The 72,089-nt window shown below is 43.0% G+C and overlaps 4 protein-coding genes across 4 annotated transcripts in view; 1 reads left to right on the top strand and 3 right to left on the bottom strand.

The window, feature by feature from the left end:
• Positions 1–602: 602 nt before the first annotated feature.
• On the top strand, positions 603–14,676 carry rfx3 (regulatory factor X, 3 (influences HLA class II expression); the record flags this gene model as incomplete). The annotated part of the gene is made up of 16 exons (XM_080833864.1): positions 603–713; positions 1,049–1,137; positions 2,543–2,828; positions 4,047–4,121; positions 5,394–5,575; positions 6,070–6,180; positions 8,283–8,410; positions 8,549–8,664; positions 8,877–8,992; positions 9,245–9,399; positions 9,780–9,877; positions 10,645–10,794; positions 12,038–12,246; positions 12,933–13,086; positions 13,818–13,851; positions 14,273–14,676. 16 exons carry the CDS (start codon positions 603–605, stop codon positions 14,674–14,676), a joined length of 2,418 nt encoding a protein of 805 aa, XP_080689990.1.
• A 10,219-nt stretch (positions 14,677–24,895) lies between these two features.
• smad4a (SMAD family member 4a) lies at positions 24,896–33,368 on the bottom strand. Its single transcript, XM_080833878.1, has 11 exons — positions 33,275–33,368; positions 32,279–32,560; positions 31,790–31,964; positions 31,398–31,424; positions 30,830–31,042; positions 29,523–29,633; positions 28,496–28,546; positions 28,157–28,340; positions 27,767–27,935; positions 26,618–26,756; positions 24,896–25,360 (listed from the first exon to the last, which is right to left on the bottom strand). The coding sequence occupies exons 2-11, from the start codon at positions 32,516–32,518 to the stop codon at positions 25,149–25,151; spliced, it is 1,521 nt and encodes a 506-aa protein (XP_080690004.1). The 5' UTR covers positions 32,519–32,560; positions 33,275–33,368; the 3' UTR covers positions 24,896–25,148.
• Positions 33,369–35,359: 1,991 nt separating this feature from the next.
• Positions 35,360–37,320, bottom strand: LOC308363034 (bone morphogenetic protein 10-like; the record flags this gene model as incomplete). Its single annotated transcript, XM_080835798.1, has 2 exons — positions 35,360–36,384; positions 36,957–37,320. The coding sequence occupies 2 exons, from the start codon at positions 37,318–37,320 to the stop codon at positions 35,360–35,362; spliced, it is 1,389 nt and encodes a 462-aa protein (XP_080691924.1).
• A 28,849-nt stretch (positions 37,321–66,169) lies between these two features.
• Positions 66,170–72,089, bottom strand: part of npffr1l3 (neuropeptide FF receptor 1 like 3) — a gene marked incomplete at both ends in the record, with an annotated part of 7,807 nt that continues 1,887 nt past the window's right edge. Inside the window, 2 exons of the mRNA XM_080835381.1 lie at positions 66,170–67,115; positions 70,485–70,584. Coding sequence (XP_080691507.1) covers positions 66,170–67,115; positions 70,485–70,584 — 1,046 coding nt within the window. The remainder of the gene's footprint in view (positions 67,116–70,484; positions 70,585–72,089) is intronic.

Raw genomic sequence — 72,089 nt, forward strand, 5'->3', positions numbered from 1 at the left:
GTGATGTGTAAGGTGGGGGGGGGGGGTGTGTGTGTGTGTGTGTGTGTGTGTTTGTTCATGAGGTATACCTGTAGCAGGTGTGGTAAGTCCTCTGTGTGGTGGAGCAGATGGACAGGAGGAGATAAGGAGTCCTATCAGTGACTTCCCCCGTCATCATCAGCCTCCTTTATCAGACAGAGGGTACACACACATATCTGTGTGTGTGTGTGTTCGGGAGTGTTTTCCTCCTCTAGGCAGATGTAAACCCTGCAGGCAGTAGTGTCCTCTGCTCTCAGGTTCCTTGAGTTTTGACACACCACAGCACTCAAACACGTCCTTCTCCCCCCCCCCACCCTCTGATTTGCCTGTGATGTCTTTGTGTTGGTAAACGAGGAGAGTCTGCACATGTGAACAGGGTGTTCTATAAATTTATAGCATCAGGCTTCTGTCCTGCCATATCAGAAGCGCTGGGCCAAAAGCAGCACTCTGTTGGGATCATGTAGCCTATGAACCAGCCAGGCTGTTGAGATACTCTCACTGGTAGGCCTACCCTCGGGCAAACCAGTTGTATCTGACAAAGTGTGTGGTGTGTGGTGTGTGGTGTGTGTGTGTGTGCAGGCGCCATGCAAACGCCCGAGGCCGGCGCTGACTCGTCCACGGTGCCCCTCCAGACCAGCGTGCAGCCGGCCGTCTCTGCACAGCAAGGGGTCTCTCAGGTGGCCGTCCAGCAGCAGGTGAGTGTGTGTGTGTGTGTGAAGCAGTGGGTGTGTGACTGCTTTGTGAGTTTATGTGTGCTGTTTTAGTTTTGTCCATCACTAATCAGTGTCCTGACTTGGCTGGCTCAAGTGTGTGTGTGTGTGTGTGTGTGTGTGTGTGTGTGTGTGTGTGTGTGTGTGTGTGTGTGTGTGTGTGTGTGTGTGTGTGTGTGTGTGTGTGTGTGTGTGTGTGTGTGTGTGTGTGTGTGTGTGTGTGTGTGTGTGTGTGTGTTCTATGTGTATGTTTGCATTTCTCTGTGTGTGAGTGTGTGTGTGTCTGAGGCTAATGTGTGCCGTGTCTCTGGTCTGTGCAGGCTCAGACTGTTCAGCAGGTGCAGCATGTGTATCCAGCACAGGTCCAGTATGTGGAGGAGAACAACGGGGTCTACACCAATGGGACCATGTGAGTACTCTAGCCCTCCCTTAATCTTTCTCTCTCTCTCCCTCCCTCCCTTCCTCTATCTGTCTATCTATGTCTGGTGTCACTAAAATATGTTTATCTTGAACTGTTAGTCCTGTTTTGTTGTCGGTGTGTGTGAGAAGTCACCTGACTGTGACCTGAAGTGCTCACAAGGACATCCATAATTACCTCTCACAGTGCTGTGTGTGTGTGTGTGTGTGTGTCAGTGTGTTTTGAAGGATCCCCCCACTGTGAAGTCACTGGTGTTGGCATGTAGCACTTACAAGAGCATTGCCTCTAACACACAGACACACACACACACACACACACACACACACACACACACACACACACACACACACACAATTGCATAGAAATGGACATTGTAAGGTGGTGATGTAGCAAACACCTCTGCACAGGCAGGTTCCTGAAAGCCTTTTTCACTCTGGCAGGGGGACTACCAATGAAACTAGCCTTTTGGTTATAGTTGGGTGCATTTACATTTGAATGTTCATGAAATGTACACTGTCCCTCTTGATCAAACAAACAAATTGATTGATTGAAGGATTGTCTCCACTGCAACTTCTGCACTGGGGGCTCATTCAAGGCTCGAGGAGCCCTGTCTGATTTCTCTTTTTCACTATATGCACTGTTGACCTGCTGTTTAATATCTGATGCTGTCAATTCTAGAACATATAAGAAAACACGCACGCACACACACACACACACACACACACACACACACACACACACACACACACACACACACACACACTAGTTAAAACCAATGTTCCATATTGCCTCCTCCAGAAAGCCTCATTTGTAAGACCTCCTCGCTATATATTCCCTAACCGTTCTACAACCATAGCCCATCTGAACGCCCACACATACACAGTCCAAATATGACCATAATTTGGATGTAAAACCTTAGGTTATTGCCAAAAGAAATGCTCTACATACACGGGTCAGCTGCCAGTTCCGACATGAATTCAGAAATCTTGTAGATTTCTGTTTATTTATACCACGGCTTTGTATGATCCTTAATGGTGGCCCATATGCAACACTGTGTTAGTGTTACTTTAGCCTTGTAAAAGTAGTTGAGATACAGGTTTCATTAAAAAAATAAAAATAAAAACTGACTGCTTTTAACGTATTTTGTGTCTCTTACAGCCGAACATTTGACGTAGCAATAAATAATTGAAATGTCACCTTTTTATTTACTGCCAATGGGCTCATTATCAAAACATTACATTACCTTACCGTTTTCTGTTTTGCAGTGGCTTGAGGCTACTCTGGTTGCTGAATGAATACTAATGCCATAGAGGTCCATGTTGTTTGGTACACCCTGAGGTCTATTGTGTGTGTGTGTGTGTGTGTGTGACCTTGCCCTTTGACCTCCTCTCTGCAGTCGGACGTACTCCTACTCGGAGCCCCAGCTCTACAGCCAGAACAGCGGGGGGAACTACTTTGACACGCAGGGGGGCTCATCGCAGGTGACCACAGTGGTGTCGTCACACGGCATGGCCAACAACGGCGGGGGCAGCGGCGGCACCGGCAGCATGGGCATGGGCCTGACGGGGGGGCAGCTCATCAGCAGCTCGGGCGCCTACCTCATCGGCGGCAGCAACTCCATGGACAACGTCACGGCGCACCCCACAGCGCAGACCCCCCGTGCCTCGCCGGCCACGGTTAGTGTGAGTGGCTGTTTGCGCCTGCGCCGTTTTGTCTTATGTGTGGGAGGGGAAACCTGTGACTGTGTGTGTGTCTGGAGGAGGACTTGTTTGTGCATGTGTTAATGCAAGTCTGTGCGACCAATTTGATTGAATGTGTGTGGATGTGTGTCTAATCAAGTGTAGCAGTGTGTGTGTGTGTGTGTGTGTGAACGTGCAAGAGTGAGCACATGTACGTATGCACTTGTGTGTGTTTGTAATGTGCTCACTGTGCAGTCACATGTATGAGTAAACAAATCCACACAGAACAGAAACATTCTCCACACTCCACACACATCTTTTTCTATCTGTGCGTTCCTCTCTGTAGAGCTGTTTTTAATCAACTGGCTATTTAGTTAACCCCCCACCCCTTACTGACACCATGAGTGTCATTGCCACACACTCAGCCTACACACGGAGCACCCCCGCCCCCTCTGCCTCAAGAGCGGAGCGCTTGTATTTTCCCACCCGAAATGAAAACGCTGTGTGTAAAAAGGCGAGGTGCTCCTGTTGCCGCGGTGAAGATCATTATGAGGTGTGTGGGGGAGGCCAGGGCTGACTTCATCACTTGAAATCCGCAGAGACGCCGGGACTGGGGTGGGGTGGTGGGGGATTCAAGCGCTGTAGCGAAGGCAGCCAAGGATGAGTCTACTTTGACCCCTGCTGGTGGGATGTGGTAGTGACGCTGACGTGAGACTGCATTTCAGTTCATAACCCACCAACCCCCCTCCCCCACCCCCCGAGCAATTTCCTTCCACTTTGATATGGCAAGCCATATGCTGCCCCTAAAATGTTATGTCTTAAATACATTTGGCAAGGGTAGGGGTGGACCAGGCAGTTACACAGAATGTATGCTGCCTGCGTGTATGTTGAGGTGAGGTCTCGCAGCCGTACAGGAGGGTTTAATTGCTGTGCTTCGCTACTGTGTCTGAAGTGTGTGTTTTTTGTTTATTTGTTTGTTTTACGATGGTGGTTGGCTTTCCTGTCCACTGCTTGAATCAGTTAACGTTTCTTGCTGATCACAGCTGCTGTTTCCTGTGAATGTGTGTTTGATATTGTTTATCAGTCTTCTGCTGTAGCGTTTATTACGCTTCTCCCTGTCATTATGTTTTTTCTTTTCTTTTTCTTTTTTTTTCTCCTTCACTCTCTCTCTCTCTGCTTTTTTTTTCTATATATATTTCTATTTTGCTCTTTTGCTATCAGATTGAAATGGCGATTGAGACGCTCCAAAAGTCTGAAGGGTTGTCCTCTCAGAGAAGCTCGCTGCTCAACAGCCATGTAAGTTTGCTCTTAATCAAAACCCCCCGCCTCTGCCTCCTGCTTCTCTGTCCTTCAGCCCTGCATGGTTTCTCTTGCTCTGTGTGTTTCTGCTGCCTCGCTGCCTTTCATATAGAGGGGAGCTCCACAGACTAGGAGTGCTACACTTAGACATGCACAGAGCACTGCTCTTTTGTTTGGAAGGAAACACACACTCAGTGTCTGCAACCCTTTCCTTATTACAACTGTCATTTCCTTTCTCTGATGCGTTACATTGGGGTTGAAGCAATGAAGCTCTGATCAACCTCTCTGGACGGGCCGAGTTATCAAAATACCTAATTTAAACTGATTTCAAGTTTTTATATTTAATAGACTTTGAAGAAGGTTAGGTTATTTTGTCTTTAGTGCGGCAGCACCCTAAGAAACAGTGGCAACTTTGTTAATACATCTATGCATGACTGTCAATGGCGTAGAAAGACAATATGCATGTCCAATACGTGAGTACATCAAACGCCCACATTTTATATTATAAAGCAGGAGTCAAATGAAACCTGGAAGTGTGATGTTTTCCAACTGGATGGTTGAGTTCCCTCGGTGGCGAAAAAGCACTTCATTAGGTATACATTGAGCGCGAGTCAAATTGGTCATTTAAATCATTGATATCGTGGACTATAAGTATTTCTCACTAGGTGGTAAGTAAAGCCAAACGTTCCCTTTCCCCAAGTATCACCCGTTATCCCCATTCTTTACATCCTAATCAAATTGGAATTGGTGGTGATTTTTTTAAAAGAATGCTATTGTGCTGCTGCAAAACATGCAGCCTGTAACATTTCTTTGCCATTGTATGGCACTAGCCTCCCTCTGGAATGACATGTGAGTGCGATTGGATGTGTATGTGAAGGACACACGGATCACTGTAGACTTTTAAAAAGCCATAGCTGCGAATGAAGTAGGCAGAATGTCTGAGAGTCAATTATGTGAATAACTGTTAGTCTGCTCAGTAGGTTGTAGGTAACTATAGGTCTGTGTGGCATTCCCGCTGGGCAAGACAATGCAGTTCACATTGCAATATGCATTAAAGCTCTGCTTTTTAAATTGACCCAGATGTCCTGTATTGTGTGGAATTCATACGGCTAGGAACCATGGCAAAGGCACTCATTACTAGTTGAAGGTTGCCATGGAGAACCTTGGAGGGTTCCAAAAAAACCTTTTCCTCCCCAAGTGTAAGAACCCGTTCAGGACACTACCTGCTCTTACACGGACCCCGGCGCGGGCCCCTCTTCTGTCCCACAGCTGCAGTGGCTCCTGGACAACTACGAGACGGCGGAGGGCGTGAGCCTGCCGCGCTCCACCCTCTACTACCACTACATGCGCCACTGCCAGGATCAGAAGCTGGACCCGGTCAACGCCGCCTCCTTTGGCAAGCTCATCCGCTCCATCTTCATGGGGCTCCGCACCAGACGCCTGGGCACCCGGTAGGTCTGCTCCTTCGGCTCTCCTCAGCTCCCTCCTGGCCTCTCTCACTCCCACTCTCCCTCTCTCTTTCTCTCCCTCTCTCTCTCTCTTTCTTTCTCTCCCTCTCTCTCTCTCTCCCTCCCTCTCTCCCTTTGTTCATCTGTCATCTCTCCTCACTGCTGCTTTTGTCCTCTTTCTTCTAGTGTCCTCTCACCTTCCTCTCCTGTCCTCCTTACCTCCGCTCACATCTCCTCGTCTCAACTCCTTTTCACTGATTGTATTACCTGTCTCTCTTCCTCTCTCATTCTTCTTCTCAGTTCACCCGCTCTTTATTCTTCTGCTCTGTTTCTTTTTTTTAACCACCCACTCTTTATTACCTTTTTCCTTCCTTCCTTCCCCCATTCTCTCCTACCCCTTTGTCCTCATACCAGCTTTTCATTGAACAATCATCTTTGTGTCTCTCCCACCCGACTGCTCTAACTGACTGACTGCTGTTGTCTTGTCTGTCCTGCAGGGGGAACTCTAAGTACCACTACTACGGGATCCGCGTCAAGCCTGACTCACCCCTTAACCGGCTGCAGGAGGACATGCAGTACATGGCACTCAGACAGCAGCCCAAGCAGAGGTAACATCACACACACACAAACACTAGTGACGTGCGGTGAAGTCAGTACTAGGGTAGGCACTGAGTTATGAAAGCCAGATTACCTTATTTATTGTTTAGGCTAATAGGCTACGTCACAACAGTAGGTACAAGTGCGGCACAAAGGCACGGTCGATCGATATATTCAAAAAAAATCCAATCACGATGACATATCGTGTAGTCTACTACTCTCAGTCTCGCACACGCAAGCACAAACCAGTTAATGTTCATCATCAGAATGCAACCATCTTTATCCTTAATTATTGCACAGCGGCCAATTATGTATGTCAGTCAGCAACAATGAGAACACACACTGCTCAATTGAATATGAAAGCAAATGGCTTGCAGTCTGCATTAATTCAACCCCACACTTATCATTTCAAAATTAAGCTCAAAATAGTTTCTGACTCACCTGACTGGCACAGCCACAATGCCAATCTTTTTTGTCATACCAGTCCGTTTGAAACGTTGGACAATTTTTGGTCCCTTTTTCTGCAGAAGTTCATCTAGTGTTGGCAAAGGCCTCCCTCTTGCCAGTTACTCCTTTTTTCTATTAAAGTCGAGTTTAGAGAAATGTCTAAGTTCCACAATATCGGCAGATACCGCTGTTGTCATTTTTACTTTGATTTTCGTGGGGATTACGCTTGTCCAGTAATATCTCGATTTTAATTGGTCCATGTTTGATACGTAACGTATATGATTACTGGCATAACATATTTATGTGCAAAGGCACAGGAGAGTTGTGCCTTTCGACGTACATGTTAAAGAATACAGAATCGTAGTGCGCATGCGCGACATTTTTCGTTGCCTTTCACAATGAATGGACAGTAAAGGCACTGCTTATTCTACCGTTTTTTTGTATTTGTTTATGCGTAACTGATACAATTGTCATCGCAACGTCTAAACAATTGGAATAACGTATATATGGCATATATAAATCACAAGAATACTCGGTACAAATACAAATACAAGTTTATTAAATACAATTATTTAATAAACATTTTAACGTTTGAATTTTGTCAGGGTAGGCAGTGCCTACCTTGCCTACCCTGACTGCACGTCACTGACACACACACACACACACACACACACACACACCAACCACACACACACACACACACACACACAAACACACACACACGTATATGCACATGCCCAGTTCATCTAAAAACATCTCTCACCGGACCATCCTCCTGAATTGAAGTCTTTACCCAACATATTAATTTCAACAAGCCCACACTGATGTATTTAGTACAAACCTGATATAATATTGTTTTGCATGCATGCAGCATTGTATATAAGATATTTTTTTCTCGTGTTGTTTGTTGGTTGGAGGTATTGTGTTACCATATGGCATAGTTCCACATACTTGAAAGAGGCAACAGGTTGATACCATTGGCATTTAAAGGTACAGTGTGTAGTTTTGTAGTTTAGCATTTTTAGTAAAAATTGAATATAGTATTCTTTTTTTAGTGCATAATTACAACAAATTGTTGTATTTCCGTTAGCTTAGAACAAGCCCTTCTTGAGTATGTACATAGGGAGAGGGTCCTATTCCACAGAGTCTGCCATGTTGCGCCGCGATGTTTCGTACTCGCGCAGGCTGTTAAAGGGAAGGGTATTTAGCTGGTTTCAGCAACCTCTCCATTTGATGACTCTAAAAATGTAGGGCATTAAGCATAAAAAGTTTTAAAAAAAACACTAGCTTGCTTTTATAAAACACGTGGGCTACAGAACAAAAAGTTTGTACGTATATGTCTGGATTCATTAATATTTCAGTATTCTCTTTTTTTTTTTCATTATAAGTTACAGCTCTAATGTATCATCCTTAGTGCTAACTCTTTAAACTGAAATGTTCAGGAAGTAGGCCAGCTCATTAGGACTATGCAACAACATCAAAATGAGTTGGCAACAAGCAGCTTTAAATTGTGATTAGGTGTATTTATGGAAGCCTATTTTCTCTATGTTATTAAATAAAAAGCATTCAAAATACCTTGCAGCTATGAGGTACAAGTGAGTTTCGCAGTTTCGCATGTGTGCATTTTTCGAAATTTTGCTCACCACCAACCTCTTTGTCTGGTCAGGTTCAAGCCGGTTGCCAAGGTGGACGCCATGTCGGGGGAGAACTACGCTGGGGCCACGGTGCAGAACACGGCCAACGCAGCCGAGCAGACCGTCATCGCTCAGAGCCAGCACCACCAGCAGTTCCTGGGTCAGTACCACCTCCTTTTCCAACCTCTGCCAATTTAGCCCCTCTCATAAATTAAGAGATTAAATATACGTTAGTGTTGCGTACGTAGCGTAACGTTACTTTGTGTTTGTCTGATTTTCTGGGTTCTCCGTCTCTTAGATGCCTCCCGTGCGCTGCCAGAGTTTGCGGAGCTGGACCTGGGAGAGACCTGCGTGGACCACATCATCCTTGATGACGTCAGAGCCCTGCAGACGCTCTACAGGGAGCACTGTGAGGTCAGTGGGGTCACGCACACTCCCATACAGACCATAATAATAATCTTAACGGTGACTCTCACAGCACTGGTGTTTCGGTGTCCCTGAGAGAGAACATGGAGTAAACAAAACAGAGAACTGACACAAATATGGGGACTGAATGACGACTTTTAAGGTTTGTGTGTTAGCTCAACACTATGCTGTCTAAACTGTATGCGTGTGTTGGTACACAGGCCATCCTGGACGTGGTGGTGAACCTGCAGTTCAGCCTGATAGAGAAGCTGTGGCAGACCTTCTGGCGTTATACTCACTCCAGTACTGTAGAGGGCGCCACCATTACAGAGAACAGGTCAGTGCCTTACATACCTACAGTATTTGTTATTTGCAGCCCTAGGTCCTGTAGATCATTCAGCACAAGGTGGTGTGCATTTACCAATGTTTAATCTTTGTGTACTGTGTGTGTGTGTGTGTGTGTGTGTGTGTGTGTGTGTGTGTGTGTGTGTGTGTGTGTGTGTGTGTGTGTGTGTGTGTGTGTGTGTGTGTGTGTGTGTGTGTGTGTGTGTGTGTGTGTGTGTGTGTGTGTGTGTGTGTGTACACACAGTGCGGTGAGTGAGATCGAGAGCCGTCTGCCGCGGGCCAAGCTGCTGCTGCTCTGCAGGAACGAGGGCGTGTTGAAGTGGATGAGTGCCTGCGACCACCTCATGTACCAGGTCCTGGTGGAGATACTCATACCAGATGTCCTCAGGCCTATACCCAGTGAGTCTCTCTCTCTCTCTCTCTCTCTCTCTCACACACACACACACATACACACACACACACACACACACACACACACACACACACACAAACAATCCACTGCACTGTTAACTCTGAATAAGAAGAATCCATCTGAACCTTTCAGTCATCTTATAGTGCATTACATTTACTCCTACACTCAAACAAGGCAAAATGTAAAGATTGTTTATGCTCTCTCCTGAGACTCACTCCTACTCTTTAAGAGACACTCTAAAAGGTTTCATAACATAAAACTCTCTCAGCCTTAAGGATGAGTTCTCTGAGGTTCCCTGGGTGTCAGCCCTACTCTGATCTGTTCCCTGCGGAGCTCGCTCTCACTCACGTCCTCTGTCCCCCCTCAGGTGCCTTGACTCAAGCCATCCGCAACTTTGCCAAAAGCCTGGAGGGCTGGCTCAACACGGCCATGAACGCCGTGCCCCAAAGGATGGTCCAGACCAAGGTCAGTGTCCGCTGCCTCCCAGCCCGGCGGTAGCCACCAAGTCCCTGCTGCTTCCCCTGTGGACCCCTGGTCTGACCTGGTTATGGGGCGGCCATTTTTCATGTCAGGACTGGGATTATTGTGTTTACAGTGTCTGTCCCATGGCTGTTTTATATATTATTACAGTGCATGAAATGCCCTGTATTGTTATTACAGTGCATGAAATGCCCTGTATTGTTATTCCTAGGCATTTTCTTCTTCTTATTACAGTGCATGAAATGCCCTGTATTGTTATTCCTAGGCATTTCCTTCTTTCACTCTTCTTTCCTTTCTTCTTTCCTTCTTCAACTATGATTTCCTTCTTTCACTCTTCTTTCTTTTCTTCTTCCACTCTTCTTTCCTTTCCTCACTCTTCTTTCTTTTCTTCTTTCCTTCTTTCTCTCTTCTTTCCTTCTTCCTCTCTTCTCTCCTTTCTTCACTCTTCTTTCCTTCTTTCACTCTTCTTTCTTTTCTTCTTCCTTTCCTAACTTTTGCATTTCATGCACTGGTATTTCCTTCAGGAAATGCATTTTCTAGTTTGTATTCGTTCTTGTTTGTTTATAAGTCTTTATTACACACATGCTCTGAATGGTCTGTGTTAGTGGGGCATGTATGTAAATATCCTTCTCACATTTGGTGTGTGAGAGAGAATGGGTGTTCAGTTATCTGTCTGTCTATCTGTCTGGTTCATGTCTCTTCAGGACTAGGAGAAAGTCTAATGTGTGTGTGTGGCATTTCACTGCCTCCAGGTGTCAGCTGTGAGTGCCTTTGCGCAGACGCTGCGCAGGTACACATCCCTGAACCACCTGGCACAGGCGGCGCGCGCCGTGCTGCAGAATACCTCGCAGATCAACCAGATGCTGTCCGACCTCAACCGAGTGGACTTCGCCAACGTGCAGGTCAGTTCCACACACCCCCGGTTGTCTGTGTAGGTCATGTGGTATGTGTTCGTGTGGAGCCTTTATATTGGTAACAGGTTCTTGTGAGTGAGTGAGTGCAGTGAGTGCAGTGAGTGCAGTGAGTGAGTGAGTGAGTGAGTGAGTGAGTGAGTGAGTGAGTGAGTGAGTGAGTGAGTGAGTGAGTGAGTGAGTGAGTGAGTGAGTGAGTGAGTGAGTGAGTGAGTGAGTGAGTGAGTGAGTGAGTGAGTGAGTGAGTGAGTGCAGTGAGTGAGATCAGTGAGTGAGATCAGTGAGTGAGATCAGTGAGTGAGATCAGTGAGTGAGATCAGTGAGTGAGAGCAGTGAGTGAGAGAGTGCAGTGAGTGAGAGCAGTGAGTGAGTGCAGTGAGTGAGTGCAGTGAGTGAGTGAGTGCAGTGAGTGAGTGAGTGCAGTGAGTGAGAGCAGTGAGTGAGTGAGAGCAGTGAGTGAGAGAGAGCAGTGAGTGAGTGCAGTGAGTGAGTGCAGTGAGTGAGAGCAGTGAGTGAGTGCAGTGAGTGAGAGAGAGCAGTGAGTGAGTGAGTGAGTGCAGTGAGTGAGTGCAGTGAGTGAGTGCAGTGAGTGAGAGCAGTGAGTGAGAGCAGTGAGTGAGTGCAGTGAGTGAGTGCAGTGAGTGAGTGCAGTGAGTGAGTGCAGTGAGTGAGAGCAGTGAGTGAGAGCAGTGAGTGCAGTGAGTGAGAGAGAGCAGTGAGTGAGTGAGAGCAGTGAGTGAGAGCAGTGAGAGAGAGCAGTGATAACATGATATGGGGCTAGTGCGTGTTTGGGTTTTGAAGGGATACTGACATGAATTGGGCCTGGCTCTTTTGAATGTCATGTGCAAAACAAACACCCTTTCCCTTCAGTGCTCTCCCTAGAGTCAATCTCCCTGTACATGCCCCGTGGCATTTTCTTGGCTTAGACACATCATGGACAGAGGTCATTTGTTTTTATGTTTTCCCATCACCCCACTGTCAAAAAAGCACCAGAGTATGTCTTTAGAGCATGCACTCCAGTTTAATAATTCAAAAAGATCCTTGAATTAGTATGACTGAGAGACTACCTTTAAATGTGGGCACATTCGAAAGCACCTGTATGTGTTATGCTCACACATTTCTTTCTCTCTGTCTGTCTGTCTCTCTGTCTGTCTGTCTGTCTGTCTGTCTGTCTGTCTGTGTGTGTGTGTGTGTGTGTGTGTGTGTGTGTGTTTGTGTGTGTGTGTGTGTACAGGAGCAGGCCTCGTGGGTGTGCCAGTGCGAGGAGGGCGTGGTGCAGCGTCTGGAGCAGGACTTCAAAGCCACGCTGCAGCAGCAGAGCTCCCTGGAGCAGTGGGCCGCCTGGCTGGACAACGTGGTGAGCCAGGTGCTTAAGCCCTACGAGGACCGCGCCAGCTTTCCCAAGGCAGCACGCCAGTTCCTGCTCAAGTGGTCCTTCTACAGGTACGGGAGCTATGCACCGCCATGCACCCCTATTTGAAGCGAAAGGGGTGGAAGGGTTGTGTTCACAGATTTTGTTCCTCTTGGAGAGGCGAATGGTTTCAAGTAACCGGGTTTTGAAGACAGGCTTGTGTTGTTGCCCTGCCAGCAGCAGATTTGATCGGTATTTACTACCAAAATTGGCTCCCGGCTTAAGTATTAGTTACTATTTACAATATTATTATTGATGATGGTCAACTGATGTAGCCCACCACGAGTCCATAGAGAGAAGTCTTGATTGCCAAGGGAACCTACATGCCAACAACAATGCTTACCCCCTGCCCCCCTCTGTTGAATGAAAACTGAAAATCACGTCAAGATGTAAATATCTCTTCATACCTTCGATACAGAACCTCTTTGTGATGGCTGAAACAGTAGGAAGGACCTGTCAGTCACCTTTGCAGTCTTGTGTCCAGCAGAGAGGCTGATGTTTTCTCTGCAGCAGAGAGGCTGATGTTTTCTCTTTGCCGTCTTGAGTCCAGCAGAGAGTCTGATGTTTTCTCTTTGCCGCCTTGAGTCCAGCAGAGACGCTGATGTTTTCTCTTTGCCGTCTTGAGTCCAGCAGAGATGCTGACGTTTTCTCTGCAGCAGAGAGGCTGATGTTTTCTCTGCTCTTCCTCCTCTGATGTTTTCTCTTCCTCCTCCTGAAGCTCGATGGTGATCCGGGACCTGACCCTGCGCAGTGCAGCCAGCTTCGGCTCCTTCCACCTGATCCGCCTGCTGTACGACGAGTACATGTTCTACCTTGTGGAGCACCGTGTGGCCCAGGCTACAGGGGAGACACCTATAGGTGTCATGGGAGAGGTGAGGATAGATGAACACAGACACACACACACACACACACACACGCTTACAGATACATACATACATACATACATACACACATGTATAAACACTTACACTAGGTAGTGCAATGTCTTGAACATTACTTTTTGATTGTCCCTGAAAACATGCTAAACCTCAAAACATCTTTCAGTATGTGTTGTCAACCTCTTCATTATCCCAGAATCCATTCATAACTATATCCGTAGACCGTAGCCCTACAATATTACTGGCATGTATTTATTTATCACCCATACATCATTATTAATGTATACATTAATATCTATGCACATGTTTGAGATGGATTCCTCATACTGTCACACACATCCATGTGCATTGAGTGCGTAGCCGCATGCAGATGCTTACTCAGACACACTCTCGGAGCGCTCGGCTTATGGCAGATATACAATTCAGGGAGAATAAATCCAGCTGGGAGCACAGGCTCCTTGTTCCATCTCTGAACCATAGAGTCTTCTGTTGAGTCATTCTGCACATATTCATGCATCCACACGCCCATATGTCTCTGGAGGTGAGAACACGTGCCAAGTATTTGTGTGTAAATGCAACTTCAGCCTGACACCAACCTCCACTAGTGGTGTAGCATAGGTTTAGCATATGCAGATGTAGCTACAATCATGTGGTGAACTCTGACATGGGATCTCCCTCTTACTTGCTTTCTTTCTTTCTTTCTTTTGTTGCTCTGCCTGCTGCAGTGTGACCAGCTGATGTCTCCCAACATGGACAAAGGTGAGCACACACACAACTCTGAAGTGTACCTGTGGTGACCGCATATGGCAGGTCCAGGTTGAGATTCAAAGTGGTTTTGGCTTGGCTGCTGTAACTGAAATATGTTTTGACTCATAACCAACTGATTTGGCCCATTACTGTAATTAACTATAGCAATGATGTGTTCAATTCAAGAAGTCTGAGCAGAATAGCTAGCAGATTGCTACATTCTGAACCTGGATATTCTTCCTTGGCTTAGTAATGGTCATCACACTTCATGTATTCTACGCCATATTACTTTGATGTGATGATCGGGCTTAAACCCCAATATGCCATAAATAAGGCTAAGTTAGATCAGAGATCAGCCACCCCATTGTGTTGTCTGTGAAGTTTCTGTGCAATGGTTTGACCTTGACCTGGACCTTCTAATCATTGGATGTAGTCCATGTGTTTCCAGACGAGGTGAGCGAGATGGACAGCGATCTGGAGGATGACCTGGAGGACTGCGGCGAGCCTCTGGCCAAGCGGGAGAAGTCCGAGATGGAGGTGGAGCCCGAGGTCATCCAGGTGCTGCAGGTGGGCACTATGGAGGACGGCAGTAGCGCCGTGGTGGGCATGCTCAGCTCGCTGCCCACCGTCTGCATCACCACCACCGCGGCCGCCACGGTCGTCCCGCTCGATCACCCCGAGCACATCCTGCCACCGGCTCTGCCCTGCATCACCACCGCCGCCGCCTCGGTCATCCCGGTCGATCACCCCGTGCACATCCTGCCACCGCCTCCTCCCGGCGCCACCAGCACCATCCGCCACTGCAACAGTGCAGGGAACAGCTTCACCCCTGTGTAAAGGGTGCAGGGGGGAGGGCGCAGGGTCAAGCTTCACCTTCAACCACCTCCACCTTCCCTTCTCCTCATCCAGTTCTTCTTTCTGAAGCACTCCACCCAGTCTCTCATCCTTTTGACTAATTTGTCTAAAGCTTTCTCTGGCTGTTTTGTAGTTTTGTTTTGTATGAGATTTGGTTTTCATTTGTTCTGTTGAGATGCTGAGAGGTCTCCCCTCTTGCCTTATCAGGAGGTTGTTGTTGTTGGGTGGGGGGTGACCTCTCTTAGATGCTGTGGATGAAGCTGGATGCTCTGGACTGAGAGAGAGGAGGAGGAGGAGGAGGTGGAGAGGAGGGAATGACTGACTGAAGATGAGGATCAAGACGCCCGACTCTTCCTCAGCCACACGGTGCACAGGGGAAGAAGAGGCAACGTGTGTCCACCCAAGGGTTTGTCCCTTAACACGAGAAACGCTTCGATATTCCATTTACACTAAAATTCATCGATGATCTAGCGCTCAAATCCAAGTCACCAAGTCTGAAAAGAAACAAACGTCATTTGATTTGACGTTTTTGATTTTTGAAAGGATTTTATTTTTTTTTTTTTCACCATCCTGTTATCACTACTAGTCTTTTGTTATCACTTTTCAGATATGATCATGGTTTATCAGTTTGTGCAAAAACACAAAATCTTTTGCCAAATATTTCTCTTTCATCCCCTACCCAGCCCTTCCTTTCTTTTTGCTTGGCGTCGTGTCTGAAAAAGTGCTGTCTTTACTCCCCATATTTTTCGCTGTGCTGCTAGAGTTGTCAGGCAGGTTGTGTGAGATCACACTCGTACCTACGCCGTTCTCATGCGCCACGTTTATGCGTGGGACGTCGTTCCAAATGCCTTCTGTTGGCTAGGCTCAGTCGCTTCATAGTTTTTATATGGGCATTGTTTTTTCTACCGGGTGTCTTATTCTGTGTGTTCAATATTGCTGTGTTGTGACTGCTGTAGATTTCTGTTGTATTCTTTTTTTCTTTCTTTTTCTTTCTTCGGATTGGACCAAATACAGAGGAAGTGATGCGATGTTGGAGATGAGGTTCTCTGAGAGGTTTTGTTGTTGTTGTGGTGGTGGTTGTTGTTGTTGTTCCTCCCGCGCCTGTGCCGTGCTGTAGAACCAAGCCGAATGTCAGGGACCTTGTGTACCTCGGGTTCATCCCAGTGCCTTAACCCAGCCACCGCACGCCGTTTCTGTCTGCCCAGTGATTGGGTGACCATCTCCACACTGGCACCAGCTGTTTGTCAGTGGAGAGGAGGGTTTTGGTGATTTGATTGAGTTTTTTGGGTTTCTTTATTTGTGTCAAATTGAGGGGAAAAAATATATTTTGAATGAGGTTTTGTTAATTAGTTACTCATAATTAGTTGTCTTATACTTGGCATTATTTTTTTTTTTGGTCATACTACTGCTTCTTAACTCTAACTTAACTCTAAGTCCACGTCTTGCCTCGTCTTTGAGTTGTGCAAGATGCCTGAGCCTGGCTGATTGTGTGTGTTTGTTCTATTGGGCTTGTACGTCTTTTTTGTCCTCTCCCTCAGTCCGTAGTGCCCTCTTGTGCCCCTACCTCATGCCAGTGGTGCCCTCCTCCCATCCCTCCATCTCTCATCCTCTTCTGTCAACCTAGCCCTTCGCTTTTTTCATGCTTAACAGTAAATATCTGTACAGAGGACCAAAAGTTGAGATTTTCTATGATATATAGCTATATAAATATATATAGATATTATATTCAGACAAATTCTACTGAAGACGCAACAGATGCATATTCTGTTACTTGTTTCTTTACCTTTTCTAATATGGCTAAACCGTTAACGTGCCGCAGGTGGCATTTATGTTTTTCTCCCCGCCCCCCCCCCCCCCACACACACACAGTTGAAGGAGACTGTCAGCTCAGAGTTAGCATCCAGCTAACACCTCCTAGCTTAAGTTAGCTGCTGACAGACCTTAAGATTCTGCGTCTGCCTTTGCTGTGATGGTCACTGGTGGCCAAGGGCAGCTGGGTTTATGACCCACCTCCCTCACTGAGCTCTTAAGATGTGATCTTAAGATCATGTGGCTATCAGTCTGGCGGGATTATGATTTACACTGTAACCTAGTTGTATACTTGACCTGTTCTTGACCTGTTGTTGTTGTTGTACACTTGACCTGTTCTTTGATAGCTGTTACACTATTAGAAAAAAAACACACACAACACACTTCTACATGGCATAAGATGATGAACTGGAAATACTCCTTACTACTGATCATTTTCCTAAATAGTTGTGTTTTAGTTTTTGTTTTCCTCAATCAGGAGAGCTGTCTGCACGAACGCCTTTGGTTCTGTGTCTTTTTGATTGATTGTTGTCCATACAGGAATGTTTTATTCACTTGAAATGTATATTTATGTTTATTGAGGGGAAAAAAAGACTACTGGTTTGAGATGATTTTCCTTTGTCATGATGAGACAAAGCCACCACCACCCTCCTTTGATTAATAACCCCTGCCCCAAGAGGAATCTTAAGGTATTTTTCGTTTGTTTGTTTGAGGCCACTCATTTGTGTTTGACACATGATTTTTATTTTTTTTTTGTCTGAAAAGTGGTGGTAATTGTGTGCGAGCACAATGTTTATGAAGATCTTTATGGAACGTGATGCTCCTCAATGCAGCTTTGAATTAACGACCAAATGGATCATCATCATCATCATCATAATGCCTTGCAAAGTAGGACTATTGTATTTATTGTCAAATTGAGGTGCAGTTTGTGAGTGTGTGTGCGTGTCTGTGTGTGTGTGTGTGTCTGTGTGTGTGTGTGTGTGTGTGTGTGTGTGTGTGTGTGTGTGTGTGTGTGAATAGTTTCACTTTCAGTAGGGGAAGCAAAAGCCCTGAAAAACTACTGAACTGTCCAGCCACTGTGCAGCGAAAGACAACCTGTCTGCTGTTCTCTTATGTTCACATGAAAATTACTGCTGTAAATTCTGGTGTCCAATTCTGGAAACGGCTCATAGAAACTGATTAGTTGGACATGAACCGATTTATGTATTGATTATGTGCATTAGACTCCTGAAAGTGCTTTTTTTTTTATTGGTATTGCATGCCTTTCTTTTTGTGCTGCTAGAAATCATGACTTTCCTTTTATTAGTCGTTTTTTTATTTGTTCTCTTCTTTTTCAAACATGTGCCAGACAGAGGAATATAAGTATAAAGTTGGCAGCCTCAGAAAAGCCTGACTCGGCTGCAAGAGTCTTAGTCTGAGTACTCTCTCATATACACTGGCTCCAAGTTCAATGTGAAGATGACCTCTCATAATTAGCATTTACAGAAATGGGATGTTGTGGAAAAAATTGGCCTGCTCTTTTTTTTGTGTGTGTTGTGGCACTTGTCTTGTAATGAACTACAATTTTAGCAGGCATGTTTTAATTTTAAATGTATCGATTATTTTCTCTATGTTTTAAGAAGAAAACACATACACACACACACAAACACTACATGTGGAAATCAATGCAATGCAATTTTTTCAACATCTCAGCAACATATCAAACCCCATTTAGCAAACTGCAACCCAAGAGCAGGGCCCTCCCATCGAGAGGCGCTGCCCCTCCTACCGTCAGTGGCAGGCAGCTCGAGGCGAGAGGAGACCCCAGTGCCTTTGATTCTCATCCTCACCTCCAGGACCAGAGAGAACTGCCTGCTGCCACAACCGCCACCTCTCAGCCCAGCCCAGCCCAGCCCAGCGACCTCCCAGGGACCTACAGCCTGCCTGGGGCTGGGAATAGGGACAGTGCCAGTACCAGGGCCTGGATCTGGGGGCACCACAGCCAGCCATGCCCCACAGTGTAGGTACATTCCCCCACCCAAACATGAGGTTCAGGTCTGCCTGCGAAACACCTCAAGCTCCTCAAGACTTGTAAGTAGTGGATGGCAGACGTGTATGTGGTTTATACCACAACCGTGGGGGAACGCCATTCCCCCCTCCACAGTGAAAAAAAGTGGAACATTCTGGACACTCATGATGATGGTGCAAACTGAACTGGGATATGCCAATAAGGCCACTGCACTATCGCCATCATGACCAGTTTTGATACCTTTTTTTGTTTGTTATTTTTTTTTCTTGTGTTTGTTTTTCTTCTTTCTCTCTTTATAATTTAATGGAAGTGGTATGCTTGCTTTGTCAAGTTTCTGTGTCCGGGAATATTTTTAAGTGCCATTTGACGGTTTACTTAGTGAGTGGTTGCCCGCGGTAGCGCATTCTAATGCAAGCACAAGCATTATGGCACTCTGGGAGGCCACTGTGAGGTCATCCCTCTCTCACTCCCAGGGTCAGTCTTAGTTGTAAATATAAAGATAAAAAAAAAAAAAGTGAAAGGTTATTTATTTACAGTCTCTTTCTTTAACTGTCATAATGACTGTTTAATTTTTTTTTTGAATGTTGGCAAGTGTAAATTGTGATTTTTTTTTTTTTTTTTTTTTTCTCTTCCTTCTGGTTTTTGGATGATGTATGGTATTTTGCATACATATGTTTTTTTTTTTTTTTTTTTTGTGCTGTTTCAAGTTACCTCTTAGTATATTATATCCTCTGAGAATTGGTAAGAGCTAACCAATATGTGTAGAGTGATTTGTATTGTGTATTTTACATAAAAGGATAACAAACTGGGGAACTTTTATATTTATAAAGGCATATATTAACATTTAGTGTGTCGTTATGAGGAAAATATAGGAAATATTAAAGACACATGTAGTTTGTTTTTCTGAATATTTCAGACTTGAGCTCAGGCTAGCTTATTAGTGTTGTTTTCTTAAAATCTGTGGCTTGTCTTTCAATTAATAAACATTTTTCTTGTTGAAAGTAGTCTGGAATGGAGATAACTGGTGTCCTTTCAAATGAAATGCCTCATCTCCACATGACACCACATATCTGAATACCCTCTCAAAAACAGGCAGGAGCACAAGCTATGCATTGCTACAAAATGATTGACCGCCGGCCGTTTGCAGTCCACCTGCAGTCACTCTGACAGGGCCAGTAAGCGTCTTTGCACTGCATCAAAATTTGAGTGACCTCTTCCGGTTCAGACAATTTATTGCTATACTTGAAACATTTGACACCACAGCCCAACCTCGTTTTCTTTTGGCTGGCAAGCCTGATGTTGCTGTAGACAGATGCTTTACGCATCAGGTGAAAGTGTCTTAACTGAAAAATGGTTTCAGTTGCCTTAAAATTGAAGTAATTAGTTGTACCAACCTTATGTTTCTACAGTTTTGTATGTGAAGAATTGACTTAATAGGGTCTTGAGTAACCAAACCTTCGATAACACTTCATGGTTCTAAGGCAGTGTTTTTTTAACTGGTTTTGTCCCAGGGACCACCATTCTTACTAGAAAGTAATTTGCGGACCACCGATGTGCCTGAATCTGCGTGCGTGTTTGTAACTGCCACCGCCACGCCCCCTCCCCCCGCAAAGATATGCTGCCTATAACACTTAATTAATTATGTGAAATTATCAGTGTGCATCTCTATCCGCCGCCACGCCCCCTGCACAGATATGTTGCCTATAACACGATATTTTCACAGCATTCAAGAGAAATCTGGAAATGTGTTATATCAAAGCGAATTTATAAAAATTAAAAAATGCAATGGTGAACTGATCAACATAGGCTCATGGTGCGGACCCCCTGCAATGCCGTCACAGACCACCAGGGGGCCACGAACCACCGGTTGAAAAACCCTGTTCTAATGCACAATAGGAAAGTGCCAATATGTGCACAGTTCACAACTAAACATTGCAATGGTGCTTAATCGAGATTTTCTATTAACCTTTAGGTATTTGTACTAAAAAAAGTACCACACCCCCACTTAGGTCAAAGAAATAACAAGCAGGAATATGTTCCTCTTTATATTGACATCCTTTCAAATAGTTTTCCCTGCAGATTTATTTTCTGACACTTTGCAAACTTTAATTTACTCTGGAAAAGCTTTGGCATTGCATATCAAGACCGTTATTCTTGAAGGGTACAATGGGCCTTGGAGTCTAGGCCCCTAGGATCACTTCTGAGGCACATCTCTCCATTTCTTTTTAAAATGAAGAAAAACATTCTCCTCTAGGTCACTTAGGGCTCATCACTCCATCAGAGCTTCCTTCTTCTCCTGGGAGAGAAGCATAAGCTGAGAGTTTGTTTGAAAAGCTACTCGTGATGAGGATGTTTTCTTGGTCTTGTAAACAAACAGTAAACAAACAGTAAACAAACAGTTTATCATGTTTTTGCCCACTCCAGTGTTTGGGTCGTCTTACACGGTTTGGGTTTACGTGATTAGTTCAGTTGAAGTAGAGGAGGGCTGGAGATGATGCTGGGCTGCCAGCGGATGCCTTGCTCTCATCCTATTCTGAGTGGGTCGGGCTACATACCCTTTGAATTTTTTTTGAAAAAGCAGGAAAAAGAAAGAGGATACATCAAACGAAATAGTGGCACAACATACTGCACTTATGCTATTAAGGCGTCGTTAGGATGACTATTTGAGGAGAACATTTCCTCTCTACCCCTCTCTGTATCTGTGGAAAATAACAGATAACCCTGGCAACGCAGTAAAGGTACCGCACAGACCAGCAGAAGTATCAGATGTGATATTCTAGGGGTGCAATGCTGGTTTTGTGCTAGAAGACCATGCCTCTGAGCAGCACGAAACCAGTTCACACATTCACAACACAAAAATGAATGCCAATCAAAACAGCATATACAAAGTCAGAGAAGTACATGCTGATATGTTGCCCCGCTTCACATAAACCACAGTCTCCGTTCTGACCATTGTTTTTTTCAAAGCACAACATATCCTCATTCTGATTCATGTCTCTTAGTTAAAAAACTACCATGGCTCCGCCGGAGTGGACCTATCACACAAACTCAGTTTTCATTCTGAAAGTTGAATGGTCTTCCTAGAAAGATTTTCTAACAGTTACAGTTACCACAGTAACAAAGCAATAAAACAAATCTAACAGATTTTAAATGATGATGATCAAACTCCAGTGCTTAGACAGTAAAGCAGAGATTCAATTTGGGACTAGAAATGTAAACAGTAAGGGTTTAATCCATGGACTAACTGTAGGTGATGTACAGTCCTGCTCACCATTATTGGCACCCCTAGTGAATATGAGCAAACAGGCTATGAAAAAATATGTCTGCTGTTTATCCTCTTGGTCTTCCACTCACAATATTCATAAAAATCTTACCTTTTCATCGAGGTAAAATAATTGAAAGAATTTTTTTTTTTCGACATTAAATAAATATTATTCTCCAAAACATGTGTGCTACAGATATTGGCACCCCTTAAATAAATGTTTTGTGCAGCCTCCCTTTGCCAAGATAACAGCTCTGGGTCTTCTTCTTTAATGCGTGATGAGGATGGTGATCACATGGCACGGGATCTGAGATCATTCCTACATAGTGTCTCTCCAGATCCTTCAGATTCTGAGGTCAACGCTTGTAGACTCGGCTTCAGTTCCCACAGTTTTTCTATGGGGTTTAGGTCTGGGGACTGTGATGGCCATGGCAAAACCTTTCTTCTGAGGTCGGTGAACCATTTTTGTGTTGATTTTGAGGTATGCTTCAGATCATTGTCCTACTGGAAGGTCCAACTACGGCCCATTTTAAGCTTACTGGAGGGGGCTGTTAGGTTTTCATTTAATATTTGCTGGTATTTGATGGGAGTCCATGATACCATGTATCCTAACAAGATGTCCAGGGCCTTTGGAAGAAAACCAGCCCTACAACATCAAAGATCCGCCACCATACCTCACGGTGGGTATTAGGTGCTTTTCTGTATGGCTATCTTACTGTCTACGCCAAACCCACCTTTGTTGTTTGTTGCCGAAAAGCTTTATTTTGGTCTCATCTGACCATATAACTCGGGCCCATTGAAAGTCTGACTTACATTTGGCGAACTGTAGGCACTTTAGTTTGTTGTTGATTGACAGCAGAGGCTTTTTTCCGGCAACCCTCCAAAACAACCTGTGGTGATGTAGGTGGCATCTGATGGTATTTTTTAAGACTTTGTGACCCCAAGATTCAAATAATGTCTGCAATTCTCCAGCTGTGATCCTTGGAGATTATTTTGCCAGTCGAATCATCCTCCTTAGATTTCAATTACGGAATAAGATTTTTCTAGGGGTGTCACATGTTGTGGGGAAAAATATTTATTTAATGTCAACAGTTTTTTTTCTTTCAATAATTTTACTTTAATGAAAAGGTAAGATTTTTGTGAATATTTTGAGTGGACGACCAAGAGGATAAACAGCAGACATATTTTCTCATAGCCTGTTTGCTCATATTCACTAGGGGTGCCAATAATGGTGAGCAGGACTGTAGGTGATATTCCATCCGCTTATTTGGTCACTTGAACCAGAAGAAATCCAGAAGGGTATAATTAAGGAGATATGGTTTAAAACAGGGGTCTTCAACAGGGGGTCCGCGACCCCCAGGGGGTCCGCGGAGGTACTGCAGGGGGGTCGCGAAATCTTTGGTTGATAAGACAATTTTTTTTAATATTTCTAAAAAAAAATAAAAATAAAAAAAATTCAACCAATTTTTTCCCCCACAAATTTAAATGTCTTCCGAATCAGAATTGTATTTATTCCCTTTAAATTTACATTAACATAAATCCAACATATTGTAGCGAACGTATAAATTGATCGAGAAGACGTTATTTTTCAGTCCAATCGACACATTCAGCTACCCACAGGAGCTCTCTCAAGCTGGGCACCGCTTCACTCACAGCACCTTTCATGCAAATACGACAGCACAGGCACTAGCCAATCCGATCGTGTTTCTGCTCAAGTCTAAAGAGCGCGAAGATCAAAAATAAAAGATGGCGGACCAAACTCCATAGCTGGTCTTGTTTGTACCTATAAATTGTTAGTTTGACATTTTTTTGCTTAGATTTCAAAAAATAAATTAAGAGAAATAGACACTGTACATTGTACAAGGTCAAAAAACTTTAATTATAGCTGAAAAATAAGTCTGAGAACGGATTTGCGAGGTGTATGAGCCCCCTAGCTAATGTTAGCATGCTACTACCTACAATCTTAACAACTTGCTAGCGGTGTGATTGTACCTTTCATGTTGTTAAATGTTAAATTAAATTCAATGTTAAAAAATGTTAAGTTAAATTCGTTGTTCAAAAATGTTAGGTTAAATTCTATGTTAAAAAATAAAAATGTTAATGAATATATTAACCTTTGTATTATTTGAATAGCTTAGTATTGAATACACAATAACAGGGTAGCTATGTTTATTTGGCACTAGGCCCAGTATATTATAAACAAAATTTTATGCAATTTATAAAGTAGGGGGTCCCTGCTCATCTCGTCATCAGTTTGGGGGTCCCTGGCCTGAAAAACGTTGAAGACCCCTGGTTTAAAACATGACAACAGCTATTTTGGGGTTTTCTTTTCTTTGAAAGTAAACACCATATTTTCAACAGCTTATTGTCAAAAGCCCAAAATGTCTGAACGAGCTTTACAAGAAAACATTCTCCCCAGCAGCGAAGACCTTTGGGCTTCAGATTAGGAGAGGCATGGCATGTCTTTATTAGAAGACTATTTACAAGCCAGAGTTGATATTGGAGAGAAATGCAATACAAAGGGTAAAGTGCTATTACAAAGCTACCAAGTAACCATCTAAAAAAAATAAAAAAAATGATAGAAAGTCAAATGTTCAAATCTGATCAGTGTCCTCTTCAGTCCCTGCATCAACGTAATCACCACCCGGTCTGAGAATCCAGCATGCTAAACAGGTGATTTCTGCTGAGCATATTTGCTGGCTGAAAACACATGATCTTACAAAAAAAAAAAAAACTGTGTATAAAATAAACACATCTGGCCTGGGATCTTTAGTGGGAAAAGAGTCCTCCCAGAGCATGTCCTTATTTTGGCACACACACACACACACGCACGCAGAGATACACACGCACACAGATACACAGGCACACAGGCACACACTCACACACTCACACCTCTGATCTATGTCATAATGCTGATACACAGGCAGAAGTTACATCCAAACATCCAATTCCTGCAAACAAGATATAAAAAGAATTCCATGCAATTCAAAGCCGTCTCCGTCATGTAAAACCTAATAGGTGCTTTCTGTGTTAAAGATGCACAAAATGGAGGCCTGATCATGATTAGATTCTCCATGGCTGGCTTCTTATATAAAAAAAAAAAAAAATTTAACTAAAAAAAAAATCAGAAAATACTTTTGATTGCATACTCTGGGTACCCTCTCCCAAATGAGACCAAGTGTTCTGAATGAGGGCGTGTCTTCTAGTTCACTCACAGTGTGGTTTGGTCTTCCCTTTATGTTTTAAGGTGTTGTTCATCCGCTAACTCGACACGGCTGGAGGTTATCCCACAGCTTTAAGGGCCAGTCTCAGGGGGAGCTGAGGAGTTAGTCGAGAGCCTGATTGGGTGGTGCGGAGGGGGAGTTGGGGGGGCCGTCAGTCCAGAGGCTGGGGGTCGGCAACAGGCATGGTGTGGAGCACCTCGTCCAGCAGCTGCAGCGCGCGGTGCAGGTGGATCTCCACCCAGCAGGGAGTCTCCTTGATGCTCTGGCGGGGGTAGTCGGGGCCCCAGCCCTTCACAAAGCTCATGCGGAGGATGCACAGGCGCCGCAGGTCGTCCACGCCGATGCCCGCCGCAGCAGACAGACCTGAACAAATCACACACACACACAATGCATGAACACCTGAACACCTGATGACTTACACTTCCATGACCTCAAGCTGACTGACACGTCATATACTCAGAAAGAGGCACGTTAACATAGCCTGTATACTCTATGCAAGCATTATCTACAGCTTAGTATATACCCCACCACCATCCATGACTATATACTTATAAATGAAACCGTAAACACTGACTTCAGTGTTTAATTCCATATGATAGCATGCCGTGAGTGATTTCTTTTATTGTCATTGCTATTTAGCGCATGCAGTTCAGTTTAAGACTGTGACCAGTTCACACTGGAATCTGAGATTGGCCACATTTGAAAAATAATGTGAATAGCCAAACAACAACAAAAAAATCAGAACTGAGAAATACATCCAAATTAAGGCTGGCAGTGTGAACGTAGCCCAAGAAAAGGATGACACAACACGGGAATGGGATTGGAGTATTTTTGGTGGGGTGTAATGGGACAAAAGTGAAAATCCGCTCCCAAGTATGTTTTGCTGTCTGCTCAGTGACACGGACAATAGGATTTGCACTCTCCATTGATTTAACAATGAGTCCCACTTTACTGTGGGGTGGTCCACTCTTTTAACAACTCTTTTTTCCCCTTTTCTTCCAGCTGATTTTTTCAGGACACACAAAGACACACCTTTAAAGTTCTGAAAATAGCTTGTTTCACTTATTATGCTTTCAGAATGCAAATTTTTCAAAAAAGGAGACACTTCTATTCTCACGGCTGTGACAAGAGCTGCTCTACTCTGGCAGACAGCATGGGGTACAAAGAAGACACAACACAATACACAGGAGGAGGGGAGAAACAGGCTCTATAGGCATTGTTCAGTTTTGGTGCGGGGGGAGGGGGAGTTATTCTTAAGGCATGACCAAAACAAAACAAAATAAATAAACTGTTTTGTTTGTTATGATCATAATTTCTTACATTACATTTTACTATGCTAAACATTTCCAGACAACAAAAACTAATACACATGATGACGCTTATATACACGTAGACACGCATGAGATTGACTACAGCAATAGGTCATGGTAATAGGCCATCGAAATATATTTCTATACCATTCACCATTTCACGCAATAATCTGAATTAGGATAACATAAGTTACTTTACATTTGAAGGTCATTTATCATTTGTTTTGACAGCCAATGATGTGTTTGTTTGTGTTTTGTCTGTTTTCCCCTGCAGAGAGGGACGTGTGCGGGCCGCCGGGTGGGTACTCACTGATGGCAGGAGCGATGCCCCCCATGGAGCCTGGGCCGGGGATGTTCCCTGCCACGGCCGCCGCCTGTGCCGCTGTGGCCGCCTGTGCCGTGGCTGCCTGCTGCTGCATCTGCCTGTGGCACTGCCGCAGGTCAAACACCTATCAGAGCACAGCACAGGAGAGGGAAACAATCAGCACCACGCGGGGAGAGGGAGAGAGAGAGACACACAGAGAGAGAGAGACAGAGAATGAGCGGCATGAGATAGAGATTGAGCGGCATGAGAGGGTGAACAGACTGAGAAGAGGGAATGAGAATAGTGAAAGAGAGAGTGAGAGAGAGAGAGAGAGAGAGAGAGAGAGAGAGAGATGAACCCACTGAGGCCACATGAAAGTCAAAGAGAGAGAGAAAAGGAGGCCTGCTGCTGCTGCACTTGAAAAACGGACCCCTCAACAGCTGGATGGAGAAGTGGAACCATAGTGGTGATAATAATCCCCCTCATCTTAAGGACAGGAAATAGTTCAGGTGGGTCATATGTACTCCAGCTTAAAAGGACACGGTACCCTCCCTGACCACTTTGCTTCCTCAATAAGCATTAGTCATTTTCATCTTTTTTTCGTCTTCCTGTCTGAGGGACTTCCTTTCTTCTTCGTTTTTTTACACAGCTCTCACTTCACATTATAAATATGGCATTGGCTCGTTTTGCACAATTGGTCCATTTGCTGACAATTGCTGAAGATTTCCTTCCTACCCAGGACCTTGTACTAGGGTAATATTCAGATTGACCCCACACAAAACCCGTACAATACAATCAGCTTGGGCAACATCCGGAAAATAACCTGAGTTCAGCTCAAATGTATGAAAGGCTGTCAGACGAAGAGGCATTCAAGGGGAAAAAAGGAAGGAAGGGCAGATAGATATAGGATAAGAAAAGAGTAAGAGTGAGCTAGTGAGGAGAGAAAAAAAGGGACAGTGGTACAAAGAAAGCAGACAAGAGAGGGAATTGGACAAAGCACACTGGGAGGGCATCGACACAGAGGGCACCAAAGATGGCACCAAAGACGGCACCAAAGACGGCACCAAAGACGGCACCAAAGACGGCACCAAATCTAGAGCAGAGCTAGAAGAACTGGGAGGACCAGACCTATGCAGTGGAAGGGAAGAGTCTCACCTTGATGTAGGCGCTGGGGTAGATCTTGTGCACGGCGTCCCCCGGCGCCCGCCCGGCCTCCCTGTCCAAGTAGTAGCTCTGCACGAAGACGGCGTGGTCGCTGAGGCAACGCACCCACACGTCGCCTTCCCCTTTGCACTCCAGCTGCACGCCCTTCCCAATGTGCAGCCTAGACAAGATACAATACTCAGCAACCCATAATAATAATAATACTAAAACTTTATTTATATAGCACCTTTCATGCAAAAGAATGCAGCTCAAAGTGCTTTACAGCAAAAACATAACGTGCACAAAGAAATAACATGCACATAAAAATGGACACTATATAACCAGTATGGTATGGGGGGTGTTGCAACCTTAGGTGCTCCTCTTTGCCAAGAGGCTCCTTACCGTGCCCTTTCGATGGCCTCTGTCCGGTGGACGTTGCTCAGCTGGCCCAGGCAGAAGCGGTCTCCTCCCGAGGGGTCGACATACCCATCCACCGTCACCACGTGGCAGTTAGAGAGCACCTTAAACGTCTCCCCCACCTGGACGTCCATCTCAAAGTATGCGATGGAACACCAGTAGTCCGGAGCTGAAGATGAAAGGATGGAGAATAATGAAAGGCAGAGGAAGACATGACAGACATGAAAGACAAACAGAGACATATTAGATGAAGAAAATGCAACAGTTTAGGAATGGAAACAACAAAGAAAATGTTTAGCCGGATTTAGCAGGGTCGCAAATCACCTGGATGGTTGGATATTGGAAGGTGGAATGCAACGTCGATGGGAACCGGCCCTACAGTGAAAAAAAAAAAACTTTCAGCACACCATAATATAAGACTCTGTGTGTGTGTGTGTGTGTGTGTGTGTGTGTGTGTGTGTGTGTGTGTGTGTGTGTGTGTGTGTGTGTGTGTGTGTGTGTGTGTTCACAAACTGATAGATGTAAGAACTTTTGATTGGCACCATGATCAGTGTCGAGTGGGGTTTTGTTTATCTAAGCTTTTTTCAAAACTGTTAGCAGCAAGGAGGCACAGCTGATTGTGACATGGGACTTATCCACTTCATCAGATTTGCAGATGGTATAATGCCAAAACAACCTAATCTGAAGTGAACTGAGAGTGAATATTTTGTTGGCCTGATTTTCTCAGTTTTTTTCTCCCAGCAGGAGTATTTTCGAGGACAACAGATGTGCAGCAGGTATGGCTTCGCAAATTAAATCCCCTATACCAGCTCAGCTAGTGATACAACTGACATACTGTAACTCCATGCAGAAACTGCTCATATTATGCACAAATATTAAATATGTTTTTGTTGTTAGACCATTTAATTTATTCATTGCTTTTGAGTTGTAAAGAGGATTTCAAGAAATTAACAAAAAATGCTTTTGAAACAAAACGCCTACCCTGCCTTTAAGAAGGGTCAATGCAGTACTTGTAAATCAAAGAGGCCATACAAAGTAATAGAATATTGCATACCATCTAATCAACGGTGTACTCATTTTTTTTTCAAACCTCAATCCAAGCGAAGCTACCACTACTTTAAGTGTTTTTATTAACCTATCGTATATTAAATTAATATGTTCAATATATTTAAATTGTCATCTTTTTATCAATGAATTGTGAAATGCATCTTGAAAAATAGAAATATATTCATTATTAATTAAACACAAGATATGTTAATAATAACACTTAAAGTAAAGTAAAGATTATTTCTGTCTAAGGGGATGTACTCATGTATGCTGTATACTGCATGCAGAGAGAAGCTCCACTCACAGTATTGTCCTGGGTGAGGCATGGGAGGGTGGTGCTGCACGTGGCCGTTCTGGGGATGTGGCATGGTGGGACCGCTGAAGCTGCTGTTCCTGCTCCAGGTGGAGGTGCCGTCTATCAAAAGAGTCACATTAGCAGGGATACACCACATATACAGCACAACTGATTCAGAAGTTGGTCCAGGTGGAGGTGCCGTCTATCAACAGTCACTTTAGCAGGGATACACCACATATACAGCACAACTGATTAAGAAGCTGCTCCAGGTGTAGGTGCCGTCTATCAACAGAGTTACATTAGCAGAGCTAGCGTACCTATGTCAGTTTATCGGGCAGTGTCAAACATCAGCCATTCTGTTAAACAATCAAAATGCTTAGTTTAAAAATGGATTAACAATCTATAACTTCAGTTATAATAATGGATTCACATTTGCCGATAACACACGCCGTCCGATAATTAACACTGTTACGATACACCACATATTACCAATCTGCCAATCTTATACCTATCTGCCCCGCTGACAGACCTATACTCTTTACAGTCTTACTACAGCACAACTGATTAAGATGTGAAACCCACTGGGCAGACATCTGGATATCTGCACATCCGAGCCAGATGTCAGATAAGGGTTGCAAAACCTCTTGGTATTAAAAGGCCTTCACTGCAGCACCATTGCAGTCATTACAGTAGAACGAATGAATAAGATCTGGGACATGTGATGTGAGTGATGCTGCTGGCATGCACTGATTAAGCTACTTGCCGAAAGTCTTATTTTCTGTTTTAATTGTGTTTTTATTCATTTAGTGTCACTAGCTGTAAACCTCTGAATGGGGGGTGGGGGGGGGGGGGGGGTGCAGTTTCTGTGAGTAATTCACGGAGATTTACAGCTGTGAAATGTCCTTTATAAATCACATGCCCAAATAAAGGGCAGAACTAGCCCTCTTTCCAGGAATGCCATAAAATGTCAGCCGTAATGAGCTGATTCCATCTCTACATGTACCTCCACACATTCATTGTTCTAGTTTGAATTACTCGCAAAGTCGTTACTGTGTAGACATGAAATGAAAGCACAGACCTTATGCTTCAATTCCACTAGGGTTGTAAGAGTTCAACAACATTTCCACCATCTTATCTAGAAGTAAGTCATATCCAATGTGAACGCTTTTACACATTACTGGTAGAGGAGTATGGAGATGCTCTGTCGTTACATGTACTCGGCCTTGAGGAGTTTCAAACACATTCCTTGCAAATGCCTAAGTTTCTGTTTGCTTCCATGACGAAACACTTCCACTGACGCGACCTGATTGGCTTACTTGTGGAGCCTGCAGACATGCTGGAGAAGGCACTGGACGTGGTGGCTGAGCTGGAGGCCTCAGTGGGTGGCAGGAGAGCCGGCGTGCCGAAGGCTTCCTGTGCCAGAGATCGGGACGGGGGGTGCTGGATGGTTTGGAGGTGGCTCTCAGCGCTGGGGAGGGACGACGGCCCTTCGTAGTCATACTCATCCTTCACCATAAACCCAGAGGGACCTGAGCAGTAAGAAGGTGAATAAAGTGTCAGAATACATGGGTCATTGAGGCCACTCAGCTAGTGCCATTCACATTTACACTGATACAAGTAGATATGATACAGGAAACAAAGCATTGTTTTGTCAGCCAGACACCAAATGTTCAACCATTTAAAAGGTGGAGTTTTTACTGTTTTTTTTTTCTGAAAGTAATACATTTTCGGCAATTTTTTTAAAATAATAGACCTACAATAATTATGAAACTATGAATAAAGGGTGAAAAGATAATGCTCTCCTATTCCTGTGCAATTTAGCTTGAATGTGTTTTAATACATTTGTTTTACAGGGCCTAAAAGATGAATGTTCTGTTCACTCACCGGAATTCAGAGTCAATACTGAGATATCTGCAATCATGGGTAGAGCAAATTAGTTAGTGTTCTGAAGAAATTAAAAAGTTAACTTCTTTGTTTTTACACTTCACAATAAAAAATAAAAAATACAAACTACTGCATGGTCAGTTTTGTACATGCGCAGTCAATAGACATGAAGGTTTAGCCTCGCCACCATGCGGAGACCGTACGCAGACCATGTCCGCAGCTGTATACCAAATGCTTCACTCCCCAATTTCAGTGAGGTGGTCTCAGGGATCACAGTTTTCCCCTTCATACGTGCTATAGCATATACTGCATTGATAGTCAATAGTCAAATATTACAAGCTTTCTAATTTAGCACTGCTGACTACAACTTGAGATGCAGCATCATTACTCACCGATTCCTGCAGACACCACCCTCTCATAGTGATATGGGTTCACGCACACATTGTCTGTCTTCAAGTCAAATGCATACTGACAATACTTGACTTGCTTCAGCTCGTTCTTGTGGAGATCTGGCCAGCGCCAGAGGCGGGCGTAAATCACATGCGGGAAACCTTTCCTACCAGCCACCTGCCAGTACAATCAAGAAAGTGCATCAGAAGGCTTATGTGTTGTGGCCTTGAGACAATGATATTGTTCTGACACTTTATAAATAAATTGTAAATTAATTTAATTTAATTTAATCTAATTTAGTTCAAACTTAAGTTAAAAGATCAGACACAAAGTGAAAGCCCAAATCATTCAGTCATTGACTAGAGACTTAATTGCCTAGACATGTCTTAAGAACCTTCTTGGTACAAATAACACAACAGGGATATTTACATCAATGCAAAAGTGCCTCGGTGCTAAGAGGCATGTTTTCACCTCAATACAACATGTCTTACCTGAAGTCGGCCGTCTAGGGTGCGTTGTATAGTAACGCACTTAGTGGGATGCGCTCCGTTGGTGGTGATGGCCGTGATGAGAGCGTCCAACTCATCTTTCTTCTCCTTGAGCTTCTTTACAAGACTCTCGATCGCTCTCTTAGAGAAGGCCTCGCTCTCAGCGCCTTGTCTGTGACACATCAAACTGTGCACGATGCTAAGGCAGGCATCGTTGCTCGTGGGGGTGTTCGTGATGGACATCTTCCGATCTCAGCTCAGTTTCTGACTAATATTAAGGCGTGTCTGTTTAAATCGTACGAGATGAAAAAATACAGTTGCATGACCGTCTTGTATTTAATTACTGGTGTGCTGTATACATCCTCTTACGGTCTACATACATTACATATTATTTACTCGTGAACCATGGCCAGCGTGGTAGAGAACAGCCGATACACCACTTCCAAACACAGGAAGAACCACTCTACCCAAACTTAGTTCACGTTCACGACAACGTTAATAACAGTAGGTGATCATCTACTTCTGTGGTATTACTGACATAACCGTGCTGTAACAAATAATAATACGATCATTATTTGTAGCTGAGGACTGATGGGGCTAGCCTAGCTTGCTAGCTGGAAGTAACTGGAAAGGGGACAGATGGCTTGGTCGCTCATTCCAGTGAGAAACAAACAGATTGACTTCTGTATCTACTTAGGGTTGCAGTAATCAAAACATGTAACTACGTTTTCACTTACGTAACGTTACATCAATACAAACCATACCCCTGTACAACTACTACAAAGGTAGCAACGCCTTGTAGTGTTTGGGTAAGTTAGCTAGTTCGCTAGCTATCGTTAGTTCAAGCAATAGGACGAAAACAAAGTTGTTTGCCTGTATAGCTAAGGGTGCTATCGCTACTTGTCGATTTCCTCACAACGGTTTTATTTCAGGCAAAACACTATTACGCAAGCGCAAGCACACATATGACATGCAAGTTACATAAAATACGAACTCTACCTTAAAGTATGTGGCGCTATGAAAAACTTCTTCCTTCAAATGATATAGCTAGCTTGGCTTGGTCTACTGTCAGCGCGCGCTCCTTTCATCCGTGCATGTTCTCATTCACAGTAGTAGCAGAGCCCGTCTCTGGTAGTAGCCTTCGAGTTCCAAAGATTGCAAGACATTATTCTTCGCCTTGTTGTGGCGACAAACTTGTCTACATATATCGTTATCTGTTTACATTAGAAAATGCAACCATAATGAGCATGTAGGCAACTTTTAGCTACAGAACAATAAACAACTTGGGCTCAGCCTGTACGAAGGGATGGACCATCTCGGGTCCAGCAACTACTGCGAGAATATGGCGGATTGCGCATGCGCTAGGCATTACCCATTGACACCCAAGTGATTCTTCTGGATGCAGACCATAGACATAGAGGAAGAGCAGTACACAAAAAAATGGGGATGTGACCAGAGATGTAACATCTGGTCCTTTATTGCTTTCTTACCGAACAACGTATCTGCTGTAGACAGATATAGAAGCCAAACAGGAGCAATGGTATTGATGATTTTAGCTTTATAATGTAGGTTACGTCGAGTTATGTTGTAAAGAAGTAGGTTACACTATTTAATCGTTATAGGGCTGGGTTAAAACATTGAATTACGTTATAGCCTACTACAAACCACGATGACTACTGCTCAGGCGTGTGCTGTGACTGTGTAGGCTAAAATACCCCATTCTTACATTAATTCTCCAGTGGCTACCACACAGCGCTGTTCTACGAAATGCAGACAAACTCGAGCAGTTGCCTAATGACACAATGCCTCTATATCAGACCAAGTTTCCAATGCAACTCAGAAAATAGGTTTGAAAAATGGTTGTGCACATTTGAGCATGTTTTAGTTTGCCAGTTAGTTAGATTATCCAGGCTGGATTGTCAGGTCGTACTGAGAGGAAACAACTTGATGTAGGCTACAGGCCAACATTCATTATCTGCTTTTACTTGTCAAATAAGTTAATTTATTTGTTTTCTTTTTTCAGTGGAAGTGAACTTTTTTTTTGTCGGATCCATTGTGACCATAAATACAGTATTTCTTAGGCGTGAGGTTTTTGCTTGGCAATAGATTGTCATCACTTTTTCTATGCGTTCCACCGCACCATGGAAAATAAAAGAACCGGAACATGGAGCTGTTTGGACAAGAGGCTGAAATTGGTGGCAGATGGGGAGGGCAGGCTGGGTGTTGAACCGCTGTGGACCATTGCAGTTGGAGCCCTGGAATCTGACAGCACTCTCTCCCAGCTACTCCCCACTTGGACCGGAGGTTTGGTCCTGAGTGATGGCCCGCAAGCTTCTGAGGTCCAACACCTCCTTATCACTGTGACACAAGGGACTTGGAGACAGAGGTGCGTGTGGCATGTGGCCCCCACTGGTGTCAGGGGAGGGGCAAGGGGGCTTGGTGACGTTAGTTAGATACATTTGTCCACTTATACCATACTATGAGTGAATTTTACTCTGCTGTCATTTTTACAAGATTTTTCTGGATATGATGAACACATTCTTCCATATGTCTGTTCCACAACTCTATTCACAACTTGTGATGCATTGAGATGATTTCTTGGAAGCAATTACCAAGCACGCCCTATCACTTTTTTTCATTTATTAAGAAATGATAAAATATTGACAGCATTGCAGTCTACATCATAAAGCATTTGATTTCATATAATATAAAATACAACTAATTTACAAATTGTAAATACATAAAATAAGAAGCTAGTAAAGTCCATTCCTCCCATGCAGGCTCCATGTTGCTTCCAAGCATCTGCAGACAGCAACTGTGCTCAGAGCATGTGGTATCATGCCCACGAAGCCACGTGTGAATAAGGCAACTATGCAGAAGTACCTACCAATATTGCTGAAACTCTAATGTCTATTCATCAAATTGCTTTTATGTTCCATGTTAACAATCAAAATAGGCTGTGTGTCGACTCTTGTGGTGGGTCCTTGTGCGATAGTTCAGCTGGAAGATGTCATCTCATGTTGCTTAAAGAGTTGTAACAGTCTGAACTTGGTTGTATCCACATGCTGCTGCGCCGTTTCCTTACTATCTGCAGCCGCACTCGGACACCACCATGTCCTCATATTTGTGTTTGAGAGTGACCACACCTTTTTGGTCTTTATACAGGAGAGAGATGGGGTCCAGTTTTGTGGGAACACAGCAGGGTGGGGACACCCTCTTGGGGAATTTCATGCTGACCAGTGACTGGATCTCGGCGTGCTTGGTGGGTGAGACATCAGATGTGAGGGGGATTTGGCAGAGGCCACGGCAGGCGTTGGCTTGGTAACCATCTGGAGCTACAATCCAGTTATCCCAGCCGATGTCCTTGAACTCCACGTAGAGCGGGGTCTTCTTGCAGAACTGGTCTGCAGCGTTGCGGCGCAGTCGAGGCGCCCTGTCATAGATCACGTTGGAGCGTATCTGCAATAGAGTCTCATCTTGTAACTCCTCTGGAGGCACCCCTGTGTCTGTCCACAACTCATTCCCACCCAGAAATTCAAACTCATGCTCAATCATCTCATCGATCTCCTGCTTTTCCTCTTGGTGGTCCTTGCTCTGATCATCTGAGAAGATAATCAACACTGCGTTGTGTTTCCCTGTCACATCTCTGTCGATGTCCAGCTCAGCCAGTTGTGAGACCACTGACTCGTCATCGCCCTTGAAGTGATTCACCTGACCTTGAGAGTGAAAACTTTCAACCTGGACTTCCAAATAGTGAGTTGAGCGGTCAGATTCCTTCCAGCGCTGAATCACATCTGTCAACTCAAACACCTCCCACCCACTCTCTTCGATGTTGAAGTGCCTCGAGACAAGTTCCTCCCTCTTTACCGGAACCTTCTTGTGTGTTCTCTTGTCAGCGCCACCTTCATTCTTCCACTGTCCCTCCCGCTCGTGAACCTCAAATATGGTCACCTTGTGGTCCTCGTTTGGGAGGCACTGGCGATCCCGTGGCACGAGTGCGTAGAGGCGAAGCTCGCCGTTGATGACACGTTCATGAAAGGGGACGGAGATGTTGAACAGAAGCAGGTGTGTCCTCACACCCTTGTGTGTCACAATAGCAGGGGAGGAGTCTTAAAAGCAAACACAGAGAGTGTAAGATAAAATCAGTTTTCATTAAAAACTATAATTTTTAATAGAAATGTTCCCTTTTTTGAATAAGTTCAATGTTAGCATGATGTAGAAGAGGAACACTTAATACTGGAAGCACTGGAGGTTTGATATATGGTATTCTTGGTCTCTGTCAATATACAATAAATAGTTACCGCATTAAGGGACTTACTGAAAAGAAAGATTTTATATTGCAAATTATACAACCAAGTCAGTGACTTTAAATAGAATAGAATGAGAGCTAAGGTACTTTGCATTTTCTGTACACTTGTTATTACCATCATAATAATCATTCAGGTATAATTAAAAAATCGGGCTCTAGATTAAGGTCACTTGGTTCAAGACCTGTTCTGCACACAGTATTAATTTAAAAAATCAACCACAATAAATATGCAAGACCAGATAATCCAACTGTTCCTAAGGTTTATAAGATATAGTTCTATGAATTGGTATTTGGTACAATGTATATTTTGGCAAGATAATGATTTTTGTCCACTGAGGTAACTGCCATTTTTAAAGGTGCATGTAAAGATACCTTCATTCTTGAAACTGCGCACTGTGTTGCCTGTGGGCCGGGCCGAGTGGTCGTTTGCAAAGCGGTTGTACAGCTCCAGCATGAACTCTGGGGGCTCCACGCGAGGGACCGGGGGCTGTGGGGGGCCAGGGGTCCATGGGGACCCCCGATCTGTGAGGTTCAGCACAGACAGGAGGTTTCCCAAAAACTCCTGCATGTCCATGTCCTCGGTCTGCTCCAGCAGAGAGGGGTCCAGTACATCTTTAGCCAGAGGGTGGTTCTCAGGGGGCAGGATACGGCTCGCCAGACCCATGCAAGGCAAGAGCACAGAGCACAGACCCAGTATGGAGATACAGCTCACGCTAGAAACCACAGTGGCGACCATTCCTGAGGTGGAGAGCTGCGTTTCAAATATTAAATCAGGAAAGGACTTTTCCCCTCTGGTAGTGGTTTTCAAATATGTAATCTTCTTCAGCAATAGATACCTGCCCCAGCTCTTCTGCCGCCTTGCCCTTCAATCACGCTGCCTTTCAGGCCTGACAGGTTGATGTGGGGGTGGAGGCAAAACAGCTTTGCCTTGTTGATCTTGTGATCGGGCACAGAGGGCAGGACAGAGTTGTCCACCTCCCTGGTGTTGACAGCTCTGGATATGTGGCCAGTGCGTTGCTCTGCCCTGTCCTCTCGACACAGCTGGTGACAACCAGCAAGTCCTCTCCACATGTCCTTCCTGTATCTGCTTTCCATGTCTGCTGCTCCTGAGCAGTGGGCGTCTGTCTCCACTTGAAGTTCCAGCAGGAGCTTAACACTGTCTTGTATTATAAGCCGGCTTCAATGTCTGTATGAGTTCTCCATCCTTAAAGGTGCACTTCACGATTCTAATCGAATACACTCTTTGGTCAAATTCAGCGAATTGCTGTCTGTTCAGTGTGTGCGCACAAAAAAACTCTGGTGTTCATACACAGTCTTGGCTCTGTAAATGGAAACATAGTGGCTCGGAACGAACCATAAACGATTAAAACGACAATCAACGCTTGGCTTCAGGAGAATGGAAGGGAGGGGTGTCATGTGATTTACTGGTAAGCTTAAGTATCTACATCATTTCAACAAAATTACGGACTCTTCCTTTAAGAATGAAGAATATGCATCAATATTCAAGACTTGAGAATAGTGTATGTGTGGCAATGTGATATTCAAGGTATTTTATTATACATATGGCTTTCTCAATCTCACATGTGTACACAATGCATTAAACCTGAGCTTAAAAGGAAACAATAAAAACTTCCTTAAGTCATTCAAAATTAACACTCCATGACATTGTGATAATGGAGAGGTTGTTCAACAGGAGTCAGGAAACTTCAAAGAATACAAAATCTGCACAACCGGATTACACAACAGCAATATGCAATGTAAAATGATTAAGTTTAGAAAATGAGGTGTAAAAAGAAAATGAACTATAAATAACCATAGAAATAAATTGATAATGATGGTAAAGACCAGTTCTTGCCAATGGTTAAGTAGGCCTAGAGGGGAAATGGTTAGTGAGGCAAAACAGCAGGGTTCGATATGAACTCAACACCATGCTGAGAGCATCTCATTTGTGGGCAATTAATCATTCTCTGCAGTGTTGCTCCTTGCCCACAGGAGGGCAGTGCAAATTACTTATCGACTCTATGTTGAAGCAGCATTATGGATTTTGGTCTAGGCCCATGACGAGCAAACTAACTACCTAAAAAACATACAAAAACTTTTCAACGCAAGCCCAGTTGCCACTGGTTAAAGCCTACTACCACACTAATTGGTGCCTTTTTTGCAATATTTTTCCCGTGAAGAATTTAGTTTTTAATATTATTTTACATTTTCGGACCCAGACCACAGAGTGCACAGCCTGGACAGAGCAAGAACGGCAGGTATCTGTCCTTCACATGAACACAATTGCGGCTCCTGAAAATACTCTCTGGGGGGGCAATTTTACTGAAAATGATTAAGGCGACCCATTCAGTAAGTACATAAAGAAAGACAATTGTATCAATTTGTTGTTAGACACCTCTGGAATAATGGGTGATGTGTCTGCCCATTCAAACTTGTCATATAAGATTAACTTCATCAGCACTCTCCGTTCATGAAACATCCACCTACCTCATCTCCATTAATTCTCTTCCTTCAGATTTGTCTTTCTCCTTACATATTAGGGATCCTGTCCTGATTGCTTTTTTACTCTTTAACAGCTGACAATTACCTGGCAACTTCACTGATACAGTTGTTACAAGAGGTCAGTAAAGGGGACTGCAGTAAGTTGAACATTTTTAAATGGCTAAAGTGGACACCTGCAGTTTCATTTTGTAAGACTGGCTAATTCAAATCATCATCTCTTCTCTCTTCATAGACCCAACTCTGTCATGTACGGAGAACTGGAGCGCTCAGCTGGCCGAGGGGGACGGAAGGAGCCTGTCAAAGCATCTTGTGACAGAGACAGAGAGAGGTTCGTGTCTTGTCTGACACTGGACTGGCAAAAGTATCAACCAAGGGGACACAGGGGTGCGCAACAGACCCCGCATGCTGGGCAGTGCGATGATCTAACCCCAGCAGAGAGAAACCAGCTGGAGGAGGAAAGGAGGAAGAGGCTGCTTGGCTGGTTTAACCGAAAGGAGGGTGCGACCGTATGCCTCACTGTCCTGAATGCAGCCACGCAGGCCGCAGAGCGCTGCCGTGATGATGGCAGCCAAGGAAGGAAGAGAATCCTACGAGAATCCTACGAGGATCCTACGACGGTGAGGGGGTAATCAGGCCAATGCACCTCCAGTCAATGGATCTGCGCTAGCAAGAACAGGGAGAGAGAATGGGTGCAAAATATGAAGAGCACTTCTAAAAATACATACATTTATTAATACTTACATAGACACATTACATCACATAGGCCTAGATGTTTTTATTAATTTATAATAAATGTATTTTATTTGTATTTCATTTATAAGTAAGTGCTGATGGAACTCGTCAAATAGTAAGGTCAAAAGATATTTTCACAACAACATCAAAACAATACAGGCAAGGTATCTCGATGCAAAACTTGTCCCTGGCTTTTTTCATACAATGGATTGTCAAGGGGGCGCGAGCGTCTCATGCCAAGATTGACATCTTTAATCTGCTCCCGGCACTTAGTTGTCGCCCTCCCGCTGTTCCCTTCGGAGACAGCCGATGAGTGACGCCATACTTCGTGATTAGAAACCTGCCACAGGAGGTCCAACTCGTCAGCGAACTGTTCCATACATAGACCAAGCTGCAGGCAGAGGAGAAGGGGGACTACTAAAATGGGGAATATTTTGCCGAATCATAATACCATTACGCGGCGTGAGCTATTCCAAAGACCTCTTGTAAGAGGCTCTTGTACATTCAGAGTCTACCTGCTTGTGCGCAGTGTGTTGGTTAGAATGGTAGTCTAGTTGTGATCAAGATTTTGACTTGTATTACTGTAATAATGATCAGACAGCTTGTATCATGTTTAGCTCTAGCCTGCTAGAAGATGAAACAAAAACAAATAAAAACTCCAGGGGGACAAATGGCCATTTTGTAAAATATTTTGTTGACCACCCTTCTTTATCAGAAAGGGCAGCTTTGTCATCAAGCAATCATTCCCAATTGAGTTCTGCAATCATGTTACTGTTATTATCTCATCATTTCTTTCACATGGATGTTAGGACAGTACTTTGGAGGGTTTGTGTTTGTTCAGATACCCTTCACAAAGAAGGCTCACAAAAAATAGAACCATATTTGTTGGTCTTGAAGGTGAAGCAATGACCTTCTCTCATTGCAATTCAAGGGAAGATGACAATCGTGATATCACCAATCTTGTTGCCAAAGAGATTCTATTTACAGAAGAAAAGTGTGCCTGTGGGTAAATATGCATAAGGGAACTCCTGTGAATAAATCCTTTTGGATTGAATGAAACATACATTTTTTTAGACCAGTCCATTGTGTCCAAGCATGTTATAGTGAGTACTGTATGTATGTGTGTGTGTGGGTGTGTGTGTCTTTCTCTCTCTCTCTCTCTCTCTCTCTCTGTAAGCCCCTTATACATGCGTCAATGTAAAGCGGTTACATTGCGCCTACCACGATAGAAACTCGCGAGCGTGTTACAATTGCCTCATGTATAAGGGGTCTAGATGTAAACCGTTAGTTTTTCCGCCGATCGTCTGAGCCTTTCGAGAGAGGTGGTTTACCACGTTAATTCGTCTTACAAAAGGGCGTGTCAAATCAGGCCGATGTGTCATGGGGGAGGCCGTGCGTGACTGGGGGGAGACGGTGACAGGAGGCTAGAAAGTTCACTCCATCATCTCTTTGAAATTCCTTATTCCATGAGTGGTAGGCTACAATGACTGGCTGTTTTAAAATATAACTAATAGCCTAACGAAACAAAATAACCCAGGAAGTTTCATCTTCGACGTTAAGGCTTCTTCCAATACTGACAGCTGACTCATAGCTTGCAGGTTTGCGGGAGACGCGACATTTGAGGGATGTCACTTAATTTAAACCTTTTTTGCTTCCGTTAGTGTGTGTGTGTGTGTGTGTGTGTGTGTGTGTGTGTGTGTGTGTGTGTGATAGAGACAGAGAGGACTCAGTAAAACATCAGAAAACACCGTGTCTCGTAAGCCTTAAACTATCAATCACCCCCACAATGAAATATGCCATTACAGTCGCGACAAACTTCTTGGCATTGTGGTGCGCCCAAAACGCAAGCTATAAACGTAGCCATCCTAATGTAACCAAAATATACCTCTGCTGATATGCCTAACCTTCGTTCTATTTAGAAATTGTCTTAGCACTATGCAGGAATAAAATAGCATCTACAGTGTCAGGATTCAGGCGCTCTCGCCTGGCTTCTATAACGCGCCCTGCTGCACTGAAGGAGCGCTCACTCGCAGCACCTGTTGCTGGAACGCATATAATTCGTTTTGCAAGGTGCTGTAGTCGTGGGAACGACTGGCCTGGTTTCTCCCAAAAGGAAAGTAGATTTTCCTCTGCTGATCCCGCGTCTGTATGGAAGTTTGTAGAGAGATTGCCGGGGAGTAAAATGCTCCCTTTCCGTTACGTCTGCTGCTGGCTAGTAATACAGACAGCCGGAAAGGTTAATAAACGGAATGAAATAGCTACACATTACACACGCTATGTTTTAATAAAAGCCACGTTACTCACATACTGGTTAACACTGTTTGTTACAGCACATAAATGTTTGTCGCTACATCCAAACTGCGTCACCGTTGTCCCTCCCTGTGCTCCAGCCGCACCATTTTGCTTGCAATGTGAATCATTTAATTGAAATATGCTTATTGGCATTTGTTGCACCTTAATCATTTTCTACAAACATGATATGCTATGTATGGTGTAGTAGACTGAGACTCTATTCACTACTGCACAAAAACTAGACACGTTTGAAAAACTAGACGTTTGCAATGAAGTAGGTTAACTTTCGCCAATATCTCCGTAAGGGAGATGGGTTATGTGCTCAAATTTCCTGGGATCAAAGAAGACGTTAGTATTCATGTGCAAACTAAAAATCACGTCTCAGGATTGCTGCGCATGCAAGTTATTTCGGGTGTCTCAACTGTAACTAATACCACTGTCATATAATTATGAGTCCAGTAAAAGACGGAGCAAACACAGTTTTCTACCGTTGTTGAAACACATCCACGCGTAGACTCGTTTTCTTTCCATCCGAGAGTGGTTATTCAAAGAAAATATTAAGAACTATATGCTGATAGAAAGAAGGGAACTTTAAGCCACTACACTGCCTGTGCCCGATGCGGATCCACGTTGATGTTGTTAGTAAACAAACCAGGTGGGAGCACATCTCCGTGGTCTTTGCGCATGCCCGAGGCAATGTAACCGCTTTACATTTTGCACATGTATACAGGTAACGACAAGAGCCGTTTCCCTTGAAAATCTTCACACCTACACGCGAATACGATACGATAAACTGATCTGATCTCAGTGGCACATGTATAAGGCCCTGTGTCAGAGAGAGAGAGAGAGAGAGAGAGGGAGAAGCCAGGGGGTCAGTCAATTGTTCTGGAGCATTTTCAGCGCTCACGCACAAGGAGATCCCCCTGAGGTGGGGAAACGGGTGTAACCAGGCCTCTCTTGGACAAAGTCCAGACATGCTGCTCAGTCCCCCCGCTGCGTTGAGGCGGGTGATGAGACAGAACCAAAGGCTGAGTTTGTCCTTTTTGTAAGAAAATACTTCAAGGGCACTCCCTCACTTCACCATTCCTTCACCAGTGCATTGTCTAGTCCCCATGTGCCCTTCATGCTGCAGAAATCCGTACAACAGGCACTGTAGAGTGATTCATCAGCACGTACTGGAGGTTCTCAGCGTCCTGTCTACAGGAAGCATCATAGTTTTACCCAGAACTGGAAACTCAAACAACTAAATAGTTCGATTGACTTTAATACCAGACAAAACTTCACGTACGTCACCACCCAATCTTTTTTGCGTGCTGATGCACGTCATATCCCCCGCCACTTTGATACACCTGGCTCGGCCCACTGATTAGGGTCCTACAGAGCCTCATTAAGGCTAGGGGAAACAACGTAGCAGGGTGCGGGTTCACAGGGCCAGATTAATCATGTCTTCACCAGGCGGTTATTCAACATACCTTTGTGGCAATCAGATACTCACTGTGAAGTTGATTAGGGAGCCGAAACTCATGTATGGAGGCTTTGAGACCATGCTATCCCTATGCCTCTCAAAAGAGAGATTGTAAAAAAACACGGAGGACATTTATATAATAAGCCTTTACATAAGGCAGAATGATTGACATTTGCTAAACAGAAAAAAATTAAGCAGTGCAAACAACATTAGACTGTATGACTGGTGAGGCTGGGTGGCTTTTATGTCCCTTGCCTCCTTTCATGTTTTAGTGCAGGGAGCCTCTGATCTTAATAGCTGTTGCCTCTGCGCCATTCATATTTGTCCACTTCATTTTTGCAGCTTGTTTTCAGAAGAGGCTTTAGGATCTGTGGGCGCAGCTGTGGCTGTAATCTGATGATGAGTGTTACATACAGCTGGTGCAGGAGTTCACAGCAAATAGGCTAATAAAGAAACACGTAAAATCAACTGTAATCTGCCAAGGTAGCTTTAGGAAAACAGCTATATTCTTGCTGATGTGTTTTTCGCGAGGAGAAATCGACTGATAGATTTTCTGTGTAAACCGGCTGGTCACAAACTGTTGCATCAACTGCATAAAAGGTCTGAGGGGGTTTTAACCAGCTGTGCTACTGTGAATGGAGAAGTCACATATCGGTTTACTTTGCCTTGTTTATTCATCTTCATGTGTTAATTACTGTTAATTCAACTGTTTGAATACCACATGTACTGTGTATTTTTTTGCATCTACTTTACTAAGGGATAGTGTGATGTCAATAGCTCTACCATGGACTGTACCAGGGGTTCTCAAACTTTTGGGGGCAAGATTTTCCAAGCAGCAGCAGGAATGGTTTGTTGCACCCTGAGTGAAGTGATTAATACAAGGCACTTCATTCATATATTCTGAAGTCATTAACAGTAGCCCCTTATACATGCGTCAATGTAAAGCGGTTACATTGCGCCTACCACGATAGAAACTCGCGAGCGTGTTACAATTGCCTCATGTATAAGGGGTCTAGATGTAAACCGTTAGTTTTTCCGCCGATCGTCTGAGCCTTTCGAGAGAGGTGGTTTACCACGTTAATTCGTCTTACAAAAGGGCGTGTCAAATCAGGCCGATGTGTCATGGGGGAGGCCGTGCGTGACTGGGGGGAGACGGTGACAGGAGGCTAGAAAGTTCACTCCATCATCTCTTTGAAATTCCTTATTCCATGAGTGGTAGGCTACAATGACTGGCTGTTTTAAAATATAACTAATAGCCTAACGAAACAAAATAACCCAGGAAGTTTCATCTTCGACGTTAAGGCTTCTTCCAATACTGACAGCTGACTCATAGCTTGCAGGTTTGCGGGAGACGCGACATTTGAGGGATGTCACTTAATTTAAACATTTTTTGCTTCCGTTAGTGTGTGTGTGTGTGTGTGTGTGTGTGATAGAGACAGAGAGGACTCAGTAAAACATCAGAAAACACCGTGTCTCGTAAGCCTTAAACTATCAATCACCCCCACAATGAAATATGCCATTACAGTCGCGACAAACTTCTTGGCATTGTGGTGCGCCCAAAACGCAAGCTATAAACGTAGCCATCCTAATGTAACCAAAATATACCTCTGCTGATATGCCTAACCTTCGTTCTATTTAGAATTTGTCTTAGCACTATAAAGACAAATCTAAAGCAGGAATAAAATAGCATCTACAGTGTCAGGATTCAGGCGCTCTCGCCTGGCTTCTATAACGCGCCCTGCTGCACTGAAGGAGCGCTCACTCGCAGCACCTGTTGCTGGAACGCATATAATTCGTTTTGCAAGGTGCTGTAGTCGTGGGAACGACTGGCCTGGTTTCTCCCAAAAGGAAAGTAGATTTTCCTCTGCTGATCCCGCGTCTGTATGGAAGTTTGTAGAGAGATTGCCGGGGAGTAAAATGCTCCCTTTCCGTTACGTCTGCTGCTGGCTAGTAATACAGACAGCCGGAAAGGTTAATAAACGGAATGAAATAGCTACACATTACACACGCTATGTTTTAATAAAAGCCACGTTACTCACATACTGGTTAACACTGTTTGTTACAGCACATAAATGTTTGTCGCTACATCCAAACTGCGTCACCGTTGTCCCTCCCTGTGCTCCAGCCGCACCATTTTGCTTGCAATGTGAATCATTTAATTGAAATATGCTTATTGGCATTTGTTGCACCTTAATCATTTTATACAAACATGATATGCTATGTATGGTGTAGTAGACTGAGACTCTATTCACTACTGCACAAAAACTAGACACGTTTGAAAAACTAGACGTTTGCAATGAAGTAGGTTAACTTTCGCCAATATCTCCGTAAGGGAGATGGGTTATGTGCTCAAATTTCCTGGGATCAAAGAAGACGTTAGTATTCATGTGCAAACTAAAAATCACGTCTCAGGATTGCTGCGCATGCAAGTTATTTCGGGTGTCTCAACTGTAACTAATACCACTGTCATATAATTATGAGTCCAGTAAAAGACGGAGCAAACACAGTTTTCTACCGTTGTTGAAACACATCCACGCGTAGACTCGTTTTCTTTCCATCCGAGAGTGGTTATTCAAAGAAAATATTAAGCACTATATGCTGATAGAAAGAAGGGAACTTTAAGCCACTACACTGCCTGTGCCCGATGCGGATCCACGTTGATGTTGTTAGTAAACAAACCAGGTGGGAGCACATCTCCGTGGTCTTTGCGCATGCCCGAGGCAATGTAACCGCTTTACATTTTGCACATGTATACAGGTAACGACAAGAGCCGTTTCCCTTGAAAATCTTCACACCTACACGCGAATACGATACGATAAACTGATCTGATCTCATTGGCACATGTATAAGGCCCTTATGTTTCAAAATGATCTCCATCAGGGTCCAATGAAACTTATTGGACCAATTTAGCCCCATGGGCCCTATTGTCTAGTGAGGAGACAGATTGGGCATGCTTTGGCATATATACATAGACCAAACAGAGAGATTCGTCACCAGATATTTGTGCATTGTCTTTTTGACTTTGTGTTTGATGATTTTGTAAATATCTACAGTACTGTGCAAAAGTTTTAGGCAGGTGTGAAAAAATGCTGTAAACTAAGAATGCTTTCAAAAATGGAAGTGTTAACAGTTTATTTTCATCAATTCTTCATAAATTAACAAAATGCAGTGAAGGAACAGAAGAAAATTCTAAATTAAATCAATATTTGGTGTGACCACCCTTTGCCTTCAAAATAGCATCAATTCTTCCAGATACACTTGCGCAGTTTTTGAAGGAACACGGCTGGTAAATTGTTCCAAACATCTTAGAGAACTAACCACAGATCTTCTGTGGATGTAGGCTTCCTAAAATTCTTCTGTCTCTTCATGTAAACCCAGACAGACTCGATGATGTAGAGATCAGGGCTCTGTGGGGGTCATACCATCACTTGCAGGACTTTCTGTTCTCCTTTAAGCTGAAGATAGTTGTTAATGACATTGGCTGTATGTTTGGGGTTATGGTCCTGCTGCAGAATACATTTGGTGCCAATCATACGCCTCCCTGATGGTATTGCATGATGGATTAGTATCTGCCTGTATTTCTCAGCATTGAAGACACCATTCATCCTGACCAAATCTCCAACTCCACTTGCAGAAATGCAGCCCCAAACTGGAAAGGAACCTCTACCATGCTTCACTGTTGCCTGCAGACTCTCATTATTGTACCTCTCTCCAGCCCTTCGGCGAACAAACTGCCTTCTTCTACAGCCAAATATTTCTAATTTTGACTCATCAGTCCAGAGCACCTTCTGCCATGTTTCTGCACCCCAGTTTCTATGTTTTCGTGCTTAGTTCAGTCACTTGGCCTTGTTTCCTTGTCGGGGTAAAGCTTTTTGGCTGCAACTCTTCCATGATGACCACTTCTGGCCAGACTTCCCCGGACAGTAAATGTCTGTACCTGGGTGCCACTGGTTTCTGCCAGTTCTGAGCTGATGCCACTGCTTGAAATCTTCCGATTTCGAAGGTAAATAAGCTTGATGTGTTTTTCATCAGCTGTATTAAGTTTCCTTGGCTGACCACTGCATCTACGATCCTCTACGTCTTCTTCAAAAGAGCTTGAACTGCACATTTTGAAACCCTTGTCTGCTTTGAAATCTTTGTCTGGGAGAGACCCTGCTGATGCAGTATAACTACGTTGTGTCTTGTTGCTGTGCTCAGTCTTACCATTTAAATGGATTCAAAATAAACATTTATTGTTTACATTTTTCAAAGCATTCTTAGTTCATAGCATTTTTTCACACCTGCCTAAAACTTTTGCACAGTACTGTATTTTGGGGTGAATTTCTCATCCCCCTGTAAATAAATAAGTATTTAGTATTATTATTTAGTATTACTGTTTTTGTAAGAAAGCCACCATCTCCTAGCCTGGCCATTACCAGCCTGTGACTCCATTTCATTCCGTCTTTCAGTCTGGGCCAACCCAATGCATTTTGGTTTCCGAGATGGGCGGGTGCTTATCTTGAGGTTTAAAATCATTGGAGTTTCCTTAACCAATCAGCAACGTTTAGTAAGCATTCGGTAGATTAAACTCTTCCCAAAGCCAGTTGGGAGAAGAGCTACGACGTCCTTTCCAATCATAAAACTTACAAGAAAATACTCTTGTTCTCCTTTTAATTTTCTGATGTTCTCGAGAGTTGAGACAACTTTTCCGATAGCTTTTCGTGTCTTTTCCTCCAAGGCGAGTTTTGCGTCACAGCTCTGGGCCCACTTTCCCGAACGCGCACTTAGCCTAAAAAGCACTTGAAATCGCTCGTAAGAGGATTCCTACGTTGCAGACGGGTTTCCCAACGCCACACTTAGCTTAAGTGTATCTTTCATTGAGAGGAATTCTACGTGTGGTCAGGACCAGTAGTAACTTCACACTTAGCGATTTAATCCACCAGGGGCGTTGTTCGACCGTCGTTCAAAAAAAGAAAAAAAAAACATGGCTACTTGAAGCGAGGAATATTTTACATGAATAAAGCTATCTACACAACTTTTTATATGTTTATAATGACTCGGTTTGATCGGAAATGTGCTACGCGACCAATGCAGAGTATTTAGGTCTTGACTGAAGCTTTCAAACAGTAGTTTGATGGCACATTTAGCGCTTATGCCACCACTCCATTGGCTTATATGGTAGCTTCTAGCTAGATGGTTGTATACATATATATTTGCAATGTTCTTCATTGAAACTTTTTTTAAATCGCTAGTTTCATAGCTCATACAGTCACGCATGACGTACGCTTCAAACCTCTCGACACCTTATCCAGGGGTGTCGTTCGGCCTATTGTAGAAGAAATCCAAACGATGTTTCTGTGTATAGCACATCATGAGAATGTCATTGTTTCACCTGCCTATTCCCATCAAAATAGAAATAAAGAATATTGAGTATTTGAAAATAAAGATTAGGCTATACAAAACTAGTGCAGTGCCCGTAGGAATTATGCATTCTGTAGTGTTAGCAGACGTAGGGCTGTTGGGTAGTGTAATGGCAAGACATATTTGCACTCCACATAGGTACAGGTTACACTGAAGTATTATTGTGATGCATGTTTCCTTTTCATTAAGAAATGTGTTAATGGTAGCCTTTTTGGAGAGTTACCAACAAATAAAGTTTGAGATTATGTAGTGGATGCAGTTGAATATACTGTAGATGTCAACGTTGCTGTCTAAACTATAAACTAAATGTCATAAAGAAAGACATTATTTAAAATGAAGTTATGGTTGAAATAGGATAACTTCTTTATTGTAAGGATAAGTGTAGGGCAAGAATGGTCATGCAGTTGGACTCAAATGTAGGTTAATTTTATTGAATGTATGTAGCCTACTGTACTGTATGACTTCGATGATGCTAGCTTTGACAGCCCACTCTCAGACAGATCGTAATAAATGTCCTTACAATGGGAACACAGTTTAAATAGGCTTCTCTGCTGGAGATGGCGTTACTATCCCCGCCCCGAATTTAGTGCACATTGCACGTTCGATGCACGCATAGGCTAGCTAATTTCACAGCAATTAACGTAAACAGGTTAACCTGACGTAAACAGCTCCTAAGAGCTACTTAAGAACTCGTGCACGTTGCGCTCGTGCACCTGACTTTAAGTTGATGGTTGGGAAACCCTCGTAAGTAGAAAGAGTTCGGCCGTCAACGATGTCGCGAAAATCCACGTAGAACGTTAAGATACATCGTTATCGGGAAACGAGGCCCTGAACTGTTCGCTGATTGGTCCTGCAAAATTTTGAGTTCTGGAGACGATTGTCAATGGGGTTGGGCCAGACTGAGTATGAGCTTGAAATCAATTCAGGCGGAAATACGTAGGCTGGTGTCACCAGGCTAACCATCTCCTGCGCTGTGTGTTGTTCCCCTCTGCAATACCCATTCCAACCAGCCTTCATCCCAAAACATGAGACATTTTTTTACAGAGAAATGGACACAATATGCTGGTTTTATTGGCAATTTTTTTTTATGGAGCTTCTATAACGTAAAACTAACTATTAGGCTATGTGTCGAGGATCCCACTTTGAGAACCACTGTACTATACTACCTTTTAGGCTGTGAAACTCCTAAGTGCCTGAGTGCCATTCCTATTCTGTGATATTTATTTAGGGGGAGTTGTGGCATTTTAAGTGAGTCATGTCTGTATAAATATACAATAAACCAATGTATTCTACTCCAGCACTAGGGAAAGGAAACACATTTCTTTATGTGTGTTGCTGAATCTGTTATTTCGCCTGCTTCCATATACAGCTTTAAGCAGTGTATATCCTGTGGGTGAACATGAGATTCATGATCAGCAGCTGCTATCCAAAATGGTAATCTTATCATGGTAACCAAGGAAAGGTCCCCACATGGCTGGATTTGCTCAGACACCTGGGGTCGGGAAGTAAACTGAGGTGTGGGTGACTGCAATTAATCATAGTATGGGAATGGGGGAGGCCATTGAGAACCATCTCAGTCAGAGAAACGTGATTATCATCTAGAACAGTGTAGGTGGTCACACTATAGACTACATTACACCACAGACTTCATTACCCAGAGTTCCCTTATCTCTTCAATTCCCTTATCTACACTTCTCAGACTCTGAATGGTCACTTCAAAGGTGATAAAAAGAATGCCGCGTTTTCCCCATATAAACAGCGGCAAGCCCAAAATTCAGTCTCTCTGGCTTTGGTTTTTACATCGGTAACTACCATTCAAAATAGAGACACCAAACTCTCTAAAAGAATTCTTCATCAGGACAAAGGACGACACGACGAATCATAGCCTTCAGAACTTCTGATCAAAGTTCCAAACTATTTGAAATCGTTTAGTTGCAACCTGAGTTTATATCGATAGTACTATATACTGCAGCCCAGCAGTTTTGTTTGAATACGAGCGAGGCGACCGGCTCCCTTCTCATCCATTCAACGTCGACGAACATTCATCCTTCGATACTCCACTGACGACCTCCAGGCCGTCCGAGGGCTTCATCTGACGAGAAGAAGCAGAAGGCCCCGGGACATTCCACGAAGCCTGTGCTCCGCGCTGCTCAACGGAAACCCGGCAGAAAACATCTTGGTCGCTACGCAAGAGCGATCGAAGTAAGGCTAAATATCTGGGCAGAATTTAGTTTTATATGTATGTTTTAATCTATGTGAGAAGTATTGTTATTTTGCTTCATTGAGATTTAAATGCAATCTTAAATTCACAATCTACACGGTCTTTGACCGTTTATAATCTTGCTTGGTTCTATTGCTTTTAATTAGATAGTGCACGCTCGTCTCGTCACACGCACATCGTGATTTCAGTGTTGTGGAATATCTTGTGTTAAATTAAGGCCTAGCTTGGATTTAGTCCTTAAAACAAGAAATTCCTTTGTTAAACATTATTTACTCTGCGCCCCTTCCCCCAACGAAGTTGGCGCGTAAGAAACGAAGAGCTTAGATTTCGGTCCCGCAGCCAAAGTTAATTTGTGTCTGCGCATCTTCCATCTCACGCTCACAACCTCTTATCACCTGCGCGCATGCGCATAGTCTCCCTCTCACTTCTCCCCATCTCTCCATTGAGAGCGCGACCGCGTTAACTCGCAACTGCGCATACCCACACACGCACCCGCTCACACACGCACGCACCCTCTCTCTCACACACACACACACACACACACACACACACACAGACAGAGACGGGAAGCTAACGCCTCCTCCTCTGCATTCCTGAGACAGACTACCTCATCCCCAATTCCACTTTGTGCCTTATTCAATTGTTACTCCAGTGTTTAGGTGATTATACCTGATTTATCATTGACCATTAATTACTGTTTGTTACCTTTTAATAAATGGTTTACTTTATACTTAAACAATTGTCTTGCCTGTTATTGTTCCAATATTCCACTGAAAGCCATTTTACGCCAACCAATTAGGTCCGTGTATGGTCCGTGGATCTTCTGGCCAATCGATTTTCGTTTTAAAACCAGGAAATGGAAAACGGATTAGCTACACCGTCTCCCGTCTCGGAAAATGGGAAACGAGGAACGAACCTATTTCCCATTTCCGATTTCCGATTTCAAAACGTTTCGAACGTTTTCTGTGGTTCGTGTGCGTGGTTATGAATGGAAATTCGGGTAAATAAAAACAGGGGCAATTTTCCATCACTGATTTTGCATTAATATGACCCGGGACTGGTTCTGTGACAAGGGCCTATAGAGAGTCAGTTGATGGTGCATCTTTGGCGGACACATATTTCTGACATCCCGGTGCCTGTGGAGGTTGAAAACAAGGGCCTGGAAGCTCATAGAGAGTCCGTGGATGGTGCTCTGTCCTCGGACACATATTTTTTGACATCCCGGTGCCTGTGGAGGATGAAAACAAGGGCCTAGAAGCTCGGGGCCAGTCCCCTGATGGTGCACTGTCCTCGGACACATTATCTTCACATCCTGGTGCCTGTGGAGGATGGAGACAGGGCAGGGGTCTAGCAGCTCGGGGCCAGTCCGCTGATGGTGTACTATTCTCGGACAGTTGTTGCTCACATCCTGGTGCCTGTGGAGGATGGAGACAGGGGTCTAGCAGCTCGGGGCCAGTCCGCTGATGGTGTACTATTCTCGGACACTTGTTGCTCACAACTTCATCAACGGTAGCCATGATTAACAGACACTGACAAAAGACATCAAGTTCCGGGTCATATTAATGCAAAATCAGTGATGGAAAATTGCCCCTGTTTTTATTTACCCGAATTTCCATTCATAACCACGCACACGAACCACAGAAAACGACCCGTTCCCCGTTTGGGAAAATAAATGGGAAATAGGTTCGTTCCTCGTTTCCCATTTTCCGACTCCGAGACGGGAGACGGCTCGTTATCCGTTTTCCATTTCCTGGTTTTAAAACGAAAATCGATTGGCCAGAAGATCCACGGACCGTGTATCTTCTGGCCAACCGATTTTCGCTTTAAAACCAGGAAATGGAAAACGGATAACGAGCCGTCTTCCGTCTCCCGTCTCGGAGTCGGAAAATGGGAAACGAGGAACGAACCTATTTCCCATTTCCGATTTCCGATTTCAAAACGTTTCGAACGTTTTCTGTGGTTCGTGTGCGTGGTTATGAATGGAAATTCGGGTAAATAAAAACAGGGGCAATTTTCGGTCCGTGGATCTTCTGGCCAATCGATTTTCGTTTTAAAACCAGGAAATGGAAAACGGATAACGAGCCGTCTCCCGTCTCCCGTCTCGGAGTCGGACAATGGGAAACGAGGAACGAACCTATTTCCCATTTCCGATTTCCGATTTCAAAACGTTTCGAACATTTTCTGTGGTTCGTGTGCGTGGTTATGAATGGAAATTCGGGTAAATAAAAACAGGGGCAATTTTCCATCACTGATTTTGCATTAATATGACCCGGGACTGGTTCTGTGACAAGGGCCTAGACGCTCGTAGAGAGTCAGTTGATGGTGCATCTTTGGCGGACACATATTTCTAACATCCCGGTGCCTGTGGAGGTTGAAAACAAGGGCCTGGAAGCTCGTAGAGAGTCCGTGGATGGTGCTCTGTCCTCAGACACATATTTTTGACATCCCGGTGCCTGTGGAGGATGAAAACACGGGCCTAGAAGCTCGGGGCCAGTCAGCTGATGGTGCACTGTCCTCGGACACATTATCTTCACATCCTGGTGTGCCTGTGGAGGATGGAGACAGGGGTCTTGCAGCTCGGGGCCAGTCCGCTGATGGTGTAGCCTACTATTCTCCGACACTTGTTGCTTACAACTTCATCAACGGTAGCCATGATTAACAGACACTGACAAAAGACATCAAGTTCCGGGTCATATTAATGCAAAATCAGTGATGGAAAATTGCCCCTGTTTTTATTTACCTGAATTTCCATTCATAACCACGCACACGAACCACAGAAAACGACCCGTTCCCCGTTTGGAAAATAAATGGGAAATGGGAAATAGGTTCGTTCCTCGTTTCCCATTTTCCGACTCCGAGACGGTAGACGGGAGACGGCTCGTTGTCCGTTTTCCATTTTCCTGGTTTTAAAACGAAAATCGGTTGGCCAGAAGATACACGGACCCAATTACTCTTGATTGCCTTCACTTGTCTAGTTATCCATGAAGTGTTATAGACTTGTATTGAAATTGTAATACGTTAGTATTGTAATACTTTACTAAGACTGTAGCATAGTGGTACAGCTAGAGTTTTCATCATTATAGTAAATTAATAATTAAATATTAATTACTAAAATTAATGATTATTAAATTGTATGAGACTGATTTAATTAAACTATTGTAACAACCCCGGTTTCACCTACAACAGTGGTCCCCAAACTTTTAAGGCCCAAGATCACCGACCTTTGCCTTGGTGAAGGCAAGATCTACCTATTGAGGCGTTGAGAGAAAAAGACTGTCCAGACTCCAAACTGCACTTACAGCTTATCTTTGTATTGGGCCTAGTTGTAATTTAATTAAATCAAACACTTTGGTCCAGCTTTCAAATTGATCAAGAACACATTAATCCAGGGGTTCTCAATTATATCAATTATCAATCCATCTCAAACTATAATTTTTCTAAATAATTTCCACAGCCCATATAGAACCACAGACAGCAATTATTTTATTAGTTTGACGCTGACACTTTGTGCCAGATTTCATCTTCATATCCAATTTGAAATCTCTATCTGTCTGCAGTACCGCTCGCGGCCACTACGCAACTTCGGCGCTCTCACACTTGCCATGCATACACAGTAATAGAAAGCACACGCAGCATCTACTGTTTGGGCAAACCTGGATACAGGGCTGTTAACAATGTGTTCTTCGCCTGGAAGTCTCTAGAAATCTGGCACTGTCATGCTTAAAAGTGACCGGGTGCCAAAAAGAGCCTGGCTGACGTAATGTTGACTTTCAAACGAATCTTGACTGACAGTTGCTATACCAACGATAGGATTACGTAACCCGGACACCACGTAGCCCGGCCACTTTTTAGCCATCAGTCAGAGTCGTTCGAAAGTCATCACTTTTCTGACTTTTCAGAAGTAATGAGAAGACTAAAATCAGAAATGTATTTTATAGTGCTAGAAGCACCATTTCTTGTGACTCATGACGCATCTTGTTTCTGCAAGCTTACCTATGTCAACACAATCATATAACACAAAAATGTAAATGTGTAATAAAAAATATTATTTTAGCGTGTACATAATACATCAATCAGTATTATCAACAAGAGATGACATCGTTTTTTAGTTACAGAAGGTACACTGATCGACATAAAAATGTATGCACATCTTTTTGATTGTAGTTTAGAGTGCACACCAACAACAGGTTGACAACTTGCACTTTACTTTGCTGGACTACAGAAGGATATCAAGTGAAACAATGAAATAAAACTAGTTTCCAGCCATTTTATTAGTCACTTATTTTATCAGACACACAGCTGGTACAGTAAATGCCCACAAATAAAGAAGCAGAAGAATAGAGATAACCACAATTAAAAAAGACAGAATATTCCATAGACTTGCAATTAGCTTCTTTAAGAACCTGAACCTTGTCTGATGGTTGACTTATGGTTTAGCTTTTAATTAACATATTGACATAATTTTAATTACATCCACATTAATCATATCCACAATTGTACTGTTCACTTAACACAGACAAAACATTTGAGCAGTTTCTTTTTTTTGTTTTTACTTTTTTTTTTGGGGGGGGGGGGGTTCCAACAATGATACACAAAAAAATAAGCAAACAAACCATACAAATCAAGTCAAAACACTCACACAAAAACCAGGACCAAAACAAAACAAAAAAACACACAAAGCTTATAAGTCCTTCCATTCAGTCACAGTGCAACAATTCAGTCTTGTTCAGTTGTCAGTCATTACTACTACCCTCACCCCTTCTGTAATAATTCCATTTCTCCCATTTTCCTTCAAACTGTTCAACCTGCAGTCTCAGGTATGTGTAAATCTCTCCATGCCATAGATCTCCTCCACAAAACTCATCCACTGTTTTTTAGTAGGGGCCCTAGGGGGTCTACCTTTGGCAGGCCCTTGTAATTGCATTCCTGCTAGCCATTAATAATACTTTCACCAGGTATTTATCTCCTCCTTGCACCTCCTCTTAGGAATGTTCCCCAAGTATTATACCAGACAAGTTGTTGGTATCTCATATCCCAATACCTCCCTCAGCTCACTCCACACTCCCTTCCAGTATCCTTCCATCTTTTGACATTTCCAAAACACATGTGTGTGGTCTGCCTACATTTGACCACACATTGGTGTTATGAAATACCTCATAATGTTTTTCCGTCCAAATGCTCGCCATATCGAGCTGGTGGCTGAGTGTTGGCCCTTGCACACATTATACCAGTCATCTTCTGTTATTTCTATTCCAATTTCTTTTTCCCATTTTTCTTTAATATAAACAGTTGAATTACCCCCACTGGCCCCTAGAGCTTGGTATAGGGCTGAGATCACTCTACATTTTCTCTTCATATGCATTTATCATTATTGTAATAACCATGTTCTGTTCTTTGGGTTCTTTTAACTTTATTTCCTTTAAAGCAGCACAACGGATCAATAGCTATTCGCTAAAGGTATGCTAGCAGCTAAAACTAACGCAATCTCTTGAAATGTGCTGACTTTGACATTATGACAAACTAGTTACTCAACGACTGTCCTTACACAGTCAAACATCAAGCAAGTGCAACACAAGACAGAGCAAGACGGCAAATAAGCTACTTACTAGATCGGCAGAAAGTAAACAAGTCAGGGCGGCGGGCTGCGGCAGGCAAAACTACAGACCGCAGTTATATGCCTATGGATGGACCCTGGTATGACAATGGCACGGAGGCGATTCTCCATATTAAAAGTCATTGTAAGCTGTTATTTTAAGGTTAAACTGCTTATCCTAACCTAACCCTAATCCTGAAGTATAATTGTTGCATAATGGGGCTTTAAATAATAATCCCTCACCTGAAAATACCGAAAGAGGTAATTTGCTTCCAAATCAAAATGTTCCCTTATAGCCTGAAAACTGTTATACCCCTATTTGCCCATCTCTCAAAGCCCAAATCACTTATTCCTGGTTTGAATCTTGTCATGGGTTATCCACCTCAGAGGCTTTCTCTATTCCATACTTTCTTACTACCAAGTGCCAAGTCCACAATGTGAATTTAGTTATTGGGTCTAACAATCTCTCTTCCCTTTTAAACCATTCCCTATTTGTCATTAATATTTGTATGGGGCTAGCCTCAACCTTCATTTCTATATCCTTCCATCTAGCTACATATTCTCTATTACACCAGCAAGTTACAGCCCTGAGTTGTGCAGCATAGAAGTAGTCTTGTAGTTTCGGTACAGCCATGCCCCTTTTATCCTTGTGGAGCTGCATGGTGCTAAATCTAATTCTTGGCCTCCTACCCCCCTATATGAACCTGGATCATTTGAGCAGTTTCATCAAAATATTTGGACAGGGAGGTGACGGAAATTGGAAAATTAAAATGCATTTAGATGTTTTCCGATGTTCCCTCATGCCTACTTATGAGAAGTTTAATTGGCATTCATCACCTAGGATTAGCAAGCTTCCCACATTTATCACTCCCTTGCTAAATGCACGAGGCAGAGACAGGCAGGCAAAGGCAGATAAGCAAAGTCCAACAGAAATGGATTACTTGACCAGTGGCCATGCTTTCAATGAGGTGAAGCAGGGTGTTATAAGCAGTGCTTTCAGTAGTCACGTCATGTAAGGCAAAAGGCCTCCCTATAATTTGAACTTCTACTAGTACTTATCTTGGACTTACAGCATTTACTGTACAGTCCTGCACTTTTTTTTCTATCTCAAATAGTATTTATTGTTGTTACACTAGGTCTCAATTGCTCGTAGCTTGACTGTTCTGTCCCTTGTACGTCGCTTTGGACAAAGGCGTCTGCTAAATTACCAAATGTCAATGTAAATGTAAAATTCACAATGAAAACTATACAACCTACAGAATAGACCCCCTTATTTTCTAAATCTGACCAGAGGGACGAATAGTGATTGAACAGAGGACTTCTCTGATCTCTGAACTGAACAACCACACAAAGGGCTTTCTAAATGGGCCTCATCACCTACTGTGAGTCATCTTACTAGTGGTTCCCAAATTGGTGGCGTTGCACCCCCGCCACCCAGGAACAAGGTTGACCTGTAGATGGCTGTGACACCTGTGACATCGGTAAATGTATATGAATATAACATATTCATGTTTGGTCTTCAATGGATCCTTACAAGATAGGCAACAGTCTGAGCATTGTTTCCTTGCAATCTGAAATACATGCCACCATTGCATAACTTCATTAGAGTTTCACTTTAGTTCTCTGTGACCAATCCAAGAGGAGAGGATGTTATCTTAGGGCATCAGCAGAATGTGGCCTTAAGAGACTGTTTGTGGCAGAGGCATGGCAATCAGCACAGCGTAATCAGCCAAACCGCATACAGCGCACAATGTGTTTCCCCATTTTGCGTAGTATATGAAACCTTGTTGCATAATCAGTGCCTTCCTCCACCCTCTAGTGTTAATAGCGCGCCGCTAAAATAGGGGAAATGAAAGCTTTTGGTTCACGAGGTGACAGCAAACTTAGACCCCGTCCACACTAACCCAGGTAGACATAGAAACGCATCAATATTTCTCCGTTTAGCCTTTTCGTTAACACTAAAACGGTGTACTCCGCCTCTGAAAACGATACTTTTCAAAAACGCTACCATAGGCAGATTCGCTGACGTTTGGTTGCCATGGCACTGTGGGTAGCTTGCACTTGAGAGGCTATAATGTCAAAATAAACATGGAAGGTGTAATAAATATGCTGCTCTGTCTCTACAATGTACTTAGTTTATTAGTGTACAAGTTCAGATACAACTATTTTTCTGAATAGATACGCCTAGGCAGAAGGTGAGCGCTGTACTTAGTGTGCTTGATCTATGGGGGCAAAAGGCAATGAAGGCTGCCATTCTCTGCAATTTCTTGCACGCACACATTTTTCATTTAGCAGCTGATATGTCATGCTAAAACACCTCTTGTTTCTTTAGAAATAAAATAGACCTGGTTAAGACCTGCTTTTATGAGGCGCAGAATTCTCATGCAAATTAGAGACGAGTTTATTTGTTCATTTAAGAGTACTTACAGTTGTACTTATTAATTTGGGTTTCACCTTACATTCAGTTTGAGTAATACTTTTTAATGTATTAATAAACTGTTCATTCATTGGCCATTCATATAACTCCTCGTGTGCCATGACTTTACATTGTGCCACTAGCTTATACTGCTTGGCAAAAATTCAGGTGACTTAATCATTTCATGGAGTTGGATTAATTGATATAAGTGTCCCTATTTGCAGTACCATGAGAAAAGTCTAATAGGATTCTTTGTTACAACAGCAAGAGAGGAAAATGATAGCAAGCAAGACACACCATGCGACTAGTCTTCAGTAATGAACATCAGGAGGTCTTATTTATAGCAGTTGAAACATGTTGAAACATACTATTACAGCTATGTCTGTCCACTATAAATTTTGAATGGTGTAATGGAAACTAAATTAGAGTGGATAACTTATTGACTTAGCGTATGTCAGGGCAAAAAAGAGCTTGCTTTGTAGTACAAAGCACAAGTAAAAATGAAACACAGTGTAATCAATAGCAATAGCAGATCATTTAAGTTTTTTTTAGATGCAATTCCATACATACATAGAGTTTACTCAAATACAGTATGTTACAAAACATCTCACATTTTAAGAGGAAACACACAAAGAAATAATCCAAAATAATAATAATTAGAATAATTAAAATAAAATAAAAACACACACAAACAAACATAAAACAAAACCTTCAAGGCAGCCCGAATGAAACCCCGCAGCACCCCATACCCCTCACATTTTACATACAAATATGCATTAAGTGTAAAACATATACAACCCTTCTCTAAATATTAATCAAAGTCCTGCATCCCTTCTAAGAGTTTGCAACAATACTGGAGAAAAAATATATCCATGCTTGGTTAGTTTTGCTCAAATTATTCTGCTCCCTTCCTATCATGAGTTCAAAAGAGGCTATCTCTGTCATGAGCTTGAGCCACTCTGCAACCTCTGGCCTATGTGGGCTCTTCCACTTGCGAAGAATAATTCTGGCTGCTACCATAAAACCTGTTATCAACACTCCAGTTATTGCTTTAGACAGGCCTGGTGGCATTTGAGACCCATCACCTAATAGGCATAACCGTGGAGATTCTGGTAGGGGTTCTCCGAGCCAGCTTTCCAACTTTTGCAGTACTGCCTTCCAAAAAGGCAATACCAAGGAACAATCCCACAAGGCATGGAGGAATGTATCCTTTTCTCTGTTACACTTCCAACATTTGTTGTCCTTTGTTAACCCCATTTTCAACAACTTATTTGGGGTAAAATAGTATCGATGAACAATTTTATAATGGATGAATTTATTTCTAGCATCTCTTATAGTCCTTCCCACATTAGAAATAACATCTTGCCACACCTCCTCCTCAATGTCCATACCAAAATCTCTCTGACATATGACTCTTAAGCCTTCACACATTTTGGGCTCGATACTTGACATTTTCTTATAGAATACTGAAGCAGAGTGTAGAATATGTAGAGAGTTAAGAAACTCCTGTAACACATTTTCTTTTTCCTCTTTCCTTCTTAATCCAAAAACAGCTCCCACACTGCTTCTTAGCTGTAAATACCTCCAAAAATCCCCCCTATCTGTTAAATCAAAATGTTTCTTAAGGTCTTCAAATATCATAAATGATTGTTCTCTGTACAGATCATGAACTGCCTGTATGCCTTTCACCAACCATACTTGCCAGAAGAATACATTTTTCCCAATACAGATTGAGGGATTATTTCATATTGAGGAATAGCTTTGTTTATATTGTGAGATCCCCAATATCTTGTGTGCTCTTGCCCATGCCCACTGATAATTAAGTTTTTCCCTGATGTCTGACTGTCTGCATTCTTTTGTGACAATAGTTCCATAACACTTAATGGGCATGCAAGCCCCTCTTCTATCTTAACCGGTGAGCGCTGTACTTAGTGTGCTTGATCTATGGGGGCAAAAGGCAATGAAGGACAAGACATGTTAGCTCCCCACGCAGGACAAGACATGTTAGCTCCCCAATGTCTTGCTAATTTATTTATTTCAAATGCAATGCTATACAGTTCCACATTTGGGAGTGCTAATCCACCGCAATCTTGTGAAGCTAGTAGTTTCTTAAGTCTAATTCTGGGCCTTTTCCCATTCCATAAGAACTCTGTAATTAATTTGTTATATTGCTTGAAGATTCCATCAGAAACTGTCACTGGAATCATCATAGAAATGTAATTGAATTGTGGAGCCACCACCATCTTAATGATACTTATTTCCCACCACAAAGTCAGTTTAAGTAGCTTCCATTTGTCCAAATTCAGCTTAATTTTCTGTATTAAAGGGGACATGTTAATATTAATTATGTTTTCCAGCTCTGGACACAATCTTATACCTAAATATTTCAATCCAGTTTGGACCCACTTAAACGGAAATCTGGTAAATATTGAATGACTGCATCCTTTCGATATAGGCATACATTACATATATATATGTAATATACATATAGGCATACATTCAGATTTCTGCCAATTTATTTTATAGCCAGACAGTTTTGAAAAAGACTCTATTGTTGCCAGAAGATGAGGTATTGACAGTAGAGGATCCTCAACAACCAGTAAAATATCGTCTGCATAGAGGAACATTTTGTGTTCCTCTTCCCCCTGTGAGATCCCTTTAATGCTGCTCTCTGCCCTTATTGCAATAGCTAGAGGTTCCAGAAATAATGTAAAAAGCAGAGGACTGAGATGATCTCCCTGCTTAGTTCCACGTGCCAATTTAAAGAAAGGGGGTATCAAGCCATTTGTCATTACTGCCGCCCTTGGGTCAGAATAAATTACATTCACCCACTTGATAAATCTGTCTCCAAGTCCAACATTTTTAAGAGTGTAGTGCAGATAGCTCCATTCCACTCTCATGATAGAGAGAATTTAATTTAGAGGAAAATAAAATATAATAAGACAAATACACACACAAAGTAGGTTTGTACGTCATTGTGTTTGTTGAATAGAATGTTTGGTATATTGATAATAGGCAAAAAGAGGTGAACAGTGAAGAAAAACAAGTGAAGTATTGAGTGTCCTAGCAACACCGTCAATTAGGCATCCTTTTGTGAAAACTTTTACAGATGAATACATACAGGTCAGCAAGCAAAAGAGATGTATTAGCTTAACTGGTAACCATGGAAACAGCACAAGAACATTGATGAATGTTTCTCGAAGGAATGAAGAGTAGAGCAATCAAGTTAAAATGGGTGTCTTCTGGCAAAGAGATGCTCACCCAGATGTTTATTCTAGCTGGAAACCAATAAACAACATACTCAGAGGGGGTCAGTTGGGTCCTTTCAAAATGTACCAGGCAATTAGCTGCCATAGCCAATTTTCAAGACGGATCCACACTGAATACGTTTTAAGGTAGCCTTTGCAACACTAAAAAAAAGTCTTGTGGCTACTGACAATCCAAATAGGAGAACCGTTAATTCCTATGACTTTCCTTGTTTTTTCGGTCTTATATTGTTGAGGCAGAGATCCAAGGACGGTCACCTTTTGAGAGAAAGCGTATAACCACTTTATGCTGTATGCTCTGGAGTAATTTGCTTCTCTGAATGCCACTGAAAATGTTCAAAATGTTGCAGCCATTCTCAAATCCTTCTCCCCTCTCTATGAGTCTTTATGTGTAATAAGCTAATTATGCTTGTCTTTGTTTGGCCACTGTAGCTCACCGTAAACGAAAGTGCCCCTTTCACACAGCCTCCTCCGTTCCAGCAATTTGCGAAGATTTGGCTCATTATAAGTACAATCACTCCACTCCACTCCACTCTCTATTTGCGGAGAATAGACAGGGAATAGACCTTTGAGTGTTTTAGTTGAGTTTATCATACAGAATGGTGCTTCCCTTCTCCCTGCATTGAGGTAAACTAGGCGTTATAGTACCAAGCACCCTCACCTTCCACTTGGGCTTTGTATGTGTGTGTGTGTGTTTGTGATGATGTGCAGTCCTAGATACTGGGACACTTGGAGGTTGTGTAATGAGCTGGCCTCCACCCCTCCAGATAAGTACCCTCATTTGCCCATACGGCCTCCTCATTGGCCCATACTGCCTCCTCATTGGCCCCTACCTATCAGTTTCTCTGGTTGTGATTTTAAATCAAGGTTATTCCACCAAATATTGATTTCTGAACTCTTCCTAAGTTAAAGCATTAGTATTGTGTAGTTTAAAAATGAATATGAGCTTGTTTTCTTTGCATTATTCGAGATCTGAAGACACTGCATCTTTTTTGCTATTTTGACCAATTGTCATTTTTCTGCAAATAAATTATCTAAATGACAATATTTTTATTTGAAATTTGGTAGGAATGTTGCCAGTAGGTTATAGAATAAAACAAAAATTTACATTTTACTTTAACACATACCAATAAATAGTAAAACCAGAGAAACTGATCATTTTGAAGTGGTCTCTTAATTTTTTCCGCGGCTGTATATCAACTTGTAGTGTTCGGTCACAAAAGTGTCATGGTCGGCGGGATTCATATTTTGTTAACAGAGACAAGTGTTACAGTTTTTGTGCCTCTTTTTCATAGTGTTTTTTATTTTATTTTTTTTGTTGGGTTTTATTGACAATAACAGATAACAGTAGGCAAAACAGCAATGGCATGTTGGAGGGACTACGAGGTTGTCTGGCAGCAGGGAATACTTCTGCGTTGGGCTGCTTTGGGGACTTACACCTGTTTTGTTGCTGCTGTGGCTTTAGCTTTATGGCTAACGAGTTGCAGGGACTTAGACAACAATTTGCAACAACTACAAGCTGAAAACAATCACCGCAGAGGCAGGTCCCAGCTCAACCAGGCACTAGTGGCTGATAGGCTGTTGGGACTAACAGACATTTGCAACAGTTTGTTGTATTTACCTAGAGAAAGGAAGTGTCCTGTCTTCCGGGGGAGTTCAGGTATCAGTATTGAAGAATGGCTAGAGGAGGTATAGGCAAGCACTAGAGCTAGACTTTCATTGACAGGTTCATACATAAAGATTTGTTTCTTTGCCAGACCACACTAGATGTATGTTACATTAGGGATACAACACCTTTACCCACAAATACAAACAAAAAGATCTCTTAGCAATGCATCTGTCCCCAACACTTGCTGATGCCAAAAATGGGAACTTTGCGTTGCTCTTCCATCTCCTTCTGCTTCCTCCTTCTAGTCTCTTAATATTGTGAAATATATATTTGTTGTTTTCCCTAAAACCTTGACCCAATGACCCAATGCTCTGTAGTCCTTACCTAAGATTCAACAATTATGGATCAAGCACAAAAGACAATTTACCATCACAATAGAATACAAATCAGACTGAATTAATTAGGATTGTGTTGCAACTGCATGACATGACATGGGAAAAACCCTCAACGCACAGAAATATGTGTTCTCATCTAAACAGAGAATATGAACTCCCACGCCTTTATACAAAAGGACATTCTCGATACATGCATTTAAAGGTTTGAAGATGTATCGTTGCATGTTTACAACTGCAGACCACATAACCTCACAACTGCTACAAAAGCATGCCAAACACTAGGTGACATAACGCCATGGCGACCAACCAACTCCAAGGACAATGTATTGCAGAAACACATAGCTGCTTCACAACAGACGATTCATCACATTGATCATTCAAAGTTATTTGTGACATTTGTCTGACTTTGATGCAGGCATACCTAAAAAAAAAAACACACCTTAAATAAAACGTATTGGCCTTTCAAGAACTTAAGGCCCAATTTTCACAAATTGAAGGACTCATCACCACACTGTTTGAGATATCAAAGTTAATTGCCGTTACAGCAATGCAAATGGTTACAATGAGAACGGGCATGTTTTACAGAAGCTCACAGACAACAGTTAATAAGAGAGAAAGGCGTGAAATCTTCTCAACACTTCTATACTGTGCAGTTTTAGTGCAGAAAAACAAGGTTATACAGTCGCGTTTAAATAGCCATAGTGGAATAGAATGGACACATATATATCCTGCAGTAGGCTACCTCCATGTCTGCACCAGTTAAGTTAAATCTGCGTAATTGCTCGCTTTCCACACGACTTGTCTTACGAGGTGCTTTCGTGTAGATTCGGGAGATTCCGACATTACACGTTTCTACGTTCACTTACATTTGCAGTGTTCGTGTACATTTATATTCACATTCAGTCATTTAGCCGACACCTTTGTCCAAAATGACGTACAAGGGAGAGAACAGTCAAGCTACGAGCAATAGAGACCTAGTGTAACAATACAACTACCTCATAGAATCATGACTATAAATGTGAAACGTAATTGTTAATGATACAAATATTCTCGTATTTATTATTATAATTATTTCAATCCGAGGATGTCTGTAGGATGTCTGAGTTGACGTGAACGCAATCACCAACGGGTTCTCACAAATTCAACCATTAACCCTTTTAACATGGACAGTATTTTACGACGGGGCCATCTTATGGTTATTTGAGGAATCGCATTGAGAAGATTCTGGCAGAGTTACGACTGCTATTTCGCGTTCTGAAAGTCTTCTGAAGTTCAGAAGAAATCCCAGATGAGAAAACTATGGAGAATGGCAAATGTTTTCCTAAATCCACCGAAGTGGAGTTCAGAAGAAAGTCCTTCTGAAAGTCTTCTCAACTGCTGTCGAGAATGAGGCCCATTGTTTTTATCCAGCAGAGGTCCTGTTGAAACACTTTCTTGGGCAAAATAAGAGGGGGGGGGGGGGGGGGGGGGGGTGAAACTAAAGTACAACAGTTATGGAAAAATTTTATCATACGCTTGGGTGCTTGGAGTGTACTAGAGTGTACCTGTTTTACTTCTGTTCTGAATTGTTTCCACAGCCCAAGATGCTAAATGGTGTTTGATGCGATGCTCGTCAAATAATATAATTCAAATAGCTTTTCTGAGCTAGTTGCTTCAAATCCACTTGGGTTCAGCAATGTCCATAGAAATGCATCTCACAGCTCCCAGGCCTGGTAGCACACAGCTCGTTTCGGAGAAATAATCTCTGCGTCATCCACGTTAAGGCCCGTGCTCACTAATCCGCGGCAGCTTCCTCCCTCTTTCTCAGAGTTCCCAAGTTCCACCATCAGCCCCTCTGTCCTGTTCTCCATCTCCAAATGCACGCACCTTGTCAGGTCGTTGTCTGTGTGCACCCGGTTTCGCAAGCCCAAATTGGTAGACAGAACCACATCTCTAGGCCCACGGGCCAGGCTGTGCCTGCTTCTCCTCTTTGCCACCAGGCTCCCCAGCACACTGAGGCAGCAGGGCTGGGCCTGACAGGCAGCCCGGAAGCCCTTTTTGAAGTTCTCGTTGAAGTAGCCATAAATAATAGGATTCACGCTGGAGTTGGAAAACGCCAGCCAATGGGAGAGGGGGAACACATATCCGGTGAGGAGGTCAAGCTTGTCCCCCTCTGGTCGCGCGTAGTCGGTCAGCAGCAGCAGGGTCCACAGCGGGAGCCAGGACAACATGAAGAGCAGGGTCACCACCACCAGCATCTTGATGACCCGCACGCGCCGCTGTGTTTTGGGGGATTTGCCTGGTGGATTGGCACCCAGCTGCTCGGCATTAGCCCGTGTGTGAGTGTGGAAAATCTTGGCCCCGATTCTCCCGTACAGCAAGATGATGAGGGTGAGAGGCACCAAGTAGATGTGCGCGAACAGCACCGTGGTGTAGACCTTCCGCATCTCCGGGTTAGGCCAGGTCTCGTAGCAGTAGTAGAGTGGGTAAGTGTGATTGTGCTTGCCATCCAGAACCATGTGATCTTCCTCCTGTTCAACTGTCAGCATTACTGCCGTGGGGAACATGATGACCAGTGCTAATAACCATATCAAACCGATAGTTGCCTTGGCAACAGACAGGTTTAGCTTGGGCTTGAAGGGATAAACAATGCAGCGAAAGCTTTGAGGGAGAAGATAGAGGAGGAGGGTGGAGGGAGAAGAAAGAGAAGAAACAATTGTTTGCACGAATATTCTCCAACATCAGGCACCTTGCCTGCAAAATACAATTAAGAAAACATTCTGAGGGTGGGAATTGAACATGATGCAAATTTTGAAGCAACATGAGAGATCTGTATCAGGTGTTGATGGCTTATATTTGTTCTAAAAAATGCTGCATAATTATTTTTTTTATAAAGGTACTCTATGTGACTCAGCTTTTGGTTGTTGGTATGAGAGCACATACAGCTCAGTACAACCAGTAATTTCCTGAATATGACTGATTTATTGATGTCACACAGGTTTTCCTAAACAGGATTTAAAAGAGAGCGCAGGTTGTTGTTATGTTATAATCCTAATCATTATCAAGTCATAATCAGTACTCGCAAGACCATGAATCATTTAGACTCATCAGAGTTAAAGTGACAATATGTGATGTTTTTTTTTTTTTTTTTTACGTTTCTTAGGTTTATGTTTGTGGTTTACAAAAACATTTGCATTTTTACTTCCCCTTGTGACAAATTTCATTTTCAACAGCAAATTAGTAATATTTCAAAAATCATTCACACTTGTAAAAAACATTTCACACAGGTACTTTGATGGTGATTGGCATTGTTGGTGATTGGCATTGTCCCTGAGTCTACAGAGGCCCCACTCCTAACTGTCATTAATGGAGTCAATATGGCCTTAGCTTTCCGTGCCTTTTCAAATTCTTCTTTAAAGCTCTACTTTAAGGCTCTTTAAAGCCACTTTTTCATATTAATTAGCTAGCTAGACTTATCTACAGCCTCCACAACCAGCTCCATGTTCACCTCTTCTGGCTTATGATGTCTGAGGTACTGTCTTAAGGGGCAGTCCGCCATTGCATGCTGTTACCTATGCAATTATATGGATGCAAACGCTTTACCCGATGAGAGAGAGGTTTGACTCTCCTTCCAGCTGTTGGGTATAAATACATAATTTAAAAGAGGCAGGGCAGCAATTCTCTCCAGTGACTCCAGTGTCATTGTGGTGAACAGGTGAATATATCAGATAACGTTGGGCTACAGTGCTGATTCAGATTTCATGTAAATTAGCTAAATCTAATCTAATCTCATCACTCAAATGAAAACCTGCGCTCCTGGGTCTCTTGCGACAAGATGATGAAGACAGACCAATCTAGCTCTGCGGTAATGTTAGGCTCAGCATGAAAGTTAATTCTCCTTTAACAAACACCACATAAACAGTCCCCCTCATCCATAAAAAACGAAATTGTATGGACCATCCATTTACCAATTAAATACAAATGGCTGTTGGTGTTTTTTTAAGCATGCAGTTGTTTGAATGTTTACAATGACAGGAATTCGTAGCTTTTCAAATGCACCTCCTCAGCATACTAAGAGAGACCAAGTTATATCACTGAACTGTGATGAAACCAGGGGCGGACTGGGGGGAAAAAGTGGCCCGGGAGTTACTGTCGGAGCGGCCCACTCAATACACGGCGTGCGGCCCACTAAGTACACAGCGCATTGCCCACTCAATGGATACACTTAACATTATTTTGGTTGATTACAAAGAAATTACATCATATATGCTTGTTTTTTAATAACATTTGGATCCACCAATTTGCCTGGATGGACACATGGAATAAAATGATACTGGCTACACTCCAAGGTAGGTATAGTTTGCAAGATGAATAGTATCAGATCAGATCAGATGGTTATCAGATCAGATGGTTATACGTATAACTACAAAGCCTATTGGTTAGTAAACTCAAAGCGTATTAGATAAATATACTTGAAATTAGTGCTGTCAAACTATGACAATATTTAATCACAATTTTTTGTCTATTATAAATGTCCCTTCATTTATTTTGTTTCCATTTATCCATGTTTCATTCCAGAATCATCTATCTAGATAACATATTAACATTGTTTATAATGTAAGTGTTGTGAAACGCAAGCTTTACTTGGCCAATTCAACACCTTTAGATAACATATTAACAATCTAGATAACATATTAACATTGTTTATAATGTAAGTGTTGGTGTAACACAGTGATTTTAGCATAACAAACTAGCTGGTTAACTTATTTGACACAAGTTACAGTATTAGAAATGATAAGATTGCCCTATTTACAACTACCACCATGGATAGCTTGCTCATCGATTGTAAGCAAGTGACTACGGCTAACATGTTAAAATAGATAATCTCGATGTTGACAGCAGCTTGCTTATTTTACCAGATCATAACAGTCTCAATTTAAGACATACCGTTAGCTAGGCTTGCTGTAGGGAACGTTACATCATCTGTGAATAGCAAGCTAACATTTGGCAAGGTCAACGCCACATCTTACCTTATCACTGTCACCAGTCAGTGGTTTTCCAAATAAAATGTAGGCTAGAGTAATTGACATTAAATAACACCTAAAACTAAATCAGACTGACGGAAGAGATTGACAGAGGCAGCAGCAAGCTGTGCCTCATCCGTGTTAAGGGCTAGGGCTGACTGCACACGTCAATACGGTTGCGTGCCCTGGCTGGGCGTGTTGCGTGTATGCAAATCCAAATGTAAGAATACTCTACCTCAATCGGCACAGCTGAGAACACTTCGGCTGTGTAAGAACCAATTTTCAGGTGTTCATTAATAACGTAGATATATATTCTTACGTTGAACTTCCGAAGTCCGTAAAACACATTTAAGAAGTGACGTAAAAAAAAAAAAAAAATAGGTCAGCATAGGTGTGAAGACAGATTGCAAGTAGGAGTATAAAAATCAGTCAGTGCTTCTGCACATTTGTATTTGTTATAGAAAACTAGATTAATGTTGTCTTCAGAAGCTAAAATATATATTGTACTGATATGCGCTGCGAGTGGTCCTGATGGCGGTGGGCCGGTTGAAGATGATAATGGGCTGGTGTTTTGGCCCATCGGCCCACCGGGGATTTCCCCGGAATTCCCGATGGCCAGTCCGTCCCTGGATGAAACACATAAATGCTGGGGTTCATATTGTCACAATGTGCATTTTTATGAAAGTTTGCATTTTATGGGTTGAAACACCCCATCTACGGTCTAAAATTACCTTGCAAGGCCGATGCTGAGGCAGAGTACACTTTCTACATCTCTACATACAGATATTCATAGACTCTCAGTCTAGAAGGTCTTAGACCCTCCTGACCCCCGCCCCCACCCCCTCCGCTCCTCGCCTGCCTGCGTTTTTCAAAATTGTAATCAGGCTCAGGGGAGCAAGTTATAAAATCAAATCTAATGGTGGTTACTGATGGTCTTTTTTATTATGGTAATTTAGATTTTCCAGTTTCTTTGTGCACCTGTACAAAGTAGTCAGCAAGCACTCACCGATCCACAGCAATGGCCACCAGCGTGAAAACTGAAGCACACACGGACATCCCCTGCACAAGACCGCTCACTTTACACACAGCGTTATTGAAGGGCCAACCTGTTCATGAACATAAGATCAGTTTAAAGATTTTATATCTGCCATTGTTGTAGACACAGTTTCTAGAATAGAAGAACTGTTTTACTTTGGTACATTGCAAAAAATGAAAAAAAAGAGAAAAGAATCAACCAACAAAGTCACAGTCCCTTAAAGATGTCCAATTATTGTTTCCTTAAAAGCATTGTGTTGATTTAATTGCACCAAATGAAGTTTTAAAGTTGTTATCTATGTGTGAAGGTTGTGGAATAGCAACAACATCAAGACTATGTCCTCAATTCTGAGTGCAAGCTTTTAGGTCTGCTCTCATTTGGTAATGAGCTGTTTTGCATAAACAGCATTTGCACATTGATGAAATTATGGTGAGAATGAGGCAAATCATTAAATCAGTTTTTGAGAGCAAAATAGCTTAGGACATTTGGGTATTGTCTAAGCAATATATGCCCTCTCCTTAACCATGAGGGGGATTTGGGAAAGCTTCACATTCAATTTAGACCACACAGAGAATATGACAGCTAAATTAGAATAATTCGAGGGGAGCAGCATACTCACACTACTTCTTTTACGTGTAGTGAACATCATTCCCAAATTATCAAAAGGGGGTAAATAGTAAAAAGAGGCAAGTAGGCTGCTGCTGTGCCTGACTACTAACACTGTTGTCATGGAGAACCGACGACAATTCATTTCTTGGGTTTGAGTGACACATTTTGGTGTTGTATTTTAAAGTTTTCTATGAATAATTTCTTTTCATGAGTTGGTAATGATTGGGTATTGTCTCAGGGGCAAAGCCTTTATATGATCTTGGCCCAGACTAACTAGGGAGAGAACTATTTAGGTTGTCGAAAGAAGTAGAGCTCTGTGTTCAGGATCTGTGGGTATAGCCTGTTACAGCTAGTTGAATAGGGACCATAGATGCAATTTTTTTAATGTATTTTTTATTTTGTTTTGAGTAGATAAGTAGTAGATAAATGCAGTGCTGGCACTGCTACTAAATTCTCTTTTCTGCACAACCATCATTCATCTTCACCACAACTGTGATTAGGGAGTGACTGTTAGACCTAGGGACTGTGATCAACACTGCAACTGCAACTGGAAACTATACCGTCACAATTCATCATAATTTACAATTTGCCAATCAAGTGACATTTCTTCAAAAGAGCAGGATACTGAGGGAGAGAATGAATTAAGAACGTAGTGCTCTTAAGTGGCAGACCATTTCAAGGCTTCGGCAGAGAAAATTCAATGGTGGTGATTTGTCTAACAGGTTCTTTTCAGGACTTCTACCTGAATGGAGTATAAACTGTGTCTGTTCCCAGTTTCTGTCTGTTTTTTATTTTGCATGCACATATGGTTTGGTTTTGGTTTTGTTTGCAATGGGCTTTTGTCTGTTTAGGTATTTTATGTGCTTCTCACCCCACCCCTGACCGGTTACCTATTATCACCTGATGTGTCCCTCCTGTTTCTCATTTGTCTCCTGTTAATATGTATTTAAGCCTTGTGTGTTCATT

Source organism: Sprattus sprattus (assembly GCF_963457725.1).
Source record: "Sprattus sprattus genome assembly, chromosome: 3".
NCBI lineage: Eukaryota > Metazoa > Chordata > Actinopteri > Clupeiformes > Clupeidae > Sprattus > Sprattus sprattus.

Coding starts and splice junctions, on each gene's coding strand:
- smad4a (XM_080833878.1), bottom strand. CDS start 32,518: ATGTCCATCACGAACACCCCCACGAGCAACGATGCCTGCCTTAGCATC. Junction 28,341..28,495: donor TCCAATATCCAACCATCCAG/GTGATTTGCGAC, acceptor TTTCATCTTCAG/CTCCGGACTACTGGTGTTCC. Junction 25,361..26,617: donor GGGCATCGCTCCTGCCATCA/GTGAGTACCCAC, acceptor TGATTTGTTCAG/GTCTGTCTGCTGCGGCGGGC.